The 72,089-nt window shown below is 44.3% G+C and overlaps 2 protein-coding genes across 3 annotated transcripts; one reads left to right on the top strand and one right to left on the bottom strand.

The window, feature by feature from the left end:
• Window positions 1-46,502: 46,502 nt before the first annotated feature.
• Window positions 46,503-48,656, top strand: LOC123427401. 2 transcript variants are annotated; one of them, XM_045111433.1, is made up of 2 exons: window positions 46,503-46,724; window positions 47,072-48,656. In XM_045111433.1, the coding sequence occupies exons 1-2, from the start codon at window positions 46,611-46,613 to the stop codon at window positions 48,320-48,322; spliced, it is 1,365 nt and encodes a 454-aa protein (XP_044967368.1). In that variant the 5' UTR covers window positions 46,503-46,610; the 3' UTR covers window positions 48,323-48,656. The 2 variants fall into 2 exon arrangements, with proteins under 2 accessions (XP_044967368.1, XP_044967369.1); XM_045111434.1 differs by lacking the exon at window positions 46,503-46,724 and adding an exon at window positions 46,752-46,985.
• A 111-nt stretch (window positions 48,657-48,767) lies between these two features.
• On the bottom strand, window positions 48,768-53,332 carry LOC123427402 (glutamate dehydrogenase 2, mitochondrial). Its single transcript, XM_045111435.1, has 9 exons — window positions 52,977-53,332; window positions 52,787-52,900; window positions 50,707-50,928; window positions 50,529-50,603; window positions 50,318-50,434; window positions 49,915-50,165; window positions 49,550-49,625; window positions 49,344-49,430; window positions 48,768-49,262 (listed from the first exon to the last, which is right to left on the bottom strand). Exons 1-9 carry the CDS (start codon window positions 53,082-53,084, stop codon window positions 49,077-49,079), a joined length of 1,236 nt encoding a protein of 411 aa, XP_044967370.1. The 5' UTR covers window positions 53,085-53,332; the 3' UTR covers window positions 48,768-49,076.
• Window positions 53,333-72,089: the final 18,757 nt, after the last annotated feature.

The raw sequence follows: 72,089 nt of genomic DNA, 5'->3' as shown, positions 1-72,089 counted from the left end.
CTTGCAAGCATAGAATTTATCGGAGGTCTCATACCTCTCGATCCGGGCGTTCTTCTGAAAGATGAACTTCAACTCCTGGAACATCTCAAATGCTCCATGACGCTCAAAGCGACGTTGAAGTCCCGGTTCTAAGCCATACAAGACTGCACATTGAACTATTGAGTAGTCCTCCTTACGCGCTAACCAAGCGTTCTTAACATCCTGATCAGTCGTAGCGGGCGGTTCATCTCCTAGCGCAGCATTAAGGACATAATCCTTCTTTCCAGCTTGTAAGATCAGCTTAAGATTATGAGCCCAGTCTACAAAGTTGCTTCCATCATCTTTCAACTTAGCTTTCTCAACGAACGTATTAAAATTGAGGATGACACTTGCGTGAGCCATGATCTACAACACAAATATATTCAAAGTGGACTCAGACTATGTTCAAGATAATTAGAGTTCAACTTAATCAAATTACATGCTAAACTCCCACTCAAAAAGTACATCTCTCTAGTCATTTGAGTGGTTCATGATCCACCTACACTATCCCAAGTCCGATCATCACGTGAGTCGGGAGTAGTTTCAGTGGTAAGCATCCCTATGCTAATCATATCATCTATATGATTCATGATCGACCTTTCGGTCTCATGTGTTCCGAGGCCATGTCTGCACATGCTAGGCTCGTCAAGCTTAACCCGAGTGTTCCGCGTGCGCAACTGTTTTGCACCCGTTGTATGTGAACGTTGAGTCTATCACACCCGATCATCACGTGGTGTCTCGAAACGACGAACTGTAGCAACGGTGCACAGTCGGGGAGAACACAATTTCGTCTTGAAATTTTAGTGAGAGATCACCTCATAATGCTACCGTCGTTCTAAGCAAAATAAGGTGCATAAAAAGGATTAACATCACATGCAATTCATAAGTGACATGATATGGCCATCATCACGTGCTTCTTGATCTCCATCACCAAAGCACCGGCACGATCTTCTTGTCACCAGCGCCACACCATGATCACCATCATCATGATCTCCATCAACGTGTCGCCATCGGGGTTGTCGTGCTACTTATGCTATCACTACTAAAGCTACATCCTAGCAAAATAGTAAACGCATCTGCAAGCACATATGTTAGTATAAAGACAACCCTATGGCTCCTGCCGGTTGCCGTACCATCGACGTGCAAGTCGATATTTCTATTACAACATGATCATCTCATACATCCAATATATCACATCACATCATTGGCCATATCACATCACAATCATACCCTGCAAAAACAAGTTAGACGTCCTCTAATTTTGTTCTTGCATGTTTTACGTGGTGACCAAGGGTATCTAGTAGGATCGCATCTTACTTACGCAAACACCACAACGGAGATATATGAGTTGCTATTTAACCTCATCCAAGGACCTCCTCGGTCAAATCCGATTCAACTAAAGTTGGAGAAACCGTCACTTGCCAGTCATCTTTGAGCAAAGGGGGTTACTCGTAACGATGAAACCAGTCTCTCGTAAGCGTACGAGTAATGTCGGTCCAAGCCGCTTCAATCCAACAATACCGTGGAATCAAGAAAAGACTAAGGAGGGCAGCAAAACGCACATCACCGCCCACAAAACCTTTTGTGTTCTACTCGAGAAGACATCTACGCATGAACCTAGCTCATGATGCCACTGTTGGGGAACGTCGCATGGGAAACAAAAATTTTCCTACGCGCACGAAGACCTATCATGGTGATGTCCATCTACGAGAGGGGATGAGTGATCTACGTACCCTTGTAGATCGTACAGCAGAAGCGTTTAAAGAACGCGGTTGATGTAGTGGAACGTCCTCACGTCCCTCGATCGCCCACCGAACAATCCCGCGATCAGTCCCACGATCTAGTACCGAACGGACGGCACCTCCGCGTTCAGCACACGTACAGCTCGACGATGATCTCGGCCTTCTTGATCCAGCAAGAGAGACGGAGAGGTAGAAGAGTTCTCCGGCAGCGTGACGGCGCTCCGGAGGTTGGTGATGATCTTGTCTCAGCAGGGCTCCGCCCGAGCTCCGCAGAAACACGATCTAGAGGAAAAACTATGGAGGTATGTGGTCGGGCAGCCGTGAGAAGTCGTCTCAAATCTGCCCTAAAAGCCCCATATATATAGGAGGAGGGAGGGGGACCTTGCCTTGGGGTCCAAGGGAACCCCAAGGGGTCGGCCGAGCCAGGGGGGAGGACTCTCCCCCCCAAACCGAGTCCTACTTGGTTTGGTGGGAGGGAGTCCTTCCCCCTTCCCACTTCTTCCTTTTTTTTTCTTTCTTCCTTTGATTTTTCTTCCTTGGCGCATAGGGGATTGGTGGGCTGTCCCACCAGCCCACTAAGGGCTGGTGTGACCCCCCCAAATACCTATGGGCTTCCCCGGAGTGGGTTGCCCCCCTCCGGTGAACTCCCGGAACCCATTCGTCATTCCCGGTACATTCCCGGCAACTCCGAAAACCTTCCGGTAATCAAATGAAGTCATCCTATATATCAATCTTCGTTTCCGGACCATTCCGGAAACCCTCGTGACGTCCGTGATCTCATCCGGGACTCCGAACAACATTCGGTAACCAACCATATAACTCAAATACGCATAAAACAACGTCGAACCTTAAGTGTGCAGACCCTGCGGGTTCGAGAACTATGTAGACATGACCCGAGAGACTCCTCGGTCAATATCCAACAGCGGGACCTGGATGCCCATATTGGATCCTACATATTCTACGAAGATCTTATCGTTTGAACCTCAGTGCCAAGGATTCGTATAATCCCGTATGTCATTCCCTTTGTCCTTCGGTATGTTACTTGCCCGAGATTCGATCGTCAGTATCCGCATACCTATTTCAATCTCGTTTACCGGCAAGTCTCTTTACTCGTTCCGTAATACAAGATCCCGCAACTTACACTAAGTTACATTGCTTGCAAGGCTTGTGTGTGATGTTGTATTACCGAGTGGGCCCAGAGATACCTCTCCGTCACACGGAGTGACAAATCCCAGTCTTGATCCATACTAACTCAACTAACACCTTCGGAGATACCTGTAGAGCATCTTTATAGTCACCCAGTTACGTTGCGACGTTTGATACACACAAAGTATTCCTCCGGTGTCAGTAAGTTATATGAGCTCATGGTCATAGGAATAAATACTTGACACGCAGAAAACAGTAGCAACAAAATGACACGATCAACATGCTACGTCTATTAGTTTGGGTCTAGTCCATCACGTGATTCTCCCAATGACGTGATCCAGTTATCAAGCAACAACACCTTGTTCATAATCAGAAGACACTGACTATCATTGATCAACTGGCTAGCCAACTAGAGGCATGCTAGGGACGGTGTTTTGTCTATGTATCCACACATGTAAATGAGTCTTCATTCAATACAATTATAGCATGAATAATAAACTATTATCTTGATACAGGAATTATAATAATAACTATACATTTATTATTGCCTCTAGGGCATAATTCCAACAGTGGGGTCGTGACCACCACCCTGGCATGCTGAAACAGTGCTCTGCACCATTGGACTCTAGCTGCAGCTCGAGTCCAGCGAGGGGAGCGTGTCCCAGAGCGCCGCAGAGCATCCTTGACCCCCTCCACGACGCTAGGTAGACTCCAAGACCCCTCTGGGACGTGTGGCGCCCATGCTCACGTGAGCTCCAGAGAGCTCTCGAGCTCACCCGACTCCTCCTCCTCCACTTGAAGCTCTCCCGAGCCTCTTTTGCACTGGCACCTCTCCCCCTCTTCATTGGGCTCCTCCTGAGCTCCCCCTTGAGCCCCCATCTCCTTCCCAAGCTCTCCTTCCCTCCTCTTCTTCCGCTGCTGCCATGGCCGATGCGGCCAAACTCGTGTCCGAGCTTGCGCAGCTTCCCCCCTTCCCATCTAGCTACCCCCAGGGGCACCCCAGACCCGCAGCAGAATCCCCCCTCCTTCGTCTCCCCTCCAGGTGGTCGTAGCACCGCTCCCCACAGCCACCGTCGCCACTCTCCACCTCGGCCGCGGGCATGCTTGTGGGAGAAGGAGCTTACAGCCGGGCCCCAGCGTCAGCCACTCACCGGCCGGGCCCCCAGCGTTAAGTGGCCACGTCCCTGGCCGTTGACGTCTTCCTCGCGTGGAGACGTATTAGAGGGAGTGCGCCTTCGGCGTCACCAGGATCTCGGGCGGTCTGCACAACTGGGCTACCCCGAAGGCCTATCTAGCGCCCAGTGCGCAGGATAGCCCGCCCCCCCAAAGCTGAGCCCTTTTATCCTTTTCCCATATTTCTTAAACTTATAAATTCCATCAAAAAATCATACTAACTCCAAATTGCATGATTCAAATTTCTGCAGGTTCCTAAATTCAAACTCTATCCACCCATGTGCTTTGCACATTTTTCCAAGACATGTTTTTGTGGTGTGTTAATTAAAATCCACATCTGGCTATTATTAACCCCATCTTTCAAAAATCCCATAGGCTTCATTTCAACTCCAAATGGAGTGATTCAAACTTCCAGAGACTTCTATAATCCTTCTCTATTTTTAGAACCCTGGTCAACAATTTTTGTGTGACTTATTTCTGTTGCAATAAATAAATAGCTCCTATTGCTATTTAATCCTCATTGTTAAATCCGTAGAATATTCATACCATCTCCAAATCCAGTGAAACCACTTCCTAAATATTTCTAAAATCATTCTCTGTTAAATGGGTGCCTCCACTCATTTTTAACAGAATGATTTCTGTTGGCTTATTCAATGATAAACTATTGCTCCTTTCACCTATTCAAAAATCCTTGATGATTCAAATCTCCTGTGAGAAACTTCAGGTATTTTTCTTATGACCAGAGAGGTCCAAGAAAAATAAAACTTCTATTTATAGAACACTTTTATTCTGCTTGATGTGTGGCTTACTATGGTTATTTCCGACGTAGTTGACGGTAGACGGAGTATTCAGGGATGGAGCGGAAGACCTCGAAGACCCCGAGGACTTACGTGAGCAAGGCAAGCAGCCTTTGACCATGACTTGAGCATAAACATTGTTGCATGCTAGTATAGCAAGTATTTTCCCGTTGCATGTGATCACGATGCCGGTTCATCATTGTGGTGATGGCACCGGAGGCTTCTTCAAAGCCCTTGCATGTTGATGATGTTAATCACATGGCTCCTCGGAGCACAAACATGATGAGCTGACCCTACTATCTATGAGGATCATGCTACTGTCATGTTGATTAGTAAAGTTATAAGATCATTGCACTGAGCTTGACCCTACCCCGTGAGGGTCATGTTATTACCATGTTGACAAGTAAAGATAGAGCATATTATCATAAGCATGATGTTGAGTTAAATAAAGAGTTTATGAAAACCCCGTCGGGTGCCACTAATGCCCGAGGGTGATGATGAGTTGGTGATCACTTTTGGTGAAGTGATGCACCGGGTATTTTGTGTGTGTGGTGTCGGAAATGGGATTAGATTTATGATGTGTCGACCGTCCCAACCTTACCAGTACGACCATGATACCCCTTTATGGGACGGGGCTTTGTTGATTACTCTGGTCGGTACTAGCAAAGAGCCACATTACTAGTGGCGGGAGTGATCGGTGTCACTCTCGTGATGGGGTCGTGCCAGGTAGGACGACTATGCCATTATTATGAGTTCCAGGCACACCGTTGGTCCCTGCATGGTTGATACAGTCAAGAGTCGGTGCTTGTAAGACGTACAACATGTGGGCTGGGTACCAATCCAGTGGACCTCTTTGTCTAGTATCGTCAGGGGAAAGATGATGATCGGGTACTTACCTCGGGTATATGTGATATACCGCGAGTCGTGGATGACACAGAAGTTTCCCGTTTCTCGTGGGTCCAGCGTACTACCTCTGCAGTGTGTAAACTATTCGAATAGCCGTGTCCACGGTCAAGGATAGTTGGGTGGTGGTGCTTAAACTACGTCCAGCGTTTCCGCATAACCAAGTGTGTGTGTGTGGTGTTTAAAAAGGTGTTATTTTAATCATGACAATAATATGACCAAGTTCGGTGACTTGGCATATAGGGTAAACCCGGATGATTTAGCCCTGAGCTGATATATTGAGATTATGACAAGTCCGATGACTTGGCATATAGGGTGAACCCGGATGGTTCAACCCTTAGCAGATATGTTGATATGTGTAACTTGTTCTTCAAGAGTAATTCTTTAGCTTGATGCATACACATGATCATTCCACCCAGATGAGTTACACTAAAGATGCATGATACTGTTATCCTTCACTATCATTGTTCGTATCATGGGCTGTTTGCGAGTACATTCAAAGTATTCATTCGCTTGCCACTGGTTATTTCATTGACCAGGTGTGAAAGATCAGGATATGGTGAAGATTGACTCGATGACGTTCTTGCGAGCTAGGACGCTTCCCAGTCAGAATGCTTGTAGGTTAAGGCTGATGGCATTGGTTCACGCTTTCAACCAATAATTCCGCTATTGGTCTAGTTTGGTGCTTTGGCCTTTAAGGCCCTATGTATGTAAGACTCGACCGAAGTGGTCATTTATTGTATCAAACAGTATGTATGGATGTAAGACTCTATTATTCAGTATCTGTGTTCAGTGAGCATTGATCCTTGGGATCACTGGGCACGGCGATCTCGACTTACCAGTCAGGGTCCCCACATGTCTGTACATGCTAAGCTCGTCAAGTCAACCTAGGTGTTTCGCGTGTGTAAATCTGGCTTACACCCGTTGTATGCGAACGTTAGAATCTATCACACCCGATCATCACGTGGTGCTTTGAGACAACGATCCTTTGCAACGGTGCACACTTAGGGGAATACGTTCTCGAAATTTTAAGAGGGATCATCTTATTATGCTACCGTTGTTCTAAGCAATAAGATGAAAAACATGATAAACATCACAATGCAATCATATAGTGACATGATATGGCCATTATCATCTTTGCTCTTTCCATCTTCATCTTCAGGCATCGCATGATCATCATTGTCACCGGCGTGACACCATGATCCCCATCATCATGATCTCCACCATCGTGTCTCCATGAAGTCGTCACGCCAACTACTACTATCACTACTACTATAGCTAACGTTAGCAATGAAGTAAAAGTAGTAAGCACATGGCGTTGCATCTCATACAATAAATTAAGACAACTCCTATGGCTCCTGCTGGTTGTCATACTCATCGACATGCAAGTCATGAAACCTATTACAATAATATGATCATCTCATACATCATACATGCAACATCAAAACTTTGGCCATATCACATCACATGCCAAACCCTGCAAAAACAAGTTAGACGTCCTCTAATTGTTGTTGCAAGTTTTACGTGGCTGATTTGGGTTTCTAGCAAGAACACTTTCTTACCTACGTGACAGCCACAGCGATGATATGCCAAAGCTATTTACCCTTCATAAGGACCCTTTTCATCAAATCCAATCCGACTAGAGTGGGAGAGACACACACCCGCTAGCCACCTTTATGCACGGTGTGCATGTCTGTCGGTGGAACCAGTCTCACGTAAGCGTACGTGTAATGTCGGTCCGGGCCGCTTCATCCCACAATACCGCCAGAAAAGAATAAGACTAGTAGCGGCAAGCAATTGACAAATCATCGCCCACAACCTTTTGTGTTCTACTCGTGCATAGAATCTACGCGTAGAAAACCTGGCCCGGATGCCACTGTTGGGGAACGTAGCATAAATTCAAAATTTTCCTACGCCATATTCAGATCTTCCTATGGAGAGACCAGCAACGAGAGAGGGGTGAGTGCATCTTCATACCTTTGAAGATTGCTAAGCGGAAGCGTTGCTAGAACGCGGTTGATGGAGTCGTACTCGCGGTGATTCCGATCTAGTGCCGAACCACGGCGCCTCCGCGTTCAACACACGTGCAGCCTGGTGACGTCTCCCGCACCTTGATCCAGCAAGGAGGAGGGAGAGGTTGGGGAAGATCTCCGGCAGCACGACGGCGTGGTGTCGATGGAGAGACGAGGTCTCCCGGCAGGGCTTCGCCAAGCACCGTGGGAGAGGAGGAAGGAGGGGGGCAGGGCTGCGCCGAGGGAGAGGTAAAACCATGTGCAAAACAGCCCCCAAAACCCCCACTATATATAGGAGGAGGGGAGGGGGTGCCACCCCTAGGGTTCCCACCCTAGGTGGTGCGGTAGCCCCCCCCAGATGGGAGGTGCGGCGGCCAGGGCAGGGGGAGCGGCTGGCGCACCCCTAGGTGGGCCTTAGGCCTACCAGCGCCTAGGGTTCCCCCCCACCTCTCCACCTCCTGCGCCTTGGGCCTCCTTGTGGGAGGCGCACCAGCCCACTTTGGGCTGGTTTCCCTCCCTCTTTTGGCCCATGCTATCTCTTGGGGCTGGTGGCCTCACCCGGTGGACCCTCGGGACCATTTCCGGTGGTCTCAGTACACTACCGGTGACGCCCGAAACATTTCCGGTGTCCAAAACCATCCATCCTATATATCAATCTTTACCTTCGGACCATTCTGGATCTCCTCGTGACATCCGGGATCTCATCCGGGACTCCGAACAACTTTCGGTAACCTCGTATAACAATTCCCTATAACCCTAGCGTCATCGAACCTTAAGTGTGTAGACCCTATGGGTTCGGGAGACACGCATACATGACCGAGACACTTGTCCGACCAATAACCATCAGTGGGGTCTGGATACCCATGGTGGCTCCCACTTTCTCCACGATGATCTCATCGGATGAACCACGATGTCAAGGATTCAATCAATCCCGTATACAATTCCCTTTGTCTGTCGGTATAGAACTTGCCCGAGATTCGATCGTCGGTATACCTATACCTTGTTCAATCTCGTTACCGGTAAGTCTCTTTACTCGTTCCGTAGCACGTCATCGTGTGACTAACTCCTTAGTCACATTGAGCTCATGATGATGTTCTATCGAGTGGGCCCAGAGATACCTCTTCGTCATGCGGAGTGACAAATCCCGATCTTGATTCGTACCAACCCAACAGACACTTTCAGAGGTACCCGTAGTGCACCTTTATAGTCACCCAGTTACGTTGTGACGTTTGATACACCCAAAGCACTCCTACGGTATCCGGGAGTTGCACAATCTCACGGTCGAAGGAAAAGACACTTGACATTAGAAAAGCTTTAGCATACGAACAATACGATCAAGTGCTATGCTTAGGATTGGGTCTTGTCCATCACATCATTCTCCCAATGTTGTGATCCCGTTATTAGTGACATCTAATGCCCATGACCAGGAAACCATGATCATCTATTGACTAATGAGCTATCCAACTAGAGGCTTGCTAGGGACACATTGTGATCCATTTATTCACACATGTATTACTGTTTCCTGTTAATACAATTATAGCATGAACAATAGACGATTATCATGAACAAGGGAATACGATAATAACCATATTTTTATTGCTCTAGGGCATATTTCCAACACCATGTGCTCATGATAAGCATACTTTGTGTCTTCAGGGCAGCTCTCCTCTTCCTCATGCTCTTCTTCTTCTTCAAAAGCTGCTTTTGCGTTTATTGCAAGGTTGGGTGAAGCTGTCTTTGAGCGAACTCGAGCAAGTGCATTGTTAGCTGTCTCGTTCATGATTGACATTGCAATTAATTCATCCAACACCTCACTGGAAGACAAGGAGTGGAAATCTGGTCGTTGGCAAATGACAGATGACATGGCTTTATTGAAAGGCATGATGGCCTTGAGAAACTTGTGCTTGACCCATGTATCATCCACATCCTTGCTCCCATGGTCCTTGAGAGCCACAACAATAGCAGTTACCCTTCGATAGAGATCACGAGGGTTCTCATCTTCCTTCATCACAAACTCATCGGCCTTATCAAGTACCACTTCATAGTTGGACCGTTGAATGCTTGATCTTCCCTTGTACAACACCATAATGTGCTCCCAACAGTCCTTGGCCAAAGTGAAGGGAATCAAGTGAGGAAGATCTTCAAGTGGCACTGCGGACTAGAGAATAAACAATGCGGAGTGATTATATTGATTGTCCGCTTCTTCTCTTGGAGTGAGGTTGCTTGGGTCATAGGGATAATAGCCTTGCTCGATGATTCTCCACAAATTTGTCGAGTTGTGATTCAAATGAGTCTTAATAGAAAATACCCAGTTAGCAAAATCACCTTTTACAAGCTTAGGAGGAGGACCAACAGGATTAAGACGCGGTGTGGGAACCGGTCCTCCATAGACCATGGGTGGTGGAACAAATGCATAAGTCCCATTCCCATCATTTTCGAGAGGAGGGGAAGGTTTCATACCTTTAGCCGTTTCCCTAAAGGAATTGGCCTCCGAATCTGTGTTGGTGCGTTTAACCACCAACGCCGGTTTGGGAGAACTTTTAATTCCCTCAATTAACTCTTTAAGCATGGTCTTGACCTCATTTGTCAAGGACGTCTTGAGTGCGGCCATAGCCGTATTCAAGTCGTCCCTTGTGATCGAAATCAAGTCCATGGCCTCAGTTTGCGCACGGGGAACTCCCTCATCATCTTCCATACTATTCGGGTGGTGAAACCCTTAATAAAGAGACGTGGCTCTGATACCAATTGAAAGAATCGATATGGTTGACTAGAGGGGGGGTGAATCGGCAACAACCACTTTTTAATTAATCTTAGCAAGTTAGGGTTAGCGACATAAGGGTTCTCTAAAATATCAACAAAGAGGTGAACCTATATGATGCTACCAACAAAGATAACTAAGACAAGTAAGATATAAACAACAACATAAGCATACACATTGTAAAGGTTAGAGATATCCGCAAGTGGAAACAATGAAGACGAGGATGTGTTACCGAAGTTCCTTCCCTTTGACAGGAAGTACGTCTCCGTTGGAGCGGTGTGGAGGCATGATACATCTCAAACGTATCTATAATTTTTGATGGTTTCATGTTGTTATCTTGTCATCTTTGGATGTTTTATGTACCTTTTATATCTTTTTTGGGACTAACTTATTAATTCAGTGCCAAGTGCTAGTTCCTGTTTTTTCTGTGTTTTGGCTCTTTTCAGATCTGATTTTGGAACGGGGTCCAAACGGAATAAAATCCCCGAAATGATTTTTTCCCGAATTGAAGAAGATCAGGGGGCCTGTGGGCCAAGCCAGGAGGGCTGCAGGGAGCCCACAAGCCCCCACTCCGCCACCAGGGGAGGTGGCAGTGGCAGGGCTTGTGGCCTCCCTGGCGCCCCCTGACCTAGATCTTGCGCCTATATATACCCTAAAAATCAGAAAAAAAAACGAAGGAAGCCTAGATCTCATCTAGAGACCCTTCCCGGCGCCCTGCCGGAGGGGACTATGGAGTTGGAGGGCTTCTTCATCATCATCATCGCCCCTCCATGACTCGTGAGTAGTTCACTTCAGACCTACGGGTCCGTAGTTAGTAGCTAGATGGCTTCTTCTCTCTCTTGGATCTTCAATACAAAGGTCTCCATGATCTTCATGGAGATCTATCCGATGTAATCTTCTTTGGCGGTGTGTTTGTTGAGATCCGATGAATTGTGGATTTGTGATCAGATTATCTATGATATATATTTGAGTCTTTGCTGATTTCTTATATGCATGATTTGATATCCTTGTAAGTCTCTCCGAGTCTTGGGTTTTATTTGGCCAACTAGATCTATGATTCTTGCAATGGAAGAAGTGCTTGGTTTTGGGTTCTTACCATGTGGTGACCTTTCCCAGTGACAGTAGGGGCAGTAAGGCACACATTGAGTAGTTGCCATCAAGGGTAACAAGGTGGGCTCTGTCGTTGATATGAGATTGTCCATCTACATCATGTCATCTTGCTTAAGGCGTTACTATGTTCTTTTGGACATAATACACTAGATGCATGCTGGATAGCGGTCGACGTGTGGAGTAATAGTAGTAGATGCAGAAAGTATCGGTCTACTTGTTTTGGACGTGATGCCTATAGATATAATCATTGCCATAGATGATGTCACGACTTTGCGCGGTTCTATCAATTGCTCGACACTAAATTTTTTCACCCACCGTCTACTTGCTTTCATGAGAGAAGCCACTAGTAAACACTACGGCCCCCAGGTCTATTCACATCTATCGTTTACACCCCCACTTTTACTTTGCTTTGTTACTTTGTTGCTTTCTGTTCTCACTTTGCGAACAATCTATAAGCGATTGACAACCCCTTCATAGCGTTGGGAGCAGGCTCTTTGTGTTTGTGCAGGCACTTGTGATACTCCTTCACTGGATCGATACCTTGGTTCTCAAAACTGAGGGAAATACTTACCACCGCTGCGCTACATCACCCTTTCCGCTTCGAGGGAACACCAATGCAGGGCTCCAAGGCCGCGGGGAAATCCTTTGCATATTTGCCTAGGAAGTTCCTAAAGGCGTAGCCGTAGCAGAAGGATTCCTGGTGTCGTTGCCGAGGAGAATCAAGACAAGAACAGTCTCCCGTCAGCACGTGTTTCTAGCACCGTTGGAAGGTCTTTTGTTGCAGTAGCAGAAGTATTTATGGCGCCGTTGCCGGGGAGGAGGATCGCTTGCCGGGGACGAGCACGTCAAGATAATTTCCCGACAACGTGCCTATTTCTGGCGCCGTTGCCGGGGAGGGAGAGATCTATCCAAGTAGGTCTCACAAACTCATCTCCTGCATTTACTTTTGTAACCAGTTGCCTCTCGTTTTCCTCTCCCCCACTTCACATTTGCCGTTTTCATTTGCCCTTCTGTTTTGTCGTTTTCTCTTGCCTTTGCCGGTTCTCTTGCTTGCTTGTGTGCTTGTTTGTTTGTTGAAGTCATCATGGCTGAAAACACCAAACTTTGCGACTTCTTGAGCAATAATAATAATGATTTTATTAGTACTCCGATTGCTCCCGCCACTAGTGCGGAATCGTATGAAATCAACGCAGCTTTGCTGAATCTTGTTATGAAAGAGCAATTCTCTGGCCTTCCTAGTGAAGATGCCGCATCCCATCTCAATACCTTCATTGAGCTTTGTGATATGCAAAAGAAAAGATATGTGGATAATGACGTGATTAAGTTGAAACTTTTTCCTTTCTCGTTGCGAGATCGCGCAAATACTTGGTTTTCTTCTTTGCCTAAAAATAGTATCGATTCTTGGGATAAGTGCAAAGATGCTTACATATCCAAGTATTTTCCGCCGGATAAGATCATCTCCTTACGTAACGATATCATGAATTTCAAGAAACTTGATCATGAACACGTTGCACAATCTTGGGAGAGGATGAAGCTTATGATTAGAAATTGTCCCGCTCATGGCTTGAGTTTGTGGATGATTATACAAATCTTTTACGCTGGCTTGAATTTCGCTTCTCGCAATATCTTGGACTCCGCCTCAGGTGGAATGTTCATGGAAATCACGTTAGGAGACGCTACAAAACTCCTAGACAATATCATGACCAACTACTCTAAGTGGCACACTGAAAGGTCGCCTGCTAGCAAAAAGGTGCACGCTATAGAAGAAATTAACTCGCTTAGTGCTAAGATGGATGAGTTGATGAATTTGGTTGCTAGTAGAAACGCTACCGTAGATCCTAATGACATGCCACTATCTTCCTTGATTGAGAGTAGCAATGCTAGTTTGGACGTGAATTTTGTTGGTAGGAATAATTTTGGCAACAACAATGCTTTTAGAGGAAACTATGTTCCTAGGCCTTTTCCTAGTAACTCCTCTAACAACTATGGCAATTCCTACAACAACACTTTTGGAAATCAGAACAAATTACCCTCTGATTTAGAGAGTAATATCAAAGAGTTCATCAACTCTCAAAATATTTTCAATGCGTCCATAGAGGAAAAACTACTCAAAATAGACGATTTGGCTAACAACGTTGATAGGATGTCTTGTGATATTGATGCTTTGAAAGTTAGATGCGCTCCTCCCAAGGTCAACTTGGATGAAACTTTGAAACCTATGCGTATCTCCATGAATGAGAGCAAAGAAAGAACCGCCCAAATTCGCGCTAGCCATGAATGGTTTAAAAGGGTGCGTTCTAGTGATGCAAATCACAAAGATCTTAAAGTGCTTGGTGTGTCTCCTCTTGAATCTTTGTTTTCGCGTGTCAAACCTATTTATGGAGGGCTGGATATGAATCCACTTTGGTTGAAAAACGCCCCAATGATTCGGAGTCCACCCATCTTGATGATAAAGGTGTGGAGAGTGGAGTAGAAGAAATCAAAATTATGGGTAGTGATGAAACTCCCACTTTGGATTTCAAGGAATTAAATTATGATAATTGCACCTTGTTTGAATGCATATCTTTGATGCAATCCATTGCAAACTCTCCACATGCTTATAGCCAAAGCAAAGCCTTTACCGCGCATATCGTAGATGATATGATGAAATCTCTTGAAGAGAAGCTCGAACTAGAAGTCTCTATACCTAGAAGACTTCATGATGAGTGGGAACCTACTATCAAAATCAAGATAAAAAACTATGAGTGCAATGCTTTGTGTGATTTGGGTGCTAGTGTTTCCGCGATTCCAAAGTCTTTATGTGATATTCTTGGTTTTCATGAGATTGAAGAGTGTTCTCTTAATTTGCATCTTGTGGATTCTACTGTCAAGAAACCCATGGGAAGGATCGATGATGTTCTTATTGTTGCAAATAAGAACTATGTACCCGTGGATTTCATTGTACTTGACATAGATTTCAATCCTTCATGTCCCATTATTCTTGGTAGACCTTTCCTAAGGACTATCGGTGCTATCATCGATATGAAGGAAGGGAATATTAGATTTCAATTTCCTTTAGAGAAGGACATGGAGCACTTTCCTAGAAAGAAAATAAGATTGTCTTATGAATCTATGATGAGGGCTACTTATGGTTTGAGCACCAAAGATGACTACACGTGATTCCATCACCTTTTGCCTAGCTGGGGGCGTTAAACAAAAGCGCTTGTTGGGAGGCAACCCAATGAATCTATCCTTTTTCTTTCTGTTTTGTGTTTTCCAAACTTTCATAATTCTGTTATGATTGTGTTTCTTTTTGCGTTTGTGCCAAGCAAAACCGTTATGATTAGTCTTGAGGATGATCGTTTGGTCATGCTCGAAAAGACAGAAACTTTTTGCTCACGAAACGAATTTTCATTTTTCTTTTCTTAAGAGCTTTTGAGTTGATTCTTTCTAATTCTGATTGCTACGCAAATTCTTCAGACTTTCGTAATTTTTCAGAATTTTTGAAGTACCAGAGGTATACAAAATATACAGATTGCTACAGACTGGTCTGCTGTTAACAGATTCTATTTTTGTTGTGTAGGTTGCTTATTTTGATGAAACTATGGATAGTATCGGGGGGTATTAGCCATGGAAGATTGAAAATACAGTAAGTCAACATCAGCATAAGTAGAATTTAAGTTTGCTACAGTACCTAAGGAAGTGGTGGTTTGCTATCTCATACTAATGTTATCACGAGTTTCTGTTTAAGTTCCGTGTCGTGAAGTTTTCAAGTTTTGGGTGAAGTTCTTATGGACAAAGAGATAAAGAGTGGCAAGAGCTCAAGCTTGGGGATGCCCAAGGCACCCCAAGATATTCAAGGATGTCGTAAAAGCCTACGCTTGGGGATGCCCCGGGAAGGCATCCCCTCTCTCGTCTTTAATCCGTCGGTAACGTTACTTGGGGCTATATTTTTATTCACCACATGTTATGTGTTTTTGCTTGGAGCGTCTTGTATCGTAGGAGTCTTTTATTTTTGATGTGTCACAATTATCCTTGCTGCACACCTAGAGAGAGAGACATGCAATCACCGTGATTTTGTCGAGCTTCACTTATATCTTTTGGTAGACAATTCAGCTCACATGTGCTTCACTTATATCTTTTGAGCTAGATACTTTTGCTCTCTGTGCTTCACTTATATATTTTAGAGCACAGCGGTGCGTGGCTTATCTATGCTTTAAAAGTAGTCTCAAAAGGGGTACTTATCCAAAGGGATACGAAAACTTCCACCTTCATGTGCATTGAATAGTTAGAGAAGTTTGATTCTTCTCAATTAGTTTTGAGATATGGTTGTGGTAATATTGAAGTTATGCTAGTAAGGTGTTGTGGATCTAGAAATACTTGTGTTGAAGTTAGTGATTCCCGTAGCATGCACGTATGGTGAACCGCTATGTGATGAAATTTGAGCATGATTAGTCTATTGATTGTCATCCTTTGCGTGGCGGTCGGGATCGCGTGATGGTTTATACCTACCAACCCTTCCCCTAGGAGTATGCGTTGAATGCTTTGTTTCGATTACTAATAAAACTTTTGCAACAAGTATATGAGTTCTTCATGACTAATGTTGAGTCCATGGTTTAGATGCACTTTCACCTTTCACCATCACTATCTTCTTAGTGCCGTGCAACTTTCGCCGGTGCACAAAACCCACCATTAGCCTCCCTCAAAACAGCCACCATACCTACCTACCATGGCTTTTTCAAAGTCATTCCGAGATATATTGCCACGCAACTACCACCATGACATGTGCCACCATGTCTACATTGCCATCGCATGATCGTAAGATAGCTAGCATGATGTTTCCATTAATGTCTATGCCATGCTAGATCATTGTCACGGTACACTACCGAAGGCATTCCATATAGAGTCATCGTTGCTCTAAGTTTTGAGTTCAAAGTGTGATGATCAACATTAATGGAGCATTGTCCCATGTGAGGAAATAAAAGAGGCCAAATAAGCCCACCAAAAAAAATGAGGCCAAAGAGCCCACAAAAAAAATAAAAAAATGAGAGAAAAAGAGAGAAGGGACAATGCTACCACTTTTCCACACTTGTGCATATTAAGCACCATGATCTTCATGATTGAGAGTTTCTCGTTTTGTCAGCACCATATAGCTAGTGGGAAATTTTCATTATATAACTTGGCTTGTATATTCCAATGATAGGCTTCCTCAAAATTGCCTTAGGTCTTCGTGAGTAAGCAAGTTGGATGCACACCCACTAGTTTTCTTTAAGAGCTTTCACTTACTCTTAGCTCTAGTGCATCATTTGTATGGCAATCCCTACTCATTCACATTGATATCTATCGATGAGCATCTCCACACCTCATTGATATGCCTAGTTAATGTGACTATCTTCTCCTTTTTTGTCTTGTAACCTCCACCACACTCCACACCACTTATAGTGCTATAACCATGGCTCACTCTCATGTATTGTGTGAGAGTTGAAAAGGTTTGAGAAAGTGAAGGTGTGAAACAATTACTTGGCCAATACCGGGGTTGTGCATGATTTAAATTCGTTGTGCAATGATGATAGAGCATAGCCAGACTATATGCTTTTGTAGGGTTAATTTTCTTTTGGCCTTGTTATTTTGAAAGTTCATGATTACCTTGCTAGTTTGCTTGAATTATTATTGTTTCCACGTCAATAGCAAACTATTGTTTTGAATCTAATGGATCTGAACATTCACGTCACATAAGAAGAGTTACAAAGGACATCTATGCTAGGTAGCATGAAAGCATCAAAAATTCATTCTTTATCACTTCCCTACTCGAGGACGAGCAGGAGTTAAGCTTGGGGATGCTTGATACGTCTCAAACGTATCTATAATTTTTGATGGTTTCATGTTGTTATCTTGTCATCTTTGGATGTTTTATGTACCTTTTATATCTTTTTTAGGACTAACTTATTAAATCAGTGCCAAGTGTGAGTTCCCGTTTTTTCTGTGTTTTTGGCTCTTTTCAGATCCGACTTTGGAACGGAGTACAAACGGAATAAAATCCCCGAAATGATTTTTCCCGAACGGAAGAAGATCAGGGGGGATGTGGGCCAAGCCAGGAGGGCTGCAGGGAGCCCACAAGCCCCCACTCCGCCACCAGGGGGAGGCGGCGGTGGCAGGGCTTGTGGCCTCCCTGGCGCCCCCCTGACCTAGATCTTGTGCCTATATATTCCCTAAAAATCAGAAGAAAAAACGAAGGGAGCCTCGAAAATAATTTTCCGCCGTCGCAAGCTTCCGTTTCTGCGAGATCTCATGTGGAGACCCTTCCCGGCGCCCTGCCGGAGGGGACTTTGGAGTTGGAGGGCTTCTTCATCATCATCATCGCCCCTCGAATGACTCGTGAGTAGTTCACTTCAGACCTACGGGTCCATAGTTAGTAGCTAGATGGCTTCTTCTCTCTCTTGGATCTTCAATACAAAGTTCTCCATGATCTTCATGGAGATCTATCCGATGTAATCTTCTTTGGCGGTGTGTTTGTCGAGATTCGATGAATTGTGGATTTGTGATCAGATTATCTATGATATATATTTGAGTCTTTGCTGATTTCTTATATGCATGATTTGATATCCTTGTAAGTATCTCCGAGTCTTGGGTTTTATTTGGCCAACTAGATCTATGATTCTTGCAATGGGAGAAGTGCTTGGTTTTGGGTTCTTACCATGTGGTGACCTTTCCCAGTGACAGTAGGGGCAGCCAGGCACACATTGAGTAGTTGCCATCAAGGGTAACAAGGTGGGCTCTGTCGTTGATATGAGATTGTCCATCTACATCATGTCATCTTGCTTAAGGCGTTACTCTGTTCTTTTGGACTTAATACACTCGATGCATGCTGGATAGCGGTCAACGTGTGGAGTAATAGTAGTAGATGCAGAAATATTGGTCTACTTGTTTTGGACGTGATGCCTATAGATATAATCATTGCCATAGATGACGTCATAACTTTGCGCGGTTCTATCAATTGCTCGACAGTAATTTGTTCACCCACCGTCTACTTGCTTTCATGAGAGAAGCCATTAGTAAACACTACGGCCCCCGGGTCTATTCACATCTATCATTTACACCTCCACTTTTACTTTGCTTTGTTACTTTGTTGCTTTCAGTTCTCACTTTGCGAACAATCTATAAGGGATTGACAACCCCTTCATAGCATTGGGAGCAGGCTCTTTGTGTTTGTGCAGGCACTTGTGATACTCCTTCACTAGATCGATACCTTCGTTCTCAAAACTGAGGGAAATACTTACCACCGCTGCGCTACATCACCCTTTCCGCTTCGAGGGAACACCAACGCAAGGCTCCAAGGTCACGGGGAAATCCTTTGCATATTTTCCTAGGAAGTCCCTAAAGACGTAGCCATAGCAGAAGGATTCCTGGTGCCGTTGCTGAGGAGAATCAAGACAAGAACAGTCTTCCGTCAGCACGTGTTTCCGGCGCCGTTGGAAGGTCTTTTGTTGCAGTAGCAAGGCACAATGCTCCCAATAAGCCACTAGGGCCACCGTATTCTCCTCACGCCCTCACACAATGTGAGGTACCGTGATTCCACTATAGGTGCCCTTGAAGGCGGTGACCGAACCTTTACAAATAAGGTTGGGGCAAACTCCACACAAAGCTTGGAGGCTCCCAACAAGACCACGAAGCTTCACCACAATGGAATGTGGCTCAGAGGTGACCTCAACCATCTAGGGTGCTCAAACACCCAAGAATAACAAGATCTGCAAGGGATTGGTGGGGGAATCAATTTTCTCTTGGTGGAAGTGTAGATCTAGGCCTTCTCAACCAATCCCTAGAGAATCAACAAGTTTGATTGACTAGGGAGAGAGATCGCGCACTTTTGAGCTTAGGGAGCAACAATGGAGCTTGGGAGGGTCAAAGGTAGGGTTCTAGATCAAGAAGAACCCCTTATATAGTGGTGGGGGGGAATCCAACCGTTTTCCCACTCACAGCCCGAGCCTAGCGGTACTACCGCTGGCTGCAACGGTACTACCGCTAGCAATCTAGCGGTACTACCGCTGGCTGCAGCGGTACTACTGCTGGGCCCATGGTAGTGCGGAAGCACTACCGGGCCAACCACCGCCAAGAAAGTCTTCGCAAAAAGTCCGATGAAGTACAACCGCTAGGAAGGCGGTACTAAGTTCCTGGAGCGATACTACCGCTGACCATGGTCGGTACTACCGCCAGCACAGCGGTACTACCGCCAGCACTAGCGGTACTACCTCTAGGCTTAGCGGTACTACCGCTGAGAGACCTTTTTGCTTAGAGGAGATAAACCAGAGGCGGGAACCACTCCAAAGTTGCAAGGAAAGGGAAAGGAGATAAAGTGTCTGCGTGCAAAATTGATTCCACCCAAACTTTTCCACTACGGGTCCCCTCTTAATAGTTTGGCGTTCCTATGACTCAAGGAAAGAGAATCGTAGAGGACACCGTGCTTCTGTTCCATGGAGGGGCCGAGTCGTCTTGTGCCGTTGACATGTGTTACCTGAAATCTTAATGCACACGATTAGTCCTTTACGGTACTGTCATGAATCACCAAAATTACTTAGGCATAAATATGCCCTAACTCTATACCTATTTCAATCTCGTTACCGCAAGTCTCTTTACTCGTTCCGTAATACAAGATCCCGTGACTCACACTTGAGTCACATTGCTTGCAAGGCTTGTATGTGATGTTGTATTACCGAGTCGACCCTGAGATATCTCTCCATCACACGGAGTGACAAATCCCAGTCTTGATCCATGCTAACTCAACGGACACCTTCGGAGATACCTGTAGAGCAGCTTTATAGTCACCCAGTAACGTTGTGACGTTTGATACACACAAGGTATTCCTACGGTGTTAGTGAGTTACATGATCTCATGGTCATAGGAATGAATACTTGACATGCAAAAAACAATAGCAACAAAATGACACGATCACATGCTATGTTCATAGTTTGGGTCTAGTCCATCACATGATTCTCCTAATGATGTGATCCAGTTATCAAGTGACAACACTTGCATATGGTGAGAAAACCTTAACCATCCTTGATCAACTGGCTAGCCAACTAGAGGCTTGCTAGGGACATTGTTTTGTCTATATATCCACACATGTATCTATGCTTTCATTCAATACAATTATAGCATGGATAATAAACGATTATCTTGAAACAGGAAATGTAATAATAACTATTTTATCATTGCCTCTAGGGTATATTTCCAACAGTCTCCCACTTGCACTAGAGTCAATAATCTAGTCCTCACATCGCTATGCGATTTACATTGTAATGAATCTAACACCCATACAGTTCTGGTGTTGATCATGCTTTGCTCGTGGAAGAGGTTTAGTGAGCGGATCTGCTACATTCAGATCCGTGTGCACTTTGCAAATATTTACGCCCTCTCCTTCGACGTAGTCACGGATGAGGTTGAAGCGTCATTTGATGTGTCTGGTCTTCTTGTGAAACCTTGGTTCATTTGCTAAAGCAATGGCACCAGTGTTGTCACAGAACAGAGTTATTGGATTTAGTATGCTCAGCACAACTCCAAGATCCGTCATGAACTGCTTCATCCACACACCCTCCTTAGCTGCCTCCAAGGCAGCCATGTACTCTCCTTCACATGTAGAATTTCTACGACGCTTTGCTTGGAACTGCACCAGCTTACTACACCCCCATTAAGAATAAATACGTATCCGGTTTGAGACTTAGAGTCATCCGGATCAGTGTCAAAGCTTGCGTCAACGTAACCCTTTACGACGAGCTCTTCGTCACCTCCATAAATGAGAAACATTTCCTTAGTCCTTTTCAGGTACTTCAGAATATTCTTGACCGCCGTCCAGTGATCCACTCCTGGATTACTTTGAAACCTGCCTCCCATACTTATGGCCAGGCTGACATCCGGTCTACTGCACAACATTGCATACATGATAGAACCTATGGCTGAAGCATAGGGGATGGTACTCATCTTTTCTCTATCTTCCGCAGTTACTGGACACTGAGTCTTACTCAACTGTATACCTTGTAACACTGGCAAGAACCCCTTCTTGGACTGTTCCATTTTGAACTTCTTCAAAACTTTATCAAGGTATGTGCTTTGTGAAAGTCCTATCAGGCGTATCGATCTATCCCTATAGATCTTAATGCCTAGAATGTAAGCAGCTTCTCCTAGGTCCTTCATAGAGAAACACTTGTTTAAGTAATCTTTTACGCTCTCTAAAAACTCCACATTGTTTCCAATCAGCCATATGTCATCCACATATAATATTAGAAACGCCACAGAGCTCCCACTCACTTTCTTGTAAATACAAGATTCTCCAACAACTTGTATAGACCCCAAACGCTTTGATCACTTCATCAAAGCGCTTATTCCAACTCCGAGATGCTTGCACTAGTCCATAAATGGTTCGCTGGAGCTTGCATACTTTGTTAGCATTCTTTGGATCGACAAAACCTTCGGGTTGCATCATATACAACTCTTCCTTAAGAAAACCGTTAAGGAACGCCGTTTTGACATCCATCTGCCAGATTTCATAATCGAAAAATGCAGCTATTGCTAACATGATTCGGACGGACTTAAGCATCGCTACCGGTCAGAACGTCTCATCATAGTCAACTCCTTGAACTTGTGAAAAACCCTTTGCCACAAGTCGAGCTTTATAAATGGTTACATTACCGTCCACGTCCATCTTCTTCTTAAAGATCCATTTGTTCTGAATAGCCTTGCGGCCTTCAAGTAATACTTCCAAATTCCACACTTTATTTTCATACATAGATCCTATCTCGGACTTCATGGCCTCCAGCCATTTGTTAGAATCCGGGCCCACCATTGCTTCTTCATAATTCGCAGGTTCATTGTTGTCTAATAACATGATTGATAAGACACGATTATCGTGCCACTCAGGTACAGTACGTGATCTTGTCGACCTGCGAGGTCCGATAGGAAGTTGATCCTAAGTTTCATGATAATCATCATCAACTTCCTCCTCAACCGGCGTCGCTTCGACACAGGTTTCCCCTTGCCATGCGCCACCATCTAGACGGAGTAGAGGTTCGACAACCTCATCAAGTTCTACATTCTTCCCTCTCAATTCTTTCGAGATAAACTCCTTCTCAAGAAAAGCTCTGTTCTTATAAACAAACACTTTGCCCTCAGATTTGAGATAGAAGGTGTACCCAACCGTCTCCTTTGGGTAACCTATGAAGACGCACTTTTTCACTTTGGGTTCCAGCTTTTCAAGCTGAAGCTTTTTGACATAAGCATCACATCCCCAAACTTTAAGAAACGACAACTTTGGCCTCTTGCCATATGCTACGGTGACAGAAAACTTCTGTCGTCTCTTGAGCTTGCGTTGTTTTTTCCCTTGAAAAGGAAAGGGCGATACAGCACAGGAGCAGTAAGTATTTCCCTTAGTTTGAGAACCAAGGTATCAATCCAGTAGGAGAATCTCGTCAAGTACAGAGTACCTGCACAAACACAAAAGAGCTTGCACCCAACGCTATAAAGGGGTTGTCAATCCCTTCAAGATTGATCGCAAAGTGAGAACTGAAGGCGGAAAGTGCAACGAAGTAAAAGTGTAAGGCTGAAAATATGATGTGAAGTAGACCCGGGGGCCATAGTGTTCACTAGAGGCTTCTCTCAAAATAGCAAATATTACGGTGGGTGCACAAATTACTATCGAGCAATTGATAGAACCGCGCAAAGTCATGACGATATCTAAGGCAATGATCATACATATAGGCATCACATCCGAGACAAGTAGACCGATACTTTCTGCATCTACTACTATTACTCCACACATCGACCGCTATCCAGCATGCATCTAGTGTATTGAGTTCATGACGAACAGAGTAACGCCTTAAGAAAGATGACATGATGTAGAGGGATAAACTCAAACCAATGATGAAAACCCCATCTTTTTACCCTTGATGGCAACAACACGATGCGTGCCTCGCTACCCCTTCTGTCACTGGGTGAGGTCACCGCATGGTATGAACCCAAAACCAAGCACTTCTCCCATTGCAAGAATCATAGATCAAGCTGGCCAAACAAAACCCACAACTCGAAGAGAATTACAAGGATATGAAATCATGCATAAGAGAGATCATAAGAAACTCAAATAAGATTCATAGATAATCTGATCATAAATGCACAATTCATCGGATCTTGACAAACACACCGCAAAAGAAGATTACATCGGATAGATCTCCATGAAAATCATGGAGAACTTTGTATTGAAGATCCAAGAGAGAGAAGAAGCCATCTAGCTACTAGCTATGGACCCGTAGGTCTATGGTGAACTACTCACGCATCATCGGAGAGGTCATGGTGTTGATGAAGAAGCCCTCCGTATCTGAATCCCCCCTCCGGCAGGGCACCAAAACGTGCCCCGGATGGGATCTTGCGGAGACAGAAGCTTTCGGCGGCGGAAAAGTACTTTTGATGATCTCCTGATTTTTTCTGGAATTTTTGGGAATATATAGGCGAAAGACCTAGGGCAGAGGAGGCCCAGGGGCCCCACAAGCCTCAGAGGCGCGACCCCGCTAGCCGCGGCTAGGGGTCTTGTGGGGTCCCTGGTGGCCCCGTGCCTTGGTTCTCAAGTTCCCCGATCGTCTTCTGTTTCGGAAAAAATCTTTTTGGAAGTTTCATTCCGTTTGGACTCCGTTTAAAATCCTCCTCTGAAAAGGGTCAAAAACACGGAAAAAACAGGAACTGGCACTTGGCACTGAGTTAATAAGTTAGTCCCAAAAAAGATATAAAAGGCATACAAAACATCCAAAGTTTGACAAGATAATAGCATGAAACCATCAGACATTATAGATACGTTGGAGACGTATCAAGCATCCCCAAGCTTAACTCCTGCTCGTCCTCGAGTAGGGAAGTGATAAAGACTGAATTTTTGATGTGGAATGCTACTTAGAATAGTTGTCCTTTGTAAATTCTTTCATGTGACATGAATGTTCAGATCCGTAAGATTCAAAACAATAGTTTGCTATTGACATGAAAACAATAATACTTCAAGAAAACTAGCAAGGTAATCATGAACTTTCAAAATAACAAGGCCAAGGAAAGTTATCCCTACAAAATCATATAGTCTCGCTATGCTCCATCATCCTCACACAACTAATTTAAATCATGCACAACCCCGGTATTGGCCAAGTAATTGTTTTCGCACTCTTACTTTCTCAAACTTTTTATAACTATCACGCAATACATGAGCGTGAGCCATGGATATAGCACTATAGGTGGAATAGAGTGTGGTGGTGGTTGTGAGACAAAAAAGGAGGAGATGGTCACATTAACTCGGCGTATCAAAGGGTTATGGAGATACCCATTAATAGATATCAATGTGAATGAGTAGGGATTGCCATACAAAGGATGCACTAGAGCTATAAGTATGTGAAAGATCAAAAGGAGAACTAGTGGATGTGCATCCAACTTGCTTGCTCACGAAGACCTAGGGCAATTTGAGGAAGCCCATCATTGGAATATACAAGCCAAGTTATATAATAAAGATTCCCACTAGCATATGGTGGTGATGAAACGAGAGGCTCTCAATCATGAAGAACATGGTGCTATTATGAAGCACAAGTGTGGAAAAAGATAGTAGCATTGTCCCTTCTCTTTTTTTTTGGGCTCTTGGGCCTCTCTTTTTCTCTTTTTTTTATTTGGGCTCTTTGGCCTCTTTTTTTCCTCACATGGGACAATGCTCTAATAATGATGATCATCACACTTTTATTTACTCACAGCTCAAAGCTTAGAACGATGATGACTCTATAGGAAATGCCTCCGGCAGTGTACCGGGATGTGCAACGATCTAGCTTGGCGTATGGCGTTGAAACATCTCGCTAGCTATCTTACGATCATGCAATGGCAATATGAGAGTGACGACACAAGTCATGAGACGGAACAGTGGGATTGCATGGCAATATATCTCGGAATGGCTATGAAAATGTCATAGTAGGTAGGTATGTGGCTGTTTTGAGGAAGGCATATGGTGGGTTTGTGTACCGGCAAAAGTTGCGCGGTACTCAAGAGGCTAGCAATGGTGGAAGGTGAAAGTGCATCTATACCATGGACTCACATTAGTCATGAAGAACTCACATACTTGTTGCGAAAGTGTTTATTAGTAATCGAAACAAAGTGCTAAACACATACTCCTAGGGGAAGGGTTGGTAGGTGTTAACCATCGCGCGATCCCTACCTCAACACAAAGGATGACAATCAATAGATCCATTATGCTCCAGAATTCCTAACATAGTGGTTCACCACACGTGCATGCTACGGGAATCACTAACTTCAACACAAGTATTTCGAGGTTCACAACACCCTACTAACATAACTCTTAATATTACCAAATCCACGTCTCAAAACTAATTGAGAGGAATCAAAACTTCTCTTTCTACTCAATGCACATGAAGATGGAGGTTTTTGTATCCTCTTTGGGTACCTATCACCTTTGGGACTACTTTCATAGCACAAGCCAACTACCAAGTCATGCACCGCCGTGCTCTAAAAGATCTAATTGAAGCACATAGAGCAAAACTATCTAGCTCAAAAGATATAAGTGAAGCACGATGAGCATTCTAGCAAAATCACGATCAGTGCATGTCTCTCTCAAAAGGTTTGCAGCAAGGATGATTGTGACACAAGAGAAAGAAAAGACTCCTAGGATACAAGACGCTCCAAGAAAAACACATATCATGTGGTGAATAAAAATATAGCTCCAAGTAATGTTACCGATGGATTGAAGACAAAAGAGGGGATGCCTTCCCGGGGCATCCCCAATCTTAGGCTTTTTGGTGTCCTTGAATTTGGCTTGGGATGCCTTGGGCATCCACAAGCTTGATCTCTTTCCACTTCTTATCTCTTTGTCCATGAGAACATCACCCAAAACTTGAAAACTTCACAACACAAAACTTAAACAGAAACTTGTGATAACATTAGCACAAGAAAACAAACTACCACCTCTTTAGGTACTGTAGCAATCTTGATTTCTATTTATATTGGTGTTAGATTACTGTATTCTCACTTTCACATGGCTAGTACCCCCCGATACTATCCATAGTTTCATCAAAACAAGCAACCAACTCAACAAAAAGAGAATCTTTCAAAAACAGACCACTCTGTAGCAATCTGTATACTTCGTATACTTATCGTACCTCAACTGACAAATTACGACTACCTCGGCAAAAGTCATATGAACCAGCATAAAAAAGAATCAACTCAAAAGCTCTTTCGGAATAGAAATGAAAAAAAATCTCGTGAGCAAAAAGTTTCTGTCTTTTTCCAGCAGGATCAAACAACCATCACCAAGACTAGTCATAAAGCTTTTACTTGGCTCAAACACAAAAAGAAACACAAAAGACACTATCATAACAGAATTATGATGGTGTGGATGCAACAAAACAGAAAGGAAAAGATAAATTCATTGGGTTGCATCCCAACAAGCGCTATTGTTTAACGCCCTTAGCTAGGCATAAAGCGATATAATCACGTATCATCGTATTTGGTGCTCAAACCATAAGTAGCCCTCATCATGGATTCATAAGGCAATCTTATTTTCTTTCTAGGAAAATGTTCCATGCCCTTCTTTAAAGGAAATTGAAATCTAATATTCCCGTCCTTCATATCGATGATAGCACCGATAGTCCTTAGGAAAGGTCTACCAAGAATAATAGGACATGTAGGATTGCAATCAATGTCAAGCACAATGAAATCCACGGGTACATAGTTCCTATTTGCAATAATAAGAACATCGTTGATCCTTCCCATGGGTTTCTTAACAGTAGAATCCGCAAGATGCAAATTAAGAGAACACTCCTCAATCTCATTAAAACCCAGAACATCACATAAAGACTTTGGAATCGCGGAAACACTAGCACCCAAATCACACAAAGCATTGCATTCATAGTTTTTGATTTTGATTTTGATAGTAGGTTCCCAATCATCATGAAGCTTTCTAGGGATATAGACTTCCAATTCAAGTTTCTCTTCAAGAGATTTTATCATAGCTTTGACGATATGATCGGTAAAGGCCTTGTTTTGGCTATAAGCGTGTGGAGAGTTTAGCATGGATTGCATCAAGGAAATTCATTCAATCAAGGAGAAACTATCATAATTGAATTCCTTGAAATCCAAAGTAGTAATTTCATTACTACTCAAAGTTTTAATATCTTCTACTCCCCTTTCAATGCTTTTAGCATCAAGATAGATGGACTCCGAATCATTGGGGCATTTTTCAAACAAAGTGGATTCATATCCAGCCCCATCATCATTAGGTTTGACACAAGAAAACAAATATTAAATGGGAGTCACACCAAGCACTTTAAGATCTTCATGATTCTTATCACAAGAACACGCCTTTTTAAGCCATTCATGTCTAGCACGAATTTGGGCGGTTCTTTCTTTGCTCTCACTTATGGAAACACGCATAGCTTTCAAAGTTTCATCCATGTTGATATTGGGAGGAGCACATCTAACTTTCAAAGCATCAATATCACTAGACATTCTATCAACGCTCCTAGCCAAATCGTCAATTTTGAGTAGTTTTTCCCCTATGGACGCATTGAAAATCTTTTGCGAGTTGATAAACTCTTTGATATTACTCTCTAGATCAGAGGATAATCTATTGTAATTTCCATGAGTATTGTTGTAGGAGTTGCCAAAGTTATTAGAGGAGTTACTAGGAAAAGGCCTAGGAACATAGTTTCCTCTAAAAGCATTGTTGTTGCCAAAATTATTCCTAGCAACAAAATTAACGTCCAAGCTAGTGTTGCTACTCTCAATCAAAGAATACAAGGGCATATCATTAGGATCTAAAGGAGCACTTCTACTAGCAACCAAATTCATAAACTCATCCATCTTAGCACTAAATGAGTTAATTTCTTATATAGCGTGTACCTTCTTACTAGTAGGTGACCTTTCAGTGTGCCACTGAGAGTAGTTCGTCATGATATTGTCTAGGAGTTTTGTGGCTTCTCCTAACGTGATTTCCATGAACGTTCCACCTGAGGCGGAGTCCAAGATATTTCTAGAAGCGAAATTCAAGCCAGCGTAGAAGATTTGTATAATCATCCAAAGACTCAAGCCATGAGCTCGACAATTTCTAATCATCAATTTCATTCTCTCCCAAGATTGTGCAACATGTTCATGATCAAGTTGCTTAAAACTCATGATATCATTACGGAGAGAGATAATCTTAGCTGGCGGAAAATACTTGGATATGTAAGCATCTTTGCACTTATTCCAAGAATCAATACTATTTTTGAGCAAAGACGAAAACCAAGTTTTTTGCTCGATCTCGGAACGAGAAAGGAAAAAAGCTTCAATTTAATCACATCGTTATCCACATCTTTCTTCTTTTGCATATCGCAAAGCTCAATGAAGGTATTAAGATGGGATGTGGCATCTTCACTCAGAAGGCCGGAGAATTGCTCTTTCATAACAAGATTCAGCAAAGCGGCATTGATTTCGTATGACTCCGCACTAGTGGCGGGAGCAATCGGAGTACTGATAAAATCATTATTATTAGTATTCGAGAAGTCACAAAGTTTGGTGTTTTCAGTCATGGTGACTTCAGCAAGCAAGCAAGCACACAAGCGAACAAAGAGAAAGCAAGAGAAAAGGGCGAACGAAAAAGGCAAACGAGAAAGGCAAACGAAGAAAAGGGCAAATATTTTTTTGTAAATTTTTGTTTTTCAGAAGTGGGGGAGAGGAAAACGAGAGGCAAAAAAGTAAATGTAAGAGATGAGTTTGCGACACTTACTTGGATGAGTTCTTGACTTGATCCTCCCTGGCAACGGCGCCAGAAATCCTTCTGCTACTTCTCAAACAACAGCGCCAGAAATTGACATGTTGACGGAGACTTGCTTGCGTTGGTTTTTCCCTTGAAGAGGAAAGGGTGATGCAGCACAGGAGCAGTAAGTATTTCCCTCAGTTTGAGAACCAAGGTATCAATCCAGTAGGAGAATCTCGTCAAGTCTAGAGTACCTGCGCAAACACAAAAGAGCTTGCACCCAACGCTATAAAGGGGTTGTCAATCCCTTCAAGATTGATTGCAAAGTGAGATCTGAAGGCGGAAAGTGCAACGAAGTAAAAGAGTAAGGCTGAAAATATGGTGTGAAGTAGACCCAGGGGCCATAGTGTTCACTAGAGGCTTCTCTCAAAATAGACAATATTACGGTGGGTGAACAAATTACTGTCGAGCAATTGATAGAACCGCGCAAAGTCATGACGATATCTAAGGCAATGATCATACATATATGCATCACGTCCGAGACAAGAAGACCGATACTTTCTGCATCTACTACTATTACTCCACACATCAACTGCTATCCAGCATGCATCTAGTGTATTGAGTTCATGACGAACAGAGTAACGCCTTAAGCAAGATGACATGATGTAGAGGGATAAACTCAAACCAATGATGAAAACCCCATCTTTTACCCTTGATGGCAAAAACATGATGCCTGCCTTGCTACCCCTTCTGTCACTGGGTGAGGTCACCGCATGATATGAACCAAAAACAAAGCACTTCTCCCATTGCAAGAATCATAGATCAAGTTGGCCAAACAAAACCCACAACTCGAAGAGAATTACAAGGATATGAAATCATGCATAAGAGAGATCAGAAGAAACTAAAATAAGATTCATAGATAATCTGATCATAAATCCACAATTCATAGGATCTCGACAAACACACCACAAAAGAAGATTACATCGGATAGATCTCCATGAAGATCATGGAGAACTTTGTATTGAAGATCCAAGAGAGAGAAGAAGCCATCTAGCAACTAGTTATGGACCCGTAGGTCTATGGTGAACTACTCACGCATCATCGGAGAGGTCATGGTGTTGATGAAGAAGCCCTCCGTATCCGAATCCCCCCTACAGCAGGGCACCAGAACGTGGCCCAGATGGGATCTTGCGGAGACAGAAGCTTGCGGCGGCGGAAAAGTAATTTTGATGATCTCCTGATTTTTTCTGGAATTTTTGGGAATATATAGGCGAAAGACCTAGGGCAGAGGAGGCCCACGGAGCCCACAAGCCTGGGAGGTGCGGGCCCTCCTGGCCGCGGCTAGGGGGCTTCTGTGGTCCCTCGTGCCCCCCTGCCTTGGTTCTCAAGTTCCCCGATCGTCTTCTATTTCGGAAAAATCTTTTCGGAAGTTTTATTCCGTTTGGACTCCATTTAAAATCCTCCTCTGAAAGGGGTCAAAATAATGGAAAAAACAGGAACTGGCACATGGCATTGAGTTAATAAGTTAGTCCCAAAAAAGATATAAAAGGCATACAAAACATCCAAAGTTTGACAAGATAATAGCATGAAACCATCAAAATTATAGATACGTTGGAGACGTATCACCATACCACAGCTCGTATGGTGTCGTCTCAACGGATTTTGACGGTGCCCTATTTAAAGTGAATGTAGCTGTGTCTAATGCATAACCCCAAGACGATAACGGCAAATCGGTAAGAGACATCATAGATCGCACCATTTCTAACAAAGTACGATTACGACGTTCGGACACACCATTACCCTGTGGTGTTCCAGGCGGTGTCAACTGTGAAACAATTCCACATTATCTTAAGTGAGCACCAAACTCGAAACTCAGATACTCACCCCCACGATCAGAACGTAGGAACTTGATCCTCTTGTTACGATGATTTTCAACTTCACTCTAAAATTGCTTCAACTTCTCAAACATTTCAGACTTGTGTTTCATCAATTAGATATATCCATACCTACTCAAATCGTCAGTGAAGGTGAGAAAATAACAATATCCGCCGCGCGCCTACACACTCATCGGACCGCACACATCGGTATGTATGATCTCCAACAAGTCACTTGCACGCTCCATTGTTCTGGAGAACGGAGTCTTGGTCATCTTGCCCATGAGGCATGGTTCGCACGTGTCAAGTGATTCAAAATCAAGTGACTCCAAAAGCCCACCGGAATGGAGTTTCTTCATGCGCTTTACTCTAATATGACCTAAGCGGTAGTGCCACAAAAATGTGGCGCTATCATTGTTAACTCTACATTTTTTGGTCTCAATGTTATGTATATGTGTACCATCACAATCAAGATTCAATATGAACAATCCTCTCATATTGGGTGCATGACCAAAAAAGATATTACTCATAGAAATAGAACAACCATTATTCTCTGACTTAAACGAGTAACCGTCTCACAATAAACAAGATCCAGATATAATGTTCATGCTTAACGCAGGCACTAAATAACAATTATTTAAGTTCATAACTAATCCTGATGGTAACTGAAGTGAGACTGTGCCGACGACGATTGCATCAACCTTGGAACAATTTCCCATGCGCATTGTCACTTCATCCTTTGCCAGCCTTCGTTTATTCCGCAGTTCCTGTTTCCAGTTGCAAATATGAGCAACATAACCGGTATCAAATATCCAGGCACTACTATGAGAGTTGGTTAAGTACACATCAATAACATGTATATCACATATACCTGATTTTCCTTTGGCCGCCTCCTTATCAGCCAAATACTTGAGGCAGTTGCGCTTCCAGTGACCCATCCCTTTGCAATAATAACACTCTGTTTCCGGTTTAGGTCCAGCCTTGGGTTTCTTCGTGAGATTGGCAACAGGTTTGCCGCTCTTCTTGGAGTTACCCTTCTTGCCTTTGTCGTTTCTCTTGAAACCAGTGGTCTTATTGACCATCAACACTTGATGCTCTTTTCGGAGTTCTGACTCTGCAACTTTGGGCATCGCGAATAACTCGCCGGGTGGATTGTTCATCCCTTGCATGTTATAGTTCAACACAAAGCTCTTGTAGCTAGGTGGCAGTGATTGAAGAATTTTGTCAGTGATAACCTCTTGCGGGAATTCAATCCCCAGCTCAGCTAGACGGTTTGAGTACCCAGACATTTTGAGCACATGTTCACTGACAGACGAATTCTCGTCCATCTTGCAAGCATAGAATTTATCGGAGGTCTCATACCTCTCGATCCGGGCGTTCTTCTGAGAGATAAACTTCAACTCCTGGAACATCTCATATGCTCCATGACGCTCAAAGCGACGTTGAAGTCTCGGTTCCAAGCCATACAAGACTGCACATTGAACTACTGAGTAGTCATCCTTACGCGATTGCCAAGCGTTCAAAACATCTTGGTCAGACGTAGCGGGTGGTTCATCTCCTAGCGCGGCATCAAGGACATAATTCTTGTCCCAGCTTGTAGGATGAGCCTAAGATTACGTGCCCAGTCTACAAAGTTGCTTCCATCATCTTTCAACTTAGCATTCTCTAGGAACATATTGAAATTCAGGGTTGCTACTTCGTGAGCCATTGATCTACAACATAAAATATTGCAAAGTGGACTTAGACTATGTTCAAGATAATTAGAGTTTAACTAATCAAATTACCAATAAACTCCCACTCAAAAAATACACCCCTTGTGTCATTTGAGTGGTGCATGATCCAAATTCACTAACTCAAGTCCGATCATCACGTGAGTTGAGTATAGTTTCAGTGGTAAACATCTCTATGCTAATCATATCAACTATACGATTCATGCTCGTCCTTTCGGTCTCATGTGTTCCGAGGCCATGTCTGCACATGCTAAGCTCGTCAAGTTTAACCCGAGTGTTCCGCGCGTGCAACTGTTTTGCACCCGTTGTATGTGAACGTTGAGTCTATCACACCCGATCATCACGTGGTGTATCGAAACGACGAACTGTCGCAATGGTGCACAGTCGGGGAGAACACAATTTCATCTTGAAATTTTAGTGAGGGGTCACCTTATAATGCTACCATCGTTCTAAGCAAGATAAGGTGCATAAAAGGATTAACATCACATGCAATTCATAAGTGACATGATATGGCCATGATCTTGTGCTTCTTGATCTCCATCACCAAAGCACCGGCATGATCTTCTTGTCAGCGGCGCCACACCATGATATCCATCATCATGATCTCCATCATCGTGTCGCCATCGAGGTTGCCGTGCTATTTATGCTATTACTACTAAAGCTACAACCTAGCAATATAGTAAACGCATCTGCAAACACAAACGTTAGTTTAAAGACAAACCTATGGCTCCTGTCGGTTGCCGTAGCATCGACGTGCAAGTTGATATTAACTATTACAACATGATCATCTCATACATCCAATATATCACATCATGTCTTTGGACATATCACATCACAAGCATACCCTACAAAAACAAGTTAGACGTCCTCTAATTTTTTGTTGCATGTTTTACGTGGTTGCTATGGGTATCTAGTATGATCGCATCTTACTTAAGCAAAAACCACAGCAGAGATGTGCAAATTGCTATTTAACCTCTCTCCAAGGACCGCCTCGGTCAAATCCAATTCAACTAAAGTTGAAGAAACCGACACCCGCCAGGCATCTTTATGCAGCGAGTTGCATGTCAGTCGATGAAACCAGTCTCTCGTAAGCGTACATGTAATGTCAGTCTCGGCCGCTTCAATCCAACAATACCGCCGAATTGAGAAAATACTAAGGAGGGCAGAAAATCGAACATCAACACCCACAAAACCTTTTGTGTTCTACTCGAGATAACATCTACGCATGAACCTAGCTCATGATGCCACTGTTGGGGAACGTTGCATGGGAAACAAAAAAAATCCTACGCACACGAAGACCTATCATGGTGATGTCCATCTACGAGAGGAGATTAGATCCACATACCCTTGTAGATTGCTAAGCGGGAAGCGTTGAGAAATGCGGTTGATATAGTGGTACAGCTTCGTGATTCAAATCACCATCGTCCCACGATCCGTTCCGATCTAGCGCCAAACGGACTGCACCTCCGCGTTCACCACACGTACAGCTCGATGACGATCTCGGCCTTCTTGATCCAGCAAGAGAGACAGAGAAGTAGATGAGTTCTCCGGCAGCGTGACAGCGCGCCGGTGGTAGTGATGATCTATTCCTGCAGGGCTCCGCCCGAGCTCCGTAGAAATCCGATCTAGAGGATGAACTACGTGGTATAGGTTTGAGTTGCACGTGGCAAAAGTTGTGTCTCAAAAGCCCTAAAACCACCAATATATATAGGAGGAGGGGAGGGGCTAGCCTTGGGGCTCAAGGGAGCCCCAAGGGCGCCGGTCGATTGGGAGCAGGTGGACTCCCACCCCAATTCTGTTTGGGGGAAGGAGTCCACTCCTTCCTTCCCACCTCCCTCTTTCCTTGTTTTTTCTTTTCTTTTGGTTTTTTCCACTTGTGGCGCCATGGCCCTCTTGGGCTGGCCTCACCAGCCCACTAAGGGCTGGTGCGTCACCCTGGGTCACTGGGCTCACTCCCGGGTGGGTGGGTCCCTCCCGGTGAATACTCGGAACCCATTCGTCACTCCCGGTACACTGCCGGTAATGCCCGAAAACTTTACGGTGACCAAATGAAACTATCTTATATATCATCTTCGTTTCTGGACCATTCCGAAAACCCTCGTGACGTCCATGATCTCATCTGGGACTCCGAACAACCTTCGGTGACCAACACATATAACTCAACCATACTAAAACATCATCGAACCTTAAGTGTGCAGACCCTACGGGTTCGAGAACTATGTAGACATGACCCGAGACACTCCTCGGTCAATATACAATAGCGGGACCTGGATGTCCATATTGGATCCTACATATTCTACGAAGATCTTATCGGTTCAACCTCTGTGTCAAGGATTCATATAATCCCGTATATCATTGCCTTTGTCCTTTGGTATGTTACTTGCCCGAGATTTGATCGTCGGTGTGCCTATACCAATTTCAATCTCGTTACCGGCAAGTCTCTTTACTCGTTCCATAATACAAGATCACGTGACTCACACTTGAGTCACATTGCTTGCAAGGCTTGTATGTGATGTTGTATTACCGAGTGGGCCCCGAGATACCTCTCCGTCACACGGAGTGACAAATCCCAGTCTTGATCCATGCTAACTCAACGGACACCTTCGGAGATACCTGTAGAGCAGCTTTATAGTCACCCAGTAACGTTGTGACGTTTGATACACACAAGGTATTCCTACGGTGTTAGTGAGTTACATGATCTCATGGTCATAGGAATGAATACTTGACATGCAAAAAACAATAGCAACAAAATGACACGATCACATGCTATGTTCATAGTTTGGGTCTAGTCCATCACATGATTCTCCTAATGATGTGATCCAGTTATCAAGTGACAACACTTGCATATGGTCAGAAAACCTTAACCATCCTTGATCAACTGGCTAGCCAACTAGAGGCTTGCTAGGGACATTGTTTTATCTATATATCCACACATGTATCTATGCTTTCATTCAATACAATTATAGCATGGATAATAAACGATTATCTTGAAACAGGAAATATAATAATAACTATTTTATCATTTCCTCTAGGGCATATTTCCAACATGACGCTCCTTTGATCCTGACATACTGATAGACAGCCAAGCAGACAAGCACACCCTCTTAAATGAGTTAGAAGAGTCGGAATGGATGAGCATCACAAAAATTAGATGTTTTTGAAAGTTTTGATCTCTGAAAAAGTTAGGTTTAACTTTGTGCAAAAAGGGATATCGGTTCCACTCAGACAAAAAATTCGGAGCCATCGAGACTGATATTCTCTTTATCAGAAACTTGGCAACCCTTTTCGGTTTCACCGAAAAGGGAAACTCGGTTTCACCGAGAATGTTCTCAGTAGACCTAAAAACAAAATCGGTAGGACCGATATTTTTGACTCGTTGACACCGAGATTCAGTTTTGCAGACTGTTAACCCTAAGTTCTTCTTAGTTCTCTAATATATAGGAATATTCTTCTGGATGGAGTCATTGGAATCATGGAAAGATTTAATCAAAGCCTATTCACACAAGATTCGGAGATGGGTTCGCAAATAGGGGTGAGATTCATACCCTAGTGTGTTGAAGGATCCGCTCCGTGACAGCGGTGGCGTACATTCATGTCTACGGCGAGGACTCTAGTGGCAAGGGAGCATGGGATAAATAAGACGACGTCCTAAGGACTAGGGCACGACAGCAAGGAGGTGCGGGAGGTGAAGTTTGAAGAATTATTTCAAATGTCGGGTTAGCGAAGAATATATACCCCCTGGCTGTCGGTGACACTGAGTAGGAATTTTTTGTGCCACCGAGTTCCATAACTGCCAATTGACAGTGAAACTCGATGAGGCCGAAAAGAACCAATCGATGGTACCGAGAATAAAAACCTCATCGCCCTAGGCTTTGGTGGGACCGAGTTTTTGAGGTTGGTCACACCAAGATGCACTTTGGGAGGTATTGGAAGTGAGCCCTTGTCGAGACGGATATCCTAGTGCTCCTCACACAAAGTGTCTCTAAAGTGCTTGCTCAATTTTTTTATGTAGCATGGATAGGATTTGAGACAAGAAAGCATAGATATCTAGAGAGAGGTACTTAGGCATTCTTGTAGATCCAATTGGCTAATAAAATATAAAGCCAAATAACAACAATTGGATATCCTTGAATGAGTAAAGTATGCATACCAACATGCTCACACAATAAGATGTCAAATGAAACATGGTGAACATGCACAAACACTCTAGTATCTACCAAGCACTTTGGCGATGACGAAGTCATCTATATATGAGTATATTGACTTAGGAGCCAAGCAAGAATACTTGATCATAGGTCATACTCATCATTTAAGGACAAGTGGGGTTACCACTTTTACAGAAAGATTTCAATGTGTTCACATCTTTGTTGGAAATACGCCCTAGAGGCAATAATAAAATGGTTATTATCATATTTCCTTGTTCATGATAATCGTCTATTGTTCATGCTATAATTGTATTAACATGAAACAGTAATACATGTGTGAATAAATAGATCACAATGTGTCCCTAGCAAGCCTCTAGTTGGCTAGCTCGTTGATCAATAGATGATCATGGTTTCCCGATCATGGACATTCGATGTCATTGATAACGGGATCACATCATTAGGAGAATGATGTGATGGACAAGACCCAATCCTAAGCATGGCACTAGATCGTGTTGTTCGTATGCTAAAGCTTTTCTAATGTCAAGTATCTTTTCCTTCGACCGTGAGATTGTGCAACTCCCGGATACCGTAGGAGTGCTTTGGGTGTATCAAACGTCACAACGTAACTGGGTGACTATAAAGATGCACTACGGGTATCTCCGAAAGTATCTTTTGGGTTGGTACGAATCGAGATCGGGATTTGTCACTCCGTGTGACGGAGAGGTATCTCTGGGCCCACTCGGTAGAATATCATCATAATGAGCTCAATGTGACTAAAGAGTTAGTCACGGGATGATGTACTACGAAACGAGTAAAGATACTTGCCGGTAACGAGATTGAACAAGGTATAGGGATACCGACGATTGAATCTCGGGCAAGTTCTATACCGATAGACAAAGGGAATTGTATAGGGGATTGATTGAATCCTTGACATCGTGGTTCATCCGATGAGATCATCGTGGAACATGTGGGAGCCACCATGGGTATCTAGACCCCGCTGATGGTTATTGGTCGGAGAGGTGTCTCGGTCATGTCTGCATGCCTCCCGAACCCGTAGGGTCTACACACTTAAGCTTCGATGACGCTAGGGTTATAGGGAATTGTTGTACGAGGTTACCGAAGGTTGTTCAGAGTCCCGAATGAGATCCCGGACGTCATGAGGAGCTACAGAATGGTCTGGAGGTAAAGATTGATATATAGGATGGATGGGTTTGGATGCCATAAATGTTTCGGGCACCACCGTCAACGTGTCGGGACCACCGGAAGGGTTTCGGAGGCCCAGCGGGAGGGGCCACCAGCCCTGGGAGGCTACATGGGCCAAGTGTGAGAAGGAACCAGCCCCTGGGTTGGCTGGTGTGCCCCCCACACCCAGCCCATGGCACACCAGAGAGGGAAGGGGGGGGCTAGCGTTGGTGGGCCTAAGGCCCACCTAGGTGTGCACCACCCCCCTCTCCTCCCCTGGCCGCCGGCCACCCCTCCCATCTAGGGCTACCGCACCCTTTGGGGGTGGGAACCCTAAAGGGTGCGCCCCCTCCCCTTCCCCCTATATATAGTGGAGGTTTTGGCCATTGGAGACACGCAATTTTCTCTCTCTCGGCGCAGCCCTGCTTCGCTTCTTCCTCCTCTCGCACGGTGCTTGGTGAAGCCCTACCAGGAGACCTCGTCGCTCCATCGCCACCATGTCGTCGTGCTGCCGGAGCTCTTCCCCAACCTCTCCCTCCTCCTTGATGGATCAAGGTGCGGGAGACGTCATCGGGCTGCACGTGTGTTGAACGCGGAGGTGCCGTGGTTCGACACTAGATCGGAATCACATTGCGATCTGAATCGCAACGAGTACGACTCCATCAACCGCGTTCTAGCAACGCTTCCGCTTAGAGATCTTCAAAGGTATGAATATGCTCTCACCCCTCTCTCTTTGCTGGTTTCTCCATAGGAAGATCTATGTATGGCGTAGGAAAATTTTGAATTTTTGCTACATTACCCAACAATCTTAAGAGAAACTTATACTCAAGTCTTAGAGTAAAGCTCCACCTTGATGTGGCACCCCCCTATGAGGGATAAACTAACCTTGGGTTTTGTCGTAGAAGACTTCATGTAGATGTAGTAGTGGTGAATGCTCATTGTTGGTGAAGATCATCTTGAGTTGGGAGTAATCCTTGTTGTTTCTTACTCTTCTCACCTACATGGGTTAGTCCCAAAGCACAAGGAACATATGCAAGGATATCTATGGACATGGAATGAAATGCATGTGAGATGATGTCTAAAGATACATTAATTACCTTGTCCCTTGCTTACATTTGAGGGAATGTGTGACTCCTTGAACTAATGCATATGGTTGGAGTTGATTGCATATAGTACTTGCCAAAATGTATAAGAGTGAATTTCATTGGCGGAGTAACCCCTCAAGAACTTTTCTAGTTCTTCTTCTTGGGGACCCACATCAATTTGATGGGGATACTTGGAGTTGTGCTAGCACTGGATGAAGTAGATCTAGTAGTGTCCTTGGGAATCCACTTGACCTTGGCTTAGGGCTCTTCCTCAAATGAGTCAATATCCTCTTGAAGCTTGCCCTTGCCCTTGTGGTCTTGTGGTAGAAGGTCATCATGAGATCTTGTTCCCTTGGGGAGAGTAGGATCACACTTCTCCTTTTGAGGAACAAACTTCGGGATGGGATATTGACCTTCTTCCCATTCAACTTCGCTGGCATTGAAGTAGAACAACACCTTGCTTCTTCTGATGTCCTCCTTGCTTGCGAACATTCCTCGAATTGCTTAGTACACGCAAGACTCTTGAAGAAACCTCCCTCTATAATTCCTTTCGATAAATCGCTTTCTTGCTCAAGTGTGAATTGGCTAAGATAATCATTAGTGGAATCAAGAGAGCTACTAGCAACGACATCATTTGATTTAACTTTAGCATTGTTGTTACCAGATGAAGAAATGGTCTTGCCTTTGTTACTAGTGTTCTTAAGTTTAACTTGTGGAACAAAAGTAGACAAGAGTAATCGTTTGGCTAGATAAGAAGAACTCTTCTTTCGATGATCATCATTGATTGCTTTTGGAAACTCTTCTGGCGTAGCTTCTCATGAGTTCTTGCAAGCTCTCTATGATCTTCTAGATTACATTCATGAGCTAACTTAAGAGTGTATGATTCTTTAGTTAGTCATTCAATCTTTTTCTTATCATCATTATTCAACTTCTCTTGACTAGCATGATTATTATCAGGTTCATTTTCAATGTTATCACTAGTCTTATCAAAGAGCAAGTCATCTTCTCCTAACAAGTCATCCTCGTCACTATCAAAATCAAAGTACTCGGGGTGTGATACCTTGGGGCCTTTTCCATTAAGCAGTTTCCAATCCCTTCATTTCTTGAATCAAATAAGTCGTAGGAGTTGGAGGAAACGAGTGCAAGACCAGCAACACCTTCATCTTGACTATAGTCGGACTTGGAGTGGTAGCTTCTCTCGGATTGGTTATTGGACTCGGAGCTGGATACCCATTCACAAACGTGAGCTTGATGCCTTCTTCTTGAGCTTCTCTTGGTGTACTTGTCCTTCTTCTCTAATTCCTTGTCTCTCCAGTAGTGTCTTCGTTCATAACGATCTTCTCTACTCCTCTCTTTGTGAGGTGACTCTCTCTTGAGCTTCGTCTTCTAGGTGACTCTTCTCTTCGTTTGTGGTGAGCCAAGCACTCATTGGAGTAGTGTCCAAGATTTCCACAATTATAGCAGTTTCGGTCACGACTAGATGAACGCTTCTCATCATATATTGAGCTAGAGATTCTCTCTTTGCCTCTGTTCTTGTATAACTTGTTGAATTTACTCAGCATGAGGCTTATCTTCTCATTGGTAACAAGGTTGTCATTTGAAGTAGCGGGAGCATCACTTGAAGCTTTATAAGCACTGCTTGACTTGTTGTGCAACTCATCTTTGTCCTTGAGTGACATTTCATGAGCAACAATCCTTGTAGTTTGACATCATTTGGATCAATATGCACACGGTGTCGTATCTTCCATCCAAGGCTCTAAGTATCTTATTGATGATAAATTTGTCGGTCATCTCTTTGCTTCGTAAGTCGGCAATCTCATTTGTGATGAGAGCTAGCCTAGAGTACATCTCAGCGAATCTTTCACCATCCTTCATCTTGAACTTGTCAAGCTGACTTCAAAGCACATACAACTTAGATTCCCTGACAGATTTAGTACCTTTGTGCATATCAACCAAAGTATCCAAAATTTCCTTTGTATTCTCAAGGTGACTAATTTTGTTGAATTCTTCGGGGCACAAGTAGTTGAATAGAATGTCGTAGACTTGAGCATTGTATTGCAACATCTTTAATTCTTACGCTGTCGCATCACGATCTGGTTCTCCTCCTTCTCTGAATAAATCACCTTCCACACCAACACAAACAACAGCCCAAACGGCAGGGTTATGACCAAGAATATGCATTTTCATCTTATGCTTCCAACTAGCAAAGTTTGTACCATCAAAATATGGAGCTCTACGGTGATAATTCCCTCATTAGACGCCATATCGTCCTAGGTTGTGAAGCCAATGCAATGGAGAATAATGCTTTGATACCAATTGTAGGATCCAAAATATGTCTAGAGGGGGTGATTAAACTACTTGACCAAATAAAAACTTAGCCTTTTCCCAATTTTAGTTGTGGGCCAGTTTTAGCAATTATGACTAGTCAAGTTCACCCTACACATGCACATCTAAGAGTATAGCAGTGGAATGTAAAGACATGCAAATGTAATGTAGAGGGTAGGGAAGCAAGGTCAAACACAAAGGTTGACACGGCGATTTTTGGCGTGGTTCCGATAGGTGGCGCTATCATACATCCACGTTAGTGGAAACTTCAACCCAGAAAGGGTAACGGCTCCAAGAGTCCACAGAGGGCTCCATGGACAAGGGGTCCATGAAGAAGTGGTCTTGCCTATTCCATCACGCCTTACCTCCACATAGGACTAGCCTCACTCACGATATATCTTCACGAAGTAGCCGATCTCCTTGCCCGTACAAACTTCTTGGTTCAACTCCACAACACGAAGTAGGAGGCTCCCAAGCGACACCTAACCAATCTAGGAGGCACCACCCTACAAAAGGTAATATATGCGGTAGAACGATGAACGCCTTGCTCTTGTGTTTCAAAAGATAGTCTCCTCAACACTCAATAACTCTCTCACAGATTTTGCATTGGTAGGAGAGATTGATTTTGTCGAAAGCAACTTGGGGAGGCTAGCGATCAAGTTTCAAATGGTTGGGTTAGAATCTCTAGATCTCATTACATTAGTAGGTGGCTCCCTCTGAGAAAAATGGATCTGGCAAGTGTGTGTGTGTGTTCTGAGTCCTTCCTATGCGAATGAGAGGAGATGGAGGGCTATATATAGGCATCCCCAAAAATCCAACCGTTACAACATTATTGCCCAACTCGGTGACATCGAAATGAATCTCGGTAGTACCGAGTTGCACTCAATGTGACAACTTTTGAATTCTCGGTGAGACCGATATATGAATCTCAGTGGTACCGATACGATGACCTAGGGCAATTTCCAAATCTCGGTGAGACCGATTTCAAACTCGGAAATTACGATTCTTGAAGTCTGCTCAACACAAAGTTGGTCACATACTTTCGGTGGCATCGATGTGAAACTTGGTGGTACCGAGAGATTACGGTTTGGCAAAGGATCTGTCTGGTGGAAAATCAATAGGGCCGAGTGGGAAAACTTGGTGGCACCGATTTTGCTGTTTTGTCTTGGGACACAAATATTTGTGGGAGAATGATGAATATTTTTGGTGGCTATCTCTAAGCACTTGAGCAACCAATTCATCATAATACATCACCCCCTTTTAATAGTATTAGCTTTCCTATGGAATCAGAAGTGATTTCTCACAAATGTAAAATATAGAGTCCTCTTGCTTGAAGCTTGAGCCAATCCTATTCCTTTCCTTGCATCAAGGGGTTTCTCCTCACAATCTTTCGGCCAATGCATCTTTGAACTTTTCTGAAAATACTTGGATAAGATTATTAGTTCAATGATACATATGTTGTGATTAATTACCAAAACCACCTTAGGAAGCAATTGTGCTTTCAAAGACGCTACTCATTGTCGAATAGTTGGCCTGGAGATCAGAATATATATTAAAGGAGAGGGAATCATCGGTAGCCGAGCTATCATCGCTTAAAAGGAAGAGAGGAACTCGCCTCGCAAGCCAGAGCTCCCATGACGTCAACAAAAGAAGAAGATTTCGGCGTTGGAGGTCAGTTCGGGGGCTACTAAGGGAGTCTAGGATTAAGGGGTCCTTGGGACGTCTGCTTATTCTCATGGGCCAGACTCTAGGCCTGTTCGACCGTTACTAGAAGCATTGGAGTCAGGATGGACTCTTCCGAAGGCTTGGCGTGTAATCCAAGGCGGCATAGTAATCAGCATATTACTTCTCTGTTGCATCCGATCTTGTGTAAACCCTAGCACCCCTGGAATCTATATAAGCCAGAGGGTCGTAGCTCGTAGGACACATTTAGCTCATTACAACAAGGATTAGACCACGATATCCGATCTCGTAGTAGATCAACTCTGTACTATGCACTACTCCATCAATAACAAGAGCATGACGTAAGGTTTTACCTCCATCAAGAGGGCCTGAACCTGGGTAAAACACCGTCTTCATTGTCTCTTGTTACCCATCGACCCTAGATCCATAGTTCGGACCCCCTACTCGAGATCACTCGGTTTTGACACCGACACTCGAAGCGCGCGCTGCATGCGAACTACTCCCCCTAACCCACTAGCCGGTGGCAAAGCTTCCACCATTTCCCTTCACTTTCCCAAAATCGTCCTGCCCGCGTGCGCTCCCAACCGCTCACCATGGACGACAACCTCTATGCCGCCGGCGGCCTCGCCTCCCTCGCCTCGTCCGGCATCATGACCGCCCCTCCCGTAAAGGTAAGCCTTGTGCCCCCCGCAAAGGTAAGCCTCGTGCCCCCCACAGGACCGCCACTGCACCCAAGAATAAGAAGGAGCTGACACCCGAGGAGTGGGCCAGGGAGTCGGCGAAGAGAAAGGGTCGGAGGCACGCGATGGACTCATGGGACGAAGTAGCGGCCGCCGTGGCCATAGTCATCGCAGCATAGCGGGAGGATACCGTTGCACGCATCACGGCAACAACAAGGGAGGCGCTATTGTACCTAGGGTTAAACTTTGGCCAGCACGGGCTCGTCAACATCACCGTGTCTGCATCCAGCACAAGCTCGTCTGTGTTCCTCGGATGGCACTGCCAGAGTCTCCCCACGCGTCGATGACTTAGTCGATTCCCGACTTCCACGTCTACCCACAAGCCTCCCACCTCTTTGGGGAATGCTCGCCGGAGGTGAGCATGGTGGCGCCTTCCACACCCGATCTCGCGCCCGTCGACCTCAACGCCACACAGGTAGTCGATGGCTCATCATCCGGTGGGTCAAGGAAACGCGCGTGGGAGATGTCAGTGACATGCTCTCCGGCGCCCGCAACCTGTTCGACAGAATGCCGACGACTAAGGCCAACCGCTTCATGCAAAACATCATCTTCGAGGGTGATGCAGCGGCCGCGGGCGATGCCGCCGCGGCTGTGGCTAACTACGATCCTGAAGAGACCCAAAACCAGGACGACCGAGGCGGGTCGTTCACGCCGTTGACCTATGACCAAGCTGGCATGCAGCCCGCCTTCATGCAAGATCAGGTCGGCCTTGACCTGGACGGCTTCCCACTCAACCATGTGTTTCCGGATGACTACGACCTCGAGGAAGAGGATGAGGTGGACATCGACGTGAGCCTTTGTTCGAGGACGAGCTCACCAACCAAGCCGCCAGGGTGCAGCCGAAGCGCAAGAGAAGACAGACGAAGGCATACATGGGTCCGAGGACAAGGTCCTTTGTGAGTGTTGGAGGGACATTGGGCAAGAACCCAAGGTCGACGCCAAACAAAAGGCATCAACCATTTGGATTCGTGTCCATCATGAGTTTCACGAATGCAAGAAGTTTTCACCGTACCAAATGCAAATCACGCATGTGTGGGTGTCCATTTCAAAGCGATGGAAGGTGATCCAACAAGAATGCAATAAGTTTTGTGCCACTTATGATAGCATCAAGGCACACCCCGTGAGCGGCATCTGCATGCAAGACATGGTATGCATGCATACACCCCTCTTTATTTTCATGTTCATTTGCTTATATGCTTGCATGTAATTCATTTGTAGGCATTCCAAGCTTTGGAGGTATTCAAGGTCCAACACAAAGGCAAGTCCTTCAACCTTTCTCATTGTTGAAGGGTCATCGAAGATGAGGAGAAGTTCAAGCTCCAATATGCCGTCCTCACGGCGCATGGGGGGGGGGAAGTCGTGGAGGAGGTTGGGGAGGGTGAGAAGCCACGGCCATGGGGAAAGAACAACTCCAAGAAGGAGGACAAGTGGGATGCGACGTCGATTGCCTTGATCGCAACCATGGAGGGCATAATGACCAAGCATGAACCAAGGGAGGAGAAGTGCTCACAAGACAAGGAAGAGCAAATGAACGCCTTCATGGAGATCCAAGGAGGAGGCTTGAGATTGAGGCGGAGAAGCAAGCCACGATGCTTGTGATGGAGGCAGAGAAGCAAGCGAGGATGCTTGAGATGGAGGCGGAGAAGCAAGCCAAGATGCTAGAGATCAAGGCCGCCAGTGCCAAGACCAAGGCGAAAGAAGTGGCTCTCCCTAGCATGATGACGGGGGTGGAGATCATGAAGGTGGATCTCAACACCGTGTCGCCAAGGAAGAGGTCGTGGTTCGAGAAGATGCAGACTGACATGTTCAAGTTCGATGACGAGCGTTCTATGTCGACGAGCGTCATATTTTTTTGTATGCCGACAAGTGTGCTGGCATGACCACGACCGTGATGGCGTGGTCGAACTTCCGCCCTTTTTTGTGCAGGTATGTGTGCCGGCCACTGACAAGTGCGCCTGAACTGTTTTCTGAAGCTGACATTGTATGACGGTCGTTGACATGGTGCCGACATGAACTGTTTTCAAATGTGTGCGCGGACATAAAATCGGTCGGGCGTAGGGCGTCCTGCTGACCCAAATCTTAAAAAGGGCGAACGTCGAGCGGACGATCGACCCAAACGGACAAAAAGCGCACAAAAGAATCGTTCATTTGGATCGGCGCGTTGAAGTTGCTCTGAGGGATCCGGTTGGATATTTTTTTTTTCCTTCTGTCCTCTCCGATCACTGATCGGACACGTCTAGGAATGTATGAGGTGTTATTTGAAAGGTTCAGGTGTAATGCTTTACAACAGGGGCAGTATGGTCCGAACAGGGTCGGGCTTTCCTTTTCACGCAGCCCAGAAACAGCAGACGCGTTGCTCCACTTCCTTCCTTCTCCCCCTCCTTAAACCTGCTTCTCTTCTAGATTTGCGCCCTCCCCTTTCCGCCCCCTCCCTCCAACCAATCCGCCCGCCCCATCGCCGCGCAATGCTGGCCGTCGCGGCGGGGCAAGCGACGCTGGGGGACCCGTCCTCGTCGGCTGCCGCCGCCGCCGCGCCCAAGCGCCGGGATCCCACGCCGGATCACCCACCGTATTCATGGGTAATCACTCCTCCCCGCCGGATTAATCGCCTACTTACTCCTCCCCGCTTATTCGGTCCATTCTCTCTCTCTCCCTCCACCGGGAGAACAGTCGGATTTGCTCTTTTAATCCCCACCCACCCGAATCAAATAGGAAATTACTTACTAATTGAGCATCGTCGCCAGCGATGCTCCGTGTTGATTCGGAAAGAAAAAAAATCAAGCATCGCATCCGATTTCAAGAGAAATCGCTTGCGCTCAATCCAGATTAGCTTGCGCTTGGTAAGGGAAATTAATGGCAATGGGGTTTGGATGGGCCGCGACCGCCGGTTTGACGTCTTGCGGCCTCGTCTGGTTGTTGGTTGCAGATGATCGAAGAGGCGATCGAGGCGCTGGGCGAGGAAGGGGGCTCGGCGGAGTCCGCCATCTCGGACTTCATCCGCGGCAGGTACCCCGGCGTCCCCGCCGCGCACGACAGCTTCCTCCGCTACTACCTCGCCAAGCACGTCGCCGAGGGCCTCTTCGTCTGCGCCGCGTCTGGCCGGTACTCGTGCTGCTCCGACGACGAGCCCGAGTCCGTGCTCGCACTCACCGAGGTCCCGGCGTCGGCGACGGCTGCGCCGATACAGCCCAAGCGCGCCCGCGGTCGGCCTAAGAAGGATGACTCGCTGGTGCTGGCCAAGCGCGGCCGCGGACGGCCTAGGAGAGATGCTTGGCAGGCCGCTGCAACGGCGGTGAGTGCTGGGCCTCCGACGACAGGCCCCAAGCGCGGTCCCGGTCGGCCTAGGAAGTATGGCTCGCCGGCGGCGGTGACCGCTGGGTCTCCGTCCACAGGGGACAAGCGCGCCCGCGGTCGGCCTCGGAAGGATGGCTCCCAGCCGAAGCCGGCTTCTCGCAAGAAGCTTGTGAGCGGGTCATCATCCACGATGCCCAAACGCCGTGGCCGGTCTCGCATTCTGACGGAGGTAGGGGCGGCCGACGTCTCTGGCGAAGAGCTCGTCATGGACAAGAAAGACAGCACTGAGGCTCCATCCGCCACGGATAAGAACCATGGGGAACCTTTCGAGCTGGCAATTGTGATTGTCAACGACGGCTCTGGTGCAGCATTAGTCACGGAGGAAGATGGCAGCGAGGCTCCAGCAGCCAAGCGGCCGCACTTGGCCATGGAACCTGCTTCATTCAGTACACCAGAGTGCAGCACCCAGCCCTGCAAACCACCCCTTGTGGCAGCTGACGAAAACTCTGCTCCAGCGCAAGTCCCCGGCAAGGAGGATGACGCCCAAGCTCCATTTGTGAAGCACAAGCGCAGTCGTCGGACCTGCAGATCAGAGCCGGCAAAGTCCACCTGCGGCTCTGCCCCAACATCTATTGCAGACAAGAAGGCCGCTGGCAACGCTGCATCTGCTCCACCCAAGGGCCATGACTGGTTGCGCAAACCGACATTGATGGCCGCGGCCGGCGATCTTACACCCAGCGAGGCTCGATCTGTGCCGGTCAAGCCGCGCCGCAAGCCTCGCAAACAGTTTCTGCTGAACTTTTATGACGAGGTACCAAATAATCCGAACTTGTGTGTGCTCGCACTGCCTGCCCAGGTGCCGGAGGCAACAAAGGAGAAGTAGTTCTGAAACCGGGCATGGCAGCTCATGAAGCGTCGTTCATAATTGGAAGAACACCTCTTGGGTTCCTAAATGCAGTGCACATGACGATAGCTTTTGTGTTCTATCCATAATCGGCAGTTTTAGTTTTTTTATTGTTATTGTTGAACTTTAGCAGTTTTAGGGGTTATTTGAACTAGTTAGAAATATTTCTCTTCGAAGCTCCAGTTTAGTTCAAGTCTGAATAAATACCACCCTCCATCGAAGGAGGTCCCTTAGGGGTATCCATGAGATTGAATTTGTATGAATCTCGTCGGTTCATGTGAAAACAAAAACGGGTGCAGTTCATCTGGGTTAACAATCGGTTCTTCGATATTTGTCTGCCATAAGTTGCTGAAACTCTCCATTGCATGAATCTTGCGAAAATAATCTCTTACATTTGGGGCCATCAAATCTGAGACCAAAATTATTGAAACCAATGAGGCCAAAATAACCCTTTTGATATTAAATCACAGAAACATTTGGTAAACATTCAACAACTCTGAAGGTTTACAATCACACAGAACTGGATCGCCATACTTGGCAACCCAGGGCAGATAATTAGCTAACATAAAGACCAAACCCATCATCTGTCATGTACACCGAAAATTATTTCAACTGGACTCCTCCCATGCCGGCAACTTATGATGAATTTACCAAACCAATGATGGTGGATATAAGAACTGTCATCCACCACGGTGTTGGGACATGGATTATTGGATGAGGAATATGGAACTCATCATGCCTCCCAGCCCCTCAAGATGGTGGCGCGTGCAACCCGGTTCACTCCCAAGGTGAATGCTCCCATCCTAAGGCTGCAATCTTGAGACTTGCACATGGCCTTGATGTGCTGGAATGCGCTGTTCATATACTTGTGGAGCTCCATGTTCACCTTTTCTTCTTCCCACATGAAGCCTTGAATGTTCTGCATCATCAAAAAAAGCATAAGGAAACTGCCGGCTGAAGCAAACAGGTTGGTAAAAGCCGTCATCGTATACTCAATTACCTGAACCCACTCAAAATAACTAACGATCACACCACCAGCATTAGCATAGATATCAGGTAACACGACCACCCCCTTCTTGGTAAGGATCTACATCACATGCAACAAAAGTGAGACATCCAGGAAACAGAACTAAAAAGTGTTTGTATTTTTTATATTTCTCAAGAATGAAAAATTATCGTAAATTATTTGGTGGTCTATACTCTTACCTCATCAGCTTCTGGATCAGTTGGATGATTAGCAGCTTCGATTATAAATTTGGCCTTCACATCAGGTGCATTATCTCTTCAGATAATGAAAGCAAATCATCAGTTACTTAGTCTAAACTATATGTCTAGGAAGCAATCAGAAAATAGGTTGCTCAACAGGTACAGAGATTGAATAAAAGTGCATCAACTTATCTACAGAATTTGTTAAGTCGGTATATCACAGTATTCAAATCTCAATTATGTTTGCTATTCACAATAAACTAGTAGAAGAAAACGCTAACAAACATGTAACAGCAAAGGGGCAAAACCATGACGTACGGTGAAATCTAGTAAAAATGATTTAGGCCACATTTAAAGCGACTTACTTGTTAAGAACTCCACCTAAGGCGCATGGGAGGAGGACATCGCATTCATGCACCAGCAACTCTGAGGAATCCATGACTTCCGCACCATGAAAGTCTTTCAACTGACCACCCTCATTTCTGTGCTTCATCAGAGCAGGTACGTCTATCCCTGCTTTGTTTCTGATTGTGCCTGATACATCTCCAAGTGCAATTACCTTACCACCTTTCTCATGGATGAGTTGTGCAGCCCATGAACCAACATTACCGAATCCCTGCAAGATTTCATAGAATATAAGCACAGTTCTGGATTTTGATGGCTATGAACAGTAGCACTACGTTTGAAAAGACTTATTTTGGTTTTTTACCATGGCACTTGCTACTATCCATTTACCATTCGACAACTCAGTGATTTATTACAACTCACCTGAATAACAAAGGTTGATCCAGAAATAGACTTTCCGTATTCAGCCAGGAGAGCCTCAGTAGCATACATTACACCCCGCCCAGTGGCAGCATCCCTACCTAATGATCCACCAAGATCCTAACAAATAGGCCCACATTATAATCATAATAACAATAATGTGTAAACGGTTCATATGCAGCAGATAATTTTCTGTTATAATGGTAATACTTACTATGGGCTTCCCTGTGACAACAGCTGGGGAGTGACCATGGAATTTTGAGTACTCGTCAAAGATCCATGCCATGGTCTGTATGGAAGATGGGAGAAAAATTGTTTCAGATAGAGTTAGTAGCAGAACAGAGGAAGGCAGCGAACTATAGAAAAGGCACTGAAATTGCATAATAGCATACCTGTGAATTAGTTCCCATGTCTGGAGCTGGAATATCGGTATGGGTTCCGATAAGGTCATGAATTTTCTGAGTAAATACACGCGTCAGACGCTCCAACTCACTCCTGCTTAAATCACCAGGAGAGCAGCCTATTCCCCCCTTTGCTCCACCATATGGTACCGCCGCAACAGCAGTCTTCCATGTCATCAGTTGAGCAAGTGCATTTACTTCATCTGGATCAACCTGTCAAGCAATTTAAGTACAAGAAGAAATATGATAATCAGTCAACCCTGCAGCTCAATTAGTGCCTTAGCTTTTCGAAATTTAATATAAAGAACAACACACGTTGTGAAACAGTTTATAATAAAATAGTGCTTCCTCACAAAAGTAATTCAGTCAAACAACCGGCAGTACATTAGCTAAGTTGGTCGTTTCCTTAACTGAATTGTCATTTAGGGATATCAAACTTTCTAGTCTCTCAAAATATCAGCAGAATATTGGTTCAACGAATAAAAATATCAGTTGAGCAAGTGCATTTACTTCATCTGGATCAACCTGTCAAGCAATTTAAGTACAAGAAGAAATATGATAATCAGTCAACCCTGCAGCTCAATTAGTGCCTTAGCTTTTCGAAATTTAATATAAAGAACAACACACGTTGTGAAACAGTTTATAATAAAATAGTGCTTCCTCACAAAAGTAATTCAGTCAAACAACCGGCAGTACATTAGCTAAGTTGGTCGTTTCCTTAACTGAATTGTCATTTAGGGATATCAAACTTTCCAGTCTCTCAAAATATCAGCAGAATATTGGTTCAACGAATAAAAATATCAGCAGAATATTGGTTCAACGAATAAAAATATCAGCAGAATATTGGTTCAACGAATAAAAATATCAGCAGAATATTGGTTCAACGCATTGTCATTTGGGTCTCTAGTATGCAGCCTTTCCCTACATTTTTCAGGACTTGAACGCATGACCTGATGGTCACAAGGCAGCAGCTTTACCACTGCGCCAAGGCTCCCCTTCTTGCTGAGCATTACAAAATCAACGTCTTAAATGATATCTAATTCAGTCAAACAACCGACAAAATATTGGATACGAATAACAAGATCCAGCATCACACATTCTTTTGTCGTCATCGATAACAACCTATTTGCTGGGCGTTGCACAATCAACGTCTTGAAACAATTTCTAGATAAAATAGTGCCTACTCACAAAGGGTAATTCAGTCAAACAACCGACAAAATATTGGATACGAATAACAAGATCCAGCATCATACATTCTCTTGTCGTCATCGATAACAGATTATTTGGTGGACGTTACGCAACCAACGTCTTAGAACAATTTCTAGATTAAACTGGCGCCTACTCACAAAAGGTAATTCAGTCAAACAACCGACAAAATATTGGATACGAACAACAAGATCCAGCATCACACATTCTTTTGTCGTTATCGGTAACAGTCTATTTGCTGAGCGTTACACAATCAACATCTTGATACAATTTCTAGATAAAATAGCGCCTACTCGCAAAAGGTAATTCAGTCAAAGAACCGACAAAATATGGGATACGAATAACATTATCCAGCATCACATATTATTTGCCGTCATCGATAACAGATTATTTATTGGGCGTTACACAATCAACGACTTCGAAGATACGCCAGGTGTTTCGACAGTTTAACAACAGAAATATGAGCTTGCAATAACAGAGGAGCGCTGCATGCTCTCATTAAAAAGGATTCTAGCTTCACATCATTTGCCTGGCAAGGAATCTACATGACGCCCTAAACTAAGCTTACAGGCGAAAGTCAAGCGGTAGAGCTGGACACAGCATATACAAAAATAACCTAAGAATGCAAAGTACCGTGGATCCACATCTATGAAAAGAAACAATGACATCGTTGACCATGAACAATGGATGTGAAAGCATGGCAAGTTGGCAGTCAATTCAGCTCTTTTCTTTTCTTTTTTGTTTGCGTGCGTCAATCTGCTTATCCTTTTTGAAAGCTATTTGGACGCGTCTTGTTTTAGCCTTTCAGGAGAAATCGCAATCGAATTGACGGAAGTAGCAAGACAATCCCACGAGATTGGCTCACCTCGGGGTGGTAGCGGATGCCACCTTTCATGGGCCCGCGGGCATTGTCATGCTGCACGCGGAAGCCCACGAAGGAGGCCAGCGTGCCGTCGTCCTTGGGGATGGTGCATTCGACCTGCCAGGGAAAAGCCGAAGATTGTAAGCAAACAAAGTCAAGCTCCGGTCGGCGTGGAGAGGAGATGAAGAGGGACCTTGATCTCGCGGAAGGGGATGAGGAGGCTCTTCTCGAGCTTGGAGTCGAGGCCGAGCAGCCGCGCGGCCTGGCGGAAGTTGCGGCTGGTCGCGGCGAGCGCGTTCATGGCTGCGGCGGCGGCGCGGCGCTTGTTTCTTTTCCTCCTTCGCCCCGCTCCAACAACCTCCGCAACCGCAAGGAAATAGGAAGCCGGGGCGAAAGGGACAGACCGCGAGGGAGATCGGACCCGGGGGCGGGGTGGGGGGTGGTGGCGAGGCTCTCGCGACCAGAAACGGCAAGGCAGGGGTAAAAAAGGGGGATTTTTGTCCGGGGATCGAGGGCGACGCAAACCTCCGGTTGTTCGGAGCCGAGGCCCAGGGAGGAAGGATGGTATTAATAGGGAGCGGCACGAGCAACCAGCAGGCTACCAACGTTGGGTTGATGGATGGATCAGGCCGCTGCGTGTGGGGTGACTGGGACGGGACGGCGATTAGTTGGACTCGGATGGATCCTGCAGCACGCGTCGGCAGTTTTTGGTGCGCAATTACTTTCGGTTTGCAGAGGAAAGATCACAGCCGGGCTGGAAAATCGGGGCGATGATGCCCGGCCGTTAACCCCTCCCTCGCGCCCGTGGGTCCCGCCGGACGGCGTGGTGGTGGTGGTGGTCCGCCTGTCAGGGCATGCGGTGCGTCCCACGCCCGGCCTTTTCCCAGCGCGCTTTTCGCGTTTGTTTTTTTCCTCTCGCGTTCGCGTAGGTCCGTCCGTCCATCGCCCGAACTGAAAGTCGGAAGCGTCCGTGCGTTGATTTTGTTTGCGCCTCCGTCTCCGGATCCTCTGCCCATGTGACCCCTGGTTGCGTTGCGTTGCCTGCACGGGCACGGCGGGGTGGCGAACTTGGCCTCGTCCCTCCCCGCTCCCCTGAAAAGGGACGGTGGGGGGTGAACGAGGAGCGGCGCATCTGAGCCAGGCGCATCTCGTCCCGTCACCCCCTCCCCGGGAAAAATCTCAGTTCGGAAACCTTTCGGCCCAAGAGAAAGGGAAAATTCATTGCTGGCAGCGTGGATGTGGACAGAGGCCGTGGAGTGGACGTATCCGGGTAGACGGTCACTGCCAGCACGGCGCCGTGCCTCGCTCCTCCTGGGCTGGCGGAACGGGACACGCGCCGTCCATCGTCGCGTGCGTGTGTGTGGCCGTGCCTTCATGCGACGGTGGGGAAGGGCTGGCTGCTGATGCGCGTCGGCTGCGGGAGTGGCCCGGATTAGCATGGAATATTTCTCTCGAAAAGGGAGTAGTAAGGAAATATCGCAATCTAATCTAAATTTGTTAGTACTACGCGTGGTATGGGTTGTAGACTCCGATCAAGAGATGTCCGGTGGCACGCCTCAAAAACTTCGTTTTCTGGCCAAGCGGTTGTACCGGATGTTTTATGGCTCATGCTATCTTTGTTATTTGAGAAATTGGTAGTACGTGTTAGTTAGTATGGGACAATTCTCTTCATATGTTGCAGATTTGGAACCTTAACTCTTCCGCCCTTCTTGGTTCAACCAAATGAACTTTTTTTTTCAAAAGTGATGTCAATTCATAATTTTAGTTTTATGTGGCTGAAGCAAGGAGGTTCGAAGGGGACCCTCAAGGTTTCAAATATGCATCTAGAATATCCATACGATGTCAGAGGCTTAGGATTGCCCTTTTTTTAATTCCAGGGTTTCTCTTAATTTGAAAGTCGTAGCTGTATCCCCTATGCATCTCGTGGAGCCGCCTCACGAGGGTGGCCTCGACGCGCATTGGGTTGGTATTGGAAAAAAAATTTCTGATCGAGAAAACCTAGCGGTATGGTAGATCTGGTAAAAAAAAAGGGTGCACCCCATCACGTTCACCCCCTCCATTACATCATGCCACCTTCATTCTTCCAAGCTCGTAAACCTTTTGCTTACACTTAACCTAGTTGACACTTCACAGCTAAGCACCTCCCTCTCATCAAAATCTCTTCTCCATCGTCGTCCAAACTCATGGTTAATCCCTAATACATAGGGGGGATGGGAGACTTATGAGAACACGGGGAAAGATCATGAAGGAGCCCATGCAAGTCGACAAATACCAGTCTTTAGCATCGAGCTGACATGAAATCTCATCACACCCCCTTCGACACTAGGGTGTGGTGCAAGCTAGGGTTGGCGGAGGTGATAAGCTTCTAAGGTGAGAAAATGATATGCCTGTTTGTCGTCTTTTTCTGCATTGTCATCATGGAGGAAGTCGCCATAATCACTGCTAATCTGGCAAGTTAAGAGGGCCGTCGTAGAATCTTGTGAGATTTGTCGTTTGTTGTTTCTGTAGTTTAAGCAAGCATGGAACATATGCTTGCATATTCACCAATACGGAAAATAGAAGAATTGGTAGTACGAGTTAGTTAGTATGGGGCAATGCTCCCCACAGGATGCAAATTTAGAACCTTAACTCTTCCGCCCATCTCGATTCAGCCAAATGAACTATTTTTTCCAAAAGTTGTTTCAATTCATAAACTTCAGTTTTGTCTGGCTGAACCAAGGAGGGTCGGAGGGTACCCTCAAGGTTTCAGATATGCATCTAGACTATCCATACGATGCGAGATATTTTCTCATCGAGAAAACCTACCGGTATGATAGATCGGGTACAAAAAAGGTGCTTCCCCTTACTCCCGTGCATCCCATCATGTTCACCCCCTCCATTATATCATGTCACCTTCATTCTTCCAAGCTCGTAAACCTTTTGCTTACACTTAACCTACTTGATACTACACAGCCAAGCACCTCCCTCTCATCGATATCTCTTCATCGTCGTCCAAACTCATGGCTAATCCCTAATACATAGAGGGGAGACTTATGAGAACACCGGGAAAGATCATGAAGGAGCCCATGCAAGTCGACAAATACCAGTCTTTAGCATCGAGCTGACATGACGTCTCACCCCCACCCCCTTCAACGGTAGGGCGTGGTGCAATCTAGGGCTAATGGAGGTGATAAGCTTCTAAGCGGAGGAAATGGTATGCCCCTGTGTTGTCTTCTTCTGCATTGTCGTCATGGAGAAAGTCGCCATAATCACCGCTAATCTGGCAGGTTAAGAGAGTCGTCACACAATCTTCCGAGATTTGTCGTTTGTTGTTTTTGAATGTCTTGTTTTTGTAGTGTAAGCAAGCGTGGAACATATGCTTGCATATTCACCAATATTAATATGTCCAACGGAAGTAAGATTGTGAGAGTCGTCACACAATCTTGTGACATTTGTCATTTTCCATTTATGAATATATCGTTTTTGTATAGTTTAAGCAAGTGTGGAACATATGCTTGCATATTCACCAATACGTCCAATAGAAGTATTGTATGATTGTCGAAGACTCAACCGATGGATATATAAGCATTGCAACTTATACGCGGAATTCTCTGCATGCAACTTTTAATCCACACACCTAATAAAATATAGGTAATGCCTCTCTCTCTCTCTCTCTCTCTCTACACGCGTGCACATCATACATCCTAGTTTCTATGTTGCATGCTACTAATACAAAGGTTTTTTATTCATTTTTTGTGAAAAGTTGCTTTCTAGGTTTTCTAAAAGTTGTATCATGGTTTTCCCGTAAAAATGGTCCCAATGTTTGTAAGGTCCACCAAGTTTTTATAGTTTTCATAGAATGCCATTTTTGTGTTTGAGAAATTCTACCATAAGGGTACATAATGGTATATCCGGTAAAATCCCCCCCTTGACTCTTAGCATCCCACCCGCTTCATCACTTCCACCACATCGTGTTGCGTTCATTGTTCAAAACTCGCAAACCTTTTTCTCACTCTTAACCAAGTATATTCTTCTCGATTGAACATCTATCCCTCTCATATAAACCACACCCATCCTCCCTCTCGTTGGAATTCATGGGCGAGCCCCAATACATACAACTTACGAGAATCCCAAGAGTGACTATGGAGGATCACGTGCATGTGACAACGTCACAATGAAGGAGTCACTCACCGACATCGAGCTAACATGGCAGTTCATTGTCTTATTCTTGGTTGTCCTATCGGAGGAACCCACCATATTCGCTCTTAGGTATGGTAGTGTAAGGAAGTCATCGCAAGATCTTATGAGAATTATCACTTTCGAAAATGGCCTTTGTGCAACTTGAACAAGTGTGGAACGTACATGTTCTTGCATACTCGCCTGGTATGATGGATATAAACTCTCTTGTAGTTAGTAACCTTGAATTTAGTGTGCGTGCCTAATAAGGATATGTGATGCCCCGTACACTCTATGTGTGCCCACATGCACACGCTTGCAGGTCCGGCTTCCCTCCCTAGATCTGGTCCACATCCTACTCCGTGTTTGTCAAAATTCATAGCCAAACCCCATTACATACATGGAGAACTTCCAAGAAACCCAAGAGAGACTATGGAGGATCCCATGCACATAAAAACATCACAATGAAGGAGTCACTTGCCGATATCAAACTAACGTGGCAACCAACACCCTTCGGTGGTAGGGAAACTACAATGTAGATTTGGTAAAGTTTATTAGGTTCTCAGAGGAGGAAATGGTGTGCCAGTTCATTTTCTTATTCTTGATTGTTCAAATGGAGGAACCCGCCATAAACGCTGCTAGGTATGGTAGTGTAAGGAAGTCATCACAAGATATTATGAGAATTGTCGTTTTCGAAAATGACGCTCGTGTAACTTAAAAAGTGTGGAATGTACATGTGCTTGCATACTCTCCTGGTATGATCAATATGAACTCTCGTGTAGTTGGTAACCATGAATTTCGCATGTGTGCCTAATAAGGGTATGTGATGCCCCATCCACTCTATGCGTGCATGTGTGCCCTCGCTTTGAGATCCGGTGGACCTCCCTGGATCCGGGGTGTGCATACGCGGAAATCCGACATACCTCCTAGATCTAGGGTGCTCTACCCAATACAATGTTTTATGTGTGAAAAGTTGCTTCCATGGATTCTAAATGTTGTATCTCGTAATTCCAAAAGTTGAATGTCGCTCCCTCAACTTTCGCTAACTAGGTTGTGGGAACTAGTCATGGTGATGGTTTACTGCTAGCTAGAGGTAGCTACTGTCGACAACTACGATGAAAATCCTTGTCCAGTCCGCCTTTAGTCAAAAGAGGCAATGATGACGCATGGTCATTTATCCCTTGTTGGAGGCGTTGTTGCGGAAGAAATTTACTTAGTCATATATGTTACTTCTATATTATGTAATGGTTTGCTTTAAAATTAGTAAGAATGCTTATGCACATTGTAATGATGTAGAGATCGGGGGTTTCAACCACCTTTTCAAAAGAAAAAGAAAAAGAAGGACGAGGGCCATTTCATTCGCCTTGGGTTCAAATGAACCCGGTAGAATTTGGTACATATGTACCGTTGTAAGAAGAACGAGTTGCGGAGATCCAACAAATCTCACATGTTCCCTTGTATCTATCCAACGGTCTATGGCACTCCAATGTTTAGTGTAAACATATTTAGCACTAAACACATTTAGCATCCTCTAATAATTAATATCATGCCTAATGTCTAGGTCGACATTAATCAAGTAATTATATCTTGCTTAATATTAACATGTAGTTTATATCTTACCTAATATTACTGTACAATGCAATTAATATCTTATCTGATATTAACGTGCATTGCCCTTACACAATTAATAGTAGTGTGTTTATTTCCTACTCCCTCAGACCCAAAATAAGTGTCTCAATCTTAATACAACTTTGTACTAGTACAAGTACAAAGTTGAGACAATTATTTTGAGACGGAGGAAGTATAAGATAATGTTGCATGATTGTTTTCCACGTGTGGAGAAGCAAATCCTACGGTAAGATAAAATTGAGTAAGGGCATCTCCAACGCTAATACCAAATCAGACATCATGCCATCTGTTCATGGATTAGTCTGAACCAATACACACACACTGATGTGAAAGCTCGCAATTCAACTGTGCCCACATACATTTTAAACCGGATTTCAATAGTCCACACAAATTACATGCAAACCTGATGATTTTCATCTAAACAGAGCACATCCATTACATAGTTTTGACATATTTCATCAAACAAAAGTGATAGGACCTAAACCTAGTTTACATCTACGACAATGACCGTTCAGCAAGTCCTTTTGTTCCCCTTCGGCGTTGGTCATGTCCATGTTTGATGGGGATGAGACCGATAAGGTGAAGGTGCGGTCATGGACGAGGTAGAGTAGGACATGGAACACAGACCGTCCCACTTGCGACTCAAGGCCATGCCACCTCCCATGCACTAATCCTCCTCGTTGGAGTCTGTAAACTTTCCGTCTCCAACGCACGTGAGTTCCATCATGTATGTTGACGGGTAGGCCTCGTTGTTGAACCAACACGGATGAAACATAGTTGGCGGCGGGAACGACATGCACCTATCGGTGTTCTCATCTGTAATCGCTAGCGCGCCTTAGACAGTGACTGCTGCTCGGCGATGAAGTTGGGGTTCTCTGCGGCCATGGCCTCCTCGCTCGTGAGCTCGTTGTAGATTTGGCCCTCGGTGTCCCGGTGCAGCTCGAGGCAGGAGAGGTTGCACCAATGCTCCTCTTGCACCTGTTGGAATGCCAACTTTGGTTGCTCCTCCACCACAGCGGTGTTGAAGTGCGCCTGCGCCTATTCCATGGTCAAAACGGCATGGAACCTCACGAGTAGGACTGTCGTCTTGTCGTTGAAGGTTCTCTCCATCGCTCGATCGTCGTTGGAGACCTCTAGGGAAATGGCTAGAAGGCCATCCCCTGTCTGTTGGAAATATGACCTATAGTCAATAATAAAGTTGTTATTATCATATTTCCTTGTTCATGACAATCATTCATTATCCATGCTAAATTGTATTGACTAGAAACTTAAGTACATGTGTGGATATATGAACAACACCGTGTTCCTAGTGAGCCTCTACTAGAATAGCTCGTTGATCAAAGATGGTTAAGGTTTCCTAACCGTAGACATGAGTTGTCATTTTATAATGGGATCACATCATTAGGAGAATTATGTGATGGAAAACACCCAACCGTAAGCATAACATTTGATCGTACCACTTAGTTTATTGCTACTGCTTTCTTCATGCCAAGTATTTGTTCCTAAGACCATGAGATCATGCAACTCCCTAACACTGGAGGAATGCCTTGTGTTATTAAGCATTGCTTTGTAACTGGGTAATCATAAAGGTACTCTACAGGTATCTCCGAGGGTGTTTGTTGGGTTGGCATGGATGGAGACTCGGATTTTTCACTCCGTATGACTCTGACGTATCTCTGGGCCCTCTCAGTAATACAACATCACAAGAACCTTGCAAGCAATGTGACTAAGGAGTTAGTCACAAGATATTGTATTACGGAACGAGTAAAAAGACTTGCCGGTAATGAGATTGAACTATGTATGGAGAGACCGACGATTGAGTCTCGGGCAAGTAACATATTGATACGTCTCAAACGTATCTATAATTTTTGATGGTTCCATGCTATTATCTTGTCACTTTGGATGTTTTATATGCATGAATATGCTATTTTATATCTTTTTTGGGACTAACCTATTAACTCAGTGCCAAGTGCCAGTTTCTGTTTTTTCCGTGTTTTTGACCCTTTTTCAGACGGAGTCCAAATGGAATGAAACTTTACGATGATTTTTTTGGACCAAAAGACACCCCCGAAGCTTTGGAAGAAGGCCAGATGGGCCACGAGGGAGTCACAAGCCCTGACGCCGCCACCACCCCCCAGGTGGCGCAGGGCAGGCTTGTGACCTCCTCGTGGGCCCAACCGACGTAATTCCACCGCCATAAATTCCTATAAATTCAGAAACCTCCAGAAAGAAACCTAGATCGGGAGTTCCGCCGCCGCAAGCCTCTGTAGCCACCAAAAACCAATTTGGATCCCGTTCCGGTACCCTCTCGGAGGGGGAATCCATCTCCGGTGGCCATCTTCATCATCCCGGCGATCTCCATGACGAGGAGGGAGTAGTTATCCCTCGTGGCTGAGGGTATGTACCAGTAGCTATGTGTTTGATCTCTCTCTCTCGTGTTCTTGAGATGTCTTGATCTCGATGTACCATGGGCTTTGCTACTATAGTTGGATCTTATGATGTTCTTCCCCCTCTCCTTTTTGTAATGAATTGAGTTTCCCCTTTGGAGTTATATTATCGAATTGAGTCTTTGAGAACACTTGATGTATGTCTTGCATGTGTCTATCTGTTGTGATCAACTTGCGGGTTTGTGAAAATTGGGAACCTATGCATATGGGTTGGCACACGTGGATTCATGTGAGTACTTGATGTATGTTTTGGTGATCAACTTGCAGGTTCGTGACATTGGGAACCTATGCACAAGGGTTGGCACACGTTTTGACTCTCCGGTAGAAACTTTGGGGCACTCTTTGAAGTTCTATGTGTTGGTTGAATAGATGATTCTGAGATTGTGTGATGCATATCGTATAATCATACCCACGGATACTTGAGGTGACAATGGAGTATCTATGTGACATTAGGGTCTTGGTTGATAAGTATCTTAAGGTGTTATTCTAGTACGAACTCTATGAAAGATTGAACGGAAAGAATAGCTTCGTGCTATTTTACTACGGACTCTTGAATAGATCGATCGGAAAGAATAACTTTGTGGTGGTTTCGTACCCGACAATAATCTCTTCGTTTGTTCCCCGCTATTAGTGACTTCGGAGTGACTCTTTGTTGCATGTTGAGGGCTAGTTATATGATCCAATTATGTTATCATTGTTGAGAGAACTTCACTAGTGAAAGTATGAACCCTAGGCCTTGTTTCCACGCATTGCAATACCGTTCGTGCTCACTTTTGTTACTTGTTACCTTGCTGTTTTTGTAATTTCAGATTACAAAAACCTATATCTACCATCCATATTGCACTTGTTTCACCATCTCTTCGCCGAACTAGTGTACCTATACAACTTACCATTGTATTGGGTGTGTTGGGGACACAAGAGACTCTTTGTTATTTGGTTGCAGGGTTGCTTGAGAGAGACCATCTTCATCCTACGCCTCCCGCGGATTGATAAACCTTAGGTCACCCACTTGAGGGAAAATTGCTACTGTCCTACAAACCTCTGCGCTTGGATGCCCAAAAACGTCTACAAGGAGAAGGTTGCGTAGTAGACATCAAGCTCTTTTCTGGCGCCGTTGCCGGGGAGGTTAGCGCTTGAAGGTATATCTTTAGATCTTCCAATCGAATCTTTTTGTTTCTTGTTCTTTCGCTAGAAAACTACAAAAAAATGGAATTGAGGATGCCTCATATGCTCCACTTTTTCAATGTCTTTCGTGAGCATGATGGGATGGAAAATTGTGCTCAAGTGCTGAAAGAAGAATTACATAGAATGCTTGGCATAGAATATGTGAATGATGAGCATGATTGCAATGTTCTTAGCATGAATTCTTTGAATACCCATGATGCTAATGATATGAAAAGCTACAAGCTTGGGGATGCTATATTTGATAAAGATGATCTTTTTAGTTCTTCCACTTTGAATGATCAAAATCATTTTGATGAAAGCATGCCCCCTATCTATGATGATTATTGTGAGGATACTTATGCTTTAAAGAAGAGGGGTGATAAAACTTGTCATACTCTCGAGAACCCCTTTGCTAATCCTTGCTTTTTCATTGTGGACACAATTTGTAGTGCTCAAGTCTTTTACAATACTCCCACTACTATTCTTGAGAATAGATTTCCTTATGTGGAGAGTAGTAAAATTTCTATGCTTGTAGATCATGAAAAGAATGCTTTAGGTGCTGGTTATATTGTGTAATTCATTCATGATGCTACTGAAAATTACTATGAGAGAGGATCATTTGCTTCTACTTATTGCAATAGTATCAAGCTTCCTCTCCATATGTTGAAATTTTTGAAGCTATGCTTGTTTTGCCTTCCTATGCTAGTTGATTCTTGCTCCAATAAATTGTTTGATCACAAAATCCCTATGCATAGGAATTGGGTTAGACTTTAATGTGCTAGCCATTTGCTCCATGATGCTCTCGTTGTGTTTCAATCCTTACCTTTTATGTGAGCATCATTGAAATCAATGCCTAGCTAAGGGTGTTAAACGATAGCGCTTGTTGGGAGGCAACCCAATGAATAATTTTTTTCTTTGCTTTTTTGCTTCCTGTTTTGTTTTCTCCACACCATCATAATTCTGTTATGATTGTGTCTTTTGTGTTTCTTTTTGTGTTTGTGCCAAGCAAAACCGTTATGATTAGTCTTGGTGATGATTGTTTGATCATGCTGGAAAAAAGACAGAAACTTTCTGCTCACGAAAAGAATTGTCAGTTTTATTCTGTAAGAGATTTTGAGTTGATTCTTTTTGCTGCTGATTTCTATGCAATTTCTTCAGACTGTAGTAATTTTTTAGATTTTTTGAAGTACCATAAGTATACGAAGTATACAGATTGCTACAGACTGGTCTGCTGTTAACAGATTCTGTTTTTGTTGAGTTGGTTGCTTATTTTGATGAAACTATGGATAGTATCGGAGGGTATTAGCCATGGAAGATTGAAAATACAGTAACCCAACATCAGCATAAGTAGAATTTAAGTTTTCTACAGTACCTAAGGAAGTGGTGGTTTGCTTTCTCATACTAATGTTATCACGAGTTTCTGTTTAAGTTTCGTGTTGTGAAGTTTTCAAGTTTTGGGTGAAGTTCTTATGGAAAAAGAGATAAAGAGTGGCAAGATCTCAATCTTGGGGATGCTTCAAGGCACCCCAAGAGATTCAAGGATGCCGTAAAAGCCTAAGCTTGGGGATGCCCCGGGAAGGCATCCCCTCTCTCGTCTTCAATCCATCAGTAACGTTACTTGGGGCTATATTTTTATTCACCACATGTTATGTGTTTTTGCTTGGAGCTTCTTGTATCGTAGGAGTCTTTTATTTTATTTTTTTTGTGTCACAATCATCCTTGCTGCACACCTAGAGAGAGAGACATGCACTCACCGTGATTTTGTCGAGCTTCACTTATATCCTTTGGTAGAAAATTCAGCTCACATGTGCTTCACTTAGGCCCTGTTTGGAACCACCCAAATTATATAATCTAGTTTTTATAATCTATTATGTCTTCAAACATGACAGCTTATGGTGTAGATTATAAAAACTAGATGGATAGATTATTAAAAACTCATAATCTACTCTATACCAGCTAAAATCAGATTATGGATTGCTAATGACTCATTACCCTTGTAAAGTTAGAGATAATTACATTCCTATCACCGCCACCCTCCTCTTAAAAAAACAGAGGACAGACATGTCATTATGCAATGTAAAACATGGATTACAGTTTATATAATCTGGCCTCCAAACATGTCCATCTAGATTATTTTTATAAACCGGATTATATAATCTATCTTTATAATCCAGATTATCATAATCTATTATGGTTCCAAACAGGGCCTTATATCTTTTGAGCTAGATACTTTTGCTCTCTGTGCTTCACTTATATCTTTTAGAGCACAGCGGTGCATGGCTTGGTAGTTGATCTATGCTTTGAAAGTAGTCTCAAAAGGGGTAGTTATCCAAAGGGATACGAAAACTTCCACCTTCATGTACATTGAATAGTTAGGAGAAGTTTGATTCATCTCAATTAGTTTTGAGTAGTGGTTGTGGTAATATTGAAGTTATGCTAGTAAGGTGTTGTGGATCTAGAAATACTTGTGTTGAAGTTAGTGATTCCCGTAGCATGCACGTATGGTGAACCGCTATGTGATGAAGTTTGAGCATGATTAGTTTATTGATTGTCATCCTTTGTGTAGCGGTCGGAATCGCGCGATGGTGTATACCTACCAACCCTTCCCCTAGTATGCGTTGAATGCTTTGTTTCGATTACTAATAAAACTTTTGCAACAAGTATATGAGTTCTTCATGACTAATGTTGAGTCGGTGGTTTAGATGCACTTTCAGGTTCCACCATCACTATCTTCTTAGTGCCGTGCAACTTTCGCCGGTGCACAAAACCCACCATTAGCCTCCCTCAAAACAGCCACCATACCTACCTATTATGGCTTTTTCAAAGTCATTCCGAGATATATTGCCATGCAACTACCACCATGACATGTGCCACCACGTCTACATTGCCATTGCATGATCGTAAGATAGCTAGCATGATGTTTCCATTAATGTCTATGCCATGCTAGATCATTGTCACGGTACACTACCGAAGGCATTCCATGTAGAGTCATCGTTGCTCTAAGTTTTGAGTTGAAAGTGTGATGATCATCATTAATGGAGCATTGTCCCATGTGATTAAATAAAAGAGGCCAAAGATGCCCACCAAAAAAAAGAAAAAAAAGAGGCCAAAGATCCCACCAAAAAAAGAGAGAAAAAGAGAGAAGGGACAATGCTACCACCTTTCCACACTTGTGCATATTAAGCACCATCATCTTCATGATTGAGAGTCATTTTGTCACCACCATATAGCTAGTGGGAAATTTTCATTATATAACTTGTCTTGTATATTCCAATGATAGGCTTCCTCAAAATTGCCTTAGGTCTTCGTGAACAAGCAAGTTGGATGCACACCCACTAGTTTTCTTTAAGAGCTTTCACATACTCCTAGCTCTAGTGCATCATTTGTATGGCAATCCCTACTCATTCACATTGATATCTATTGATGAGCATCTCCACAGCTCATTGATATGCCTAGTTAATGTGATTATCTTCTCTTTTTTTGTCTTGTAACCTCCACCACACTCCACACCATCTATAGTGCTAAAACCATGGCTCACGCTCATGTATTGCGTGAGAGTTGAAAAGGTTTGAGAAAGTAAAGGTGTGAAACAATTACTTGGTCAATACCAGGGTTGTGCATGATTTAAATTCGTGGTGCAATGATGATAGAGCATAGCCAGCCTATATGCTTTTGTAGGGATAACTTTCTTTTGGCCTTGTTATTTTGAAAGTTCATGATTACCTTGCTAGTTTGCTTGAATTATTATTGTTTCCACGTCAATAGCAAACTATTGTTTTGAATCTAATGGATCTGAACATTCACGTCACATAAGAGGAGTTACAAAGGGCATCTATGCTAGGTAGCATGAAAGCATCAAAAATTCATTCTTTATCACTTCCCTACTCGAGGACGAGCATGAGTTAAGCTTGGGGATGCTTGATACGTCTCAAACGTATCTATAATTTTTGATGGTTCCATGCTATTATCTTATCAACTTTGGATGTTTTATATGCATGAATATGTTATTTTATATCTTTTTGGGACTAACCTATTAACTCACTGCCAAGTGCCAGTTTCTGTTTTTTCCGTGTTTTTGACCCTTTTTCAGACGAAGTCCAAATGGAATGAAACTTTACGATGATTTGTTTGGACCAAAAGAGACCCCCGAAGCTTTGGAAGAAGGCCAGATGGGCCACGAGGGAGTCACAAGCCCTGACGCCGCCACCACCCCCCTAGGTGGCGCAAGGCAGGCTTGTGACCTCCTCGTGGGCCCAACCGACGTAATTCCACCGCCATAAATTCCTATAAATTCAGAAACCTCCAGAAAGAAACCTAGATCGGGAGTTCCGCCGCTGCAAGCCTCTATAGCCACCATAAACCAATCTGGAGCCCGTTCCGGCACCCTGCCGGAGGGGGAATCCATCTCCAGTGGCCATCTTCATCATCCCGGCGATCTCCATGACGAGGAGGGAGTAGTTCTCCCTCGGGGCTGAGGGTATGTACCAGTAGCTATGTGTTTGATCTCTCTCTCTCTCGTGTTCTTGAGATGTCTTGATCTCGATGTACCATGGGCTTTGCTACTATAGTTGGATCTTATGATGTTCTCCCCTTCTCCTTCTTGTAATGAATTGAGTTTCCCCTTTGGAGTTATCTTATCGGATTGAGTCTTTGAGAACACTTGATGTATGTCTTGCACGTGTCTATCTGCTATGATCAACTTGCGGGTTTGTGACAATTGGGAACCTATGCATATGGGTTGGCACACGTGGATTCATGTGAGTACTTGATGTATGTTTTGGTGATCAACTTGCGGGTTCATGACATTGGGAACCTATGCACAAGGGTTGGCACACGTTTTGACTCTCTGGTAGAAACTTTCGGGCACTCTTTGAAGTTCTATGTGTTGGTTGAATAGAAGATTCTGAGATTGTGTGATGCATATCGTATAATCATACCCACGGATACTTGAGGTGACAATGGAGTATCTAGGTGACATTAGGGTCTTGGTTGATAAGTATCTTAAGGTGTTATTCTAGTACGAACTCTATGAAAGATTGAACGGAAAGAGTAGCTTCGTGCTATTTTACTACGGACTCTTGTATAGATCGATCAGAAAGAATAACTTTGTGGTGGTTTCGTACCCGACAATAATCTCTTCGTTTGTTCCCCATTATTAGTGACTTTGGAGTGACTCTTTGTTGCATGTTGAGGGCTAGTTATATGATCCAATTATGTTATCATTGTTGAGAGAACTTTACTAGTGAAAGTATGAACCCTAGGCCTTGTTTCCACGCATTGCAATACCGTTCGTGCTCACTTTTGTTACTTGTTACCTTGCTGTTTTTGTAATTTCAGATTACAAAAACCTATATCTACCATCCATATTGCACTTGTTTCACCATCTGTTCGCCGAACTAGTGCACCTATACAACTTACCATTGTATTGGGTGTATTGGGGACACAAGAGACTCTTTGTTATTTGGTTGCAGGGTTGCTTGAGAGAGACCATCTTCATCCTACGCCTCCCGCGGATTGATAAACCTTAGGTCACCCACTTGAGGGGAAATTGCTACTGTTCTACAAACCTCTGCGCTTGGAGGCCCAACAACGTCTACAAGGAGAAGGTTGCATAGTAGACATCACATATCGAGGGACAAAGGGAACTGTATACGGGGTTGACTGATTGACATCGTGATTCGACCGATAAAGATCTTTGTGGAATATGTAGGAACATGTACAATCTGAAGCATGTCTACAGGGGGGTGATTAGACTACTTGATCAAATAAAAACTTAGTATTTTCCCAATTTTAGTTGTGGGCCCGTTTTAGCAGTTGTAGCACGTCAAGCACACCCTACACATGCATATCTAAGAGTATTGCAGCGGAAAGTAAGACATGCAAACGTAAATAGAGGGAAGGGGTAGGAAGATCAAATGCAAAGGTTGACACGGAGATTTTGGCGTGGTTTTGATAGGTGGTGCTATAGTACCTCCATGTTAGTGGAGACTTCAATCCACGGAGGTAACGACTACGAGAGTCCATGGAGGGCTCCACCCACAAGGGGTCCACGAAGAAGCGACCTTGTCTATTCCACCATGGCTTGCGTCCACATAGTACCAGCCTCACTAGTGGTAGATCTTCACGAAGTAGGCGATCTCCTTGCCCTTACAAACTTCTTGGTTCAACTCCACAACACGAAGTAGGAGTCTCCCAAGCGACACCTAACCAATCTAGGAGGCACCACCCTCCAAAAGGTAATAGATGCGGTAGTACGATGAACTCCTTGCTCTTGTGCTTCAAATGATAGTCTCATCAACACGCAGTCACTCTCTCACATATTTGGCATGAGTAGAAGAGATTGATTGGGTGGAAAGAAACTTGGGGAGGCTAGAGATCGAGTTTCTAGTGGATGGATTGGAATATCTTGATCTCAAAACATGAGTAGGTGGCTCCTCTCAGAAAAATGGATATGGAAAGTGTGTGTGTTTTGAGTGCTTCCTCTACGAAAGAGAGGTGGTGGAGGGGTATATATAGGCACCTCCAAATATCCAACCGTTTTAACATTATTGCCCAACTCGGTGGCACCGATATGAATCTTGGTGGTACCGAGTTGCAATAAATGTGGCAACTTTTGAATTCTCGATGAGACCGATATAGATATCTTGGTGGTACCGATATGGTAACCTAGGTCAGTTTCCAAATCTCGACGATACCGGTTTCAAAACCTGGAAATTCCAATTCTTGAAATCGACAAACCTGAAAGTTGGTCACTGATTTTCGGTGGCACCAAAGTGAAAGTTGGTGGTACCGAGATTCTAGGGTTTGGTATAGGTTGCGTGTGTGGAAAAATCGGTAGGGTCGAGTGGAAATTGTTGGTGGCACTGATTTTGATGTTTAGGATTTGGATAGAGAATTTTGTGGGAGAATGCTGAGTATTTTTGGTGGCTATCTCTAATCACTTGAGCAACCAATTCATCATAGATACCTCACCCCCTTTTAATAGTATTTGCTTTCCTATGGACTCAAAAGTGATTTCTCACAAATATAAAATGTAGAGTCTTGTAGCTTGAAGCTTGGCCAATCCTATTCCTTTCCTTGCATCATGGGGCTTCTCCTCACAATCCTTTAGCCAATGCATCATTGAACTTCCCTGAAATATACTTGGATAGAATCATTAGTTCAATGACACATATGTTGTTATTAATTACCAAAACCACCTTAGGGAGCAATTGTGCTTTCAAACTCATCTTTTTTGGTAATTGATGAAAACAGATAGATCAAAGCTTCGAAAAAATATATAATCAATGATTAGCATCGTTGCTTTGAGAAGTATGTGAAAAGCAAGAGCTCCCCCTAAAGTATGTGCTAATCTCCGTTTGGAGCGGAGTGGAGGCACAATGCTCCCCAAGATGCCACTAAGGCCACCGTAATCTCCTCACGCCCTCGCACAATGCAAGATGTTGTGATTCCACTAAGGTACCCTTGATACTTGCTCATGAGAAGTCTATGATGATATTATTGTTGTTATGTTATTGTTCATGATGCTTCCATGTGTGTATTTTATTTTTATTGGCACCTCTCTCTCTCAACATGTGGGCATGTTTTTCTATTTTGGCTTTCGCTTGAAGACAAGCGAGGTCTAAGCTTGGGGGAGTTGATACGTCCATTTTGCATCATGTTTATTGCTGCTATTTATAAAGTTTTTTATCAGTATAACACTTCATGGAGTATCTCTAATGTCTTTTCTCTCTTAATATGCAAGATTTACATAAGGAGCGAGAATGTCGGGAGCTGAATTTCAGGGCCTGGAAAAGCTACAACAGAAACACCTATTGTGCACATCTCCAAATGGGATGAAATTTCATGGAGAACTATTTTGGAATATATAAAAAATACTGGGACAAAGATCCACTGGAGGAGGCAAGCCAGGTGCCCACACAGCACCAGGGCATGACCTGATGTTGTGTGGAGCCCTTGGCCCACGTCTGGCCTCTTCCTTTTGGTATATAAGTCATTTTACCATAAAACTTTTATGAGGATACTTTCAGGATGAGGCGCCGCCGCCACGAGGCAGAACTAGAGCAGGAGCAGTTTTGCTCTCCGGCGGGCAGATTACGCCGGGGACACTTCCCTCCGGGAGGGGGAAATCGAAGCCTTCGTCATCACCAACAACCCTCTCATCGTGGAAGGACCAATATCCATCATCACCATCAATAACACCATCTCATCTCAAACCCTTGTTCATCTCTTGTATTCAATCTTTGTGTGAGAACTTCAGATTGGTACCTGTGATTGGATTTTAGTGTTGATTACTTATCGTAGTTGATGCTAGTTGGTTTGCCTCTTGATATATTAAATGTTGAGATCCTTTATGTTATTGAATACCCATCTTATCTTGAACACCATGATTATGAGTGAGTAGTTACTTTTGTTCTTGAGGACATGGGAGAAGTCTTGTCATAAGTAATCATGTGAATTTGGTATTCATTCGATATTTTGACGATATGTATGTTGTGATTCTCTTAGTGGTGTCATGTGAACATCGACTACATGACACATCACCATTCATGGGCCTAAGGGAACTCATTGTGGAGTAGTAATTACACGATGGGTTGCTAGAGTGACAGAAGCTTAAACCCCAGTTTATGCGCTATTCTGTAAGGGGCTGATTTGGATCCAAATGTTTATTGCTATGGTTAGACTTTGTCTTAATTCTCCTTTCGTAGTTGGGGATGCTTGCGGGAGGGGGTAATCATAAGTGGGAGGCTTGTTCAAGTAATAACAACACTCAAGGACCGGTCCACCCACATACCAAATCATCAAAGTAACGAACACAAATCAAATGAACATGTTGAAAGTGACTAGATGAAATTCCCATGTGTCCTCAAGAACGTTTGCATCACTATACGTACTTGTTCAGGCCTGTCCTTTGCACTCAAAAGGATTGGGCTATCTTGCTGCACTTTATTTACATTTGTCCCTAGTTACTCGCTACAAATTATCTTGCTACCAAACAATCTGTTACCGCTTGTTTGAGTGCTTGCAGAAGCTACCTTGCTGAAAACCACTTGTCATTTCCTTCTGCTCCTCTTTGGGTTCGACACTCTTACTTATCGAAAGGACTACGATTGATCCCCTATACTTGTGGGTCATCAAGACTCTTTTCTGACACTGTTGCCGGGGCGTGAAGCGCCTTTGGTGAGTGAAAATTGGTAAGGAAATATTTTTGTTACATCCTGAAATTTATTGCTACTTGTCACTATGGGAAGTAATCCTTTGAGAGGCTTGTTCGGGGTATCTTCACCTCGACCGGAAACCACTAGAGTTGCCTCTCCACCACATACTGAATCTACTAAAGATATTGCTTATGAACTTCCTACTGGTCTTATTGAGAAACTTTTAGCTAATCCTTATGTAGCTGATGGAACTAAACATCCTCGCATGCCCTTAATTTATGTGGATGAAATTTGTGGATTGATTAAGCTTGCAGGTTTATCTGGAGACAGGGCTAAGAAGAAAGTGTTCCCTTTATCTTTTGAGGTAAAGGCATTGACATGCTATAGGATATGTGATGATACTGACATATGGGATTGGAATCGTTTGAAACTGGAGTTCCACCAGAAATTTTATCCTATGCGTTTGGTTCATCGTGATTGGAATTATATTTATAACTTCTCGCCTCGTGGAGGAGAAAGTATCGCTCAAGCTTGAGGGAGGCTCAAGTATATGCTTCATACATGCCCCAATCATGAGCTCTCAAGAGAAATAATTCTTCAAAATGGGTGAGCCACTCTTCAGCACATCTTCACAAGTCGATTGCCACCACAATGGATGGCAAGCTTCAAGCATGATATCTTCGTGATGCTCCACTTGAACTTGCACACCGCAATCTTGATAACAAACACCACTTGATGTCATCCTTCATGGGT

The sequence above is a fragment of the Hordeum vulgare genome, chromosome 2H (genome assembly GCF_904849725.1).
Source record: "Hordeum vulgare subsp. vulgare chromosome 2H, MorexV3_pseudomolecules_assembly, whole genome shotgun sequence".
Classification (NCBI taxonomy): Eukaryota; Viridiplantae; Streptophyta; class Magnoliopsida; order Poales; family Poaceae; genus Hordeum; species Hordeum vulgare.
The sequence above is the reverse complement of the archived record's forward strand: the minus strand, read 5'-3'. Positions and strand labels throughout refer to the sequence as shown.

Coding starts and splice junctions, on each gene's coding strand:
- LOC123427401 (XM_045111433.1), top strand. CDS start 46,611: ATGCTGGCCGTCGCGGCGGGGCAAGCGACGCTGGGGGACCCGTCCTCG. Junction 46,725..47,071: donor ATCACCCACCGTATTCATGG/GTAATCACTCCT, acceptor TGTTGGTTGCAG/ATGATCGAAGAGGCGATCGA.
- LOC123427402 (XM_045111435.1), bottom strand. CDS start 53,084: ATGAACGCGCTCGCCGCGACCAGCCGCAACTTCCGCCAGGCCGCGCGG. Junction 50,929..52,786: donor GCATCCGCTACCACCCCGAG/GTGAGCCAATCT, acceptor ATTGCTTGACAG/GTTGATCCAGATGAAGTAAA. Junction 50,166..50,317: donor GATCAACCTTTGTTATTCAG/GTGAGTTGTAAT, acceptor GAAATCTTGCAG/GGATTCGGTAATGTTGGTTC.